At 39.4% G+C, this 72,089-nt stretch overlaps 1 protein-coding gene across 1 annotated transcript; it reads right to left on the bottom strand.

Annotated features, from left to right (window-relative positions):
- Positions 1–42,545: 42,545 nt before the first annotated feature.
- On the bottom strand, positions 42,546–60,077 carry LOC126203366 (deoxyuridine 5'-triphosphate nucleotidohydrolase-like). Its single transcript, XM_049937663.1, has 4 exons — positions 59,871–60,077; positions 59,600–59,736; positions 59,374–59,519; positions 42,546–45,466 (listed from the first exon to the last, which is right to left on the bottom strand). The coding sequence occupies exons 1-4, from the start codon at positions 59,969–59,971 to the stop codon at positions 45,410–45,412; spliced, it is 441 nt and encodes a 146-aa protein (XP_049793620.1). The 5' UTR covers positions 59,972–60,077; the 3' UTR covers positions 42,546–45,409.
- Positions 60,078–72,089: the final 12,012 nt, after the last annotated feature.

Raw genomic sequence — 72,089 nt, 5'->3', positions numbered from 1 at the left:
ATGCCTACTTTTATTCATAAAATCTTCTTCGAAAAAATGATCTTCATAAACAAAATAAGAAGCACAGTTCACCTCTGATGACAGTTTATAAACACTCTTCCACTTTAGAAGCAACTCTTGAGGTTGTTTTGGAAACCTGTAGAAATGCTTGTTTCAAATTTCCTCTGTTGAACCCACGTAATAGCCAGATGAACAGCTGGGGAACTTGCAAGAGTGGTTCAACGTCAATTTGTTGTGTTGAATATTCTGAAAAAACATAAAAGTCTTCATTAAATAAAACTACTACAGACATATCAAAGTTATTTAAATAAACAAACAGAAACCACACTTTTTAATTCATGATAGAAGAGAATAAATTTCATTTATAGTCTACGAGATTACTTAATGAAAAATTAAATGTCTTACCTTACAATTAATTGTGGACATTTTTCAGCAGGGAATATCTTCAATTCCATGGTGAACAGTTTATAATGAATATGAGTAGTATGTAAATATGAAACAAATACAAAGACGACTGTAACCGAGGACCACAGACGTCAGTGCAGAGCAAGACGATAGAATATTTCAAAACAACCATCACTGAACTTTAAGAAGCTCTTATTGGTCAATGACAGCTTTGTTTGACCTCCAGCGCCTCTAGTGGTCTGGAATGGAACTACATGGCTTGTTGCCCATAAAACTTTCACCCCCATGATGAGAGCTGTCTAAACTCCAATGGTGGTTGTTTTGAAATATTGCTCTGCACTGACGTCTGTCGTGTCATCGGATTAGGGAAGGAAGTCGGCCGTGCCCTTTCAAAGGAGCCATCCCGGCATTTGCCTGGAGCGATTTAGGGAAATCACGAAAAACCTAAATCAGGATGGCTGGACGCGGGATTGAACCGTCGTCCTCCTGAATGCGAGTCCAGTGTGCTAACCACTGCGCCACCTCGTTCGGTCCGAGCGGTTCTAGGCGCTACAGTCTGGAACCACGCAAATGCTACGGTCGCAGGTTCGAATCCTGCCTCGGGCATGGATATGTGTGATGTCCTTAGGTTGCTTAGGTTTAAGTAGTTCTAAGTTCTAGGGGACTGATGACCTCAGAAGTTAAGTCCCAATAGTGCTCAGAGACATTTGAACCATTTAATCCATCTCAATACCACTTGAGGAGCTGCTGTAGGTCTGTGTTTCCCACTTTTAAGACGGGAGTTGCGTTTCTCTTTTTTCTTGTTCTGTGGCTCTCATTGGTCAATGCCAGTTTCGCTTGACCCCTAGTGCCTCTAGTGGTCTGAAATGGAACTACGTGGCTTGTTGCCTCTTCGCCCATAAAGTTTCACCCCCATGAAAATAAGGACTATTTGAAAGATGAAACTTCCTGGCAGATTAAAACTGTGTGCCCGACCGAGACTCGAACTCGGGACCTTTGCCTTTCGCGGGCAAGTGCTCTACCTATTTGAAAGATATTCATTTGTCTGCGAGCAGTGCTAACACAATCCATACCATATTACCATAGAGTATATACACACATATGTGTACAGTGTATACTAAATTAATTGTTCAGCAATGTGATGAACTATTATTATTTTAATAAAGCATGTCAGAACCAAGTTACTTAATTTAATAATAAATTTAATTTTTATTGTGTATATACACATATATATATTTTCACATATTTGTGGCTTTATTGTTCAGATTACAAATGAACAAATTTTGAGATGATCATCAGAATGCAATGTAAGATTGGTTGTGTGAAAAGCATGAGAGCTTTTAGTTAACTCCAAAACACTGGAATGGTTGACGCTGTGCTTTGTTGAGGGTCATGCTGTAAGCCACCTTTCTGGCAAACCAACTTTCAATTTGATGCAGCGTAATGACATTATTCTAATATTCAACGAATTTAAAAATTCAGAAGGAAAATCACAGTTTCATTTTCATTAGTCATGGTGTCGATCGACAAGCAAATTTTCTCTGCCACAGAATCATTTCTTGAATGGTCTAGTTGATGTCACTGACAATTTCGTTTTTCGTTGCTAGAATAACTTGCTTGCATAGGCATTCAGATTGGTATAATATTCGACGATATTTGATATATTTCGCTTATGAGTTGTTTGTGTTTTTCAACGACATCACAGAGTTCATTTATTGGCATGATTTAGTCAGAATTTTTGTCTATTTGATCGGTGCATTCTCCAATTCTTGGCAAATTCTTGTGCTGTTGCATCTCCCAAAATTTGTATTCTCATATTTATTGCACTTTTTTGTGGAAACATAATGAAACGTCTTAAGTTCTAAATTGTGGATTTTATATACTGTAACTCCTTGATATTCATGTATAGTGGCTATTTTAGTGGTTGCCTGGGGAGAACAATATTTATTCATATGGAATTACGAACAGCGTGGTGAATTAAGACTTTTGCTATTCTTGGAAGAGATATGTAAAAATGTAAGAAAAACCATTTATCATTCAATGTAAAAATATCTATTTTTATGTATATTATTCTTTGCTCTAAGTTAAAAGTATTAATAACTGTGAAACAACCGAATTATTTTATGTAATTACTTACTCTGATCTTGATCTTGGATGCTGATAGACGTGAGAGACATTGTAAGTGTATTTACGTTGCATTTTGGCTAAGTATAGGTGTTTATTTGCTCTTAAAACCTTTATTTACGTACCTGTAGCATCCCTACATGTAAAGAAACTAACGACTTATTTTTCCAGAGTACCAGAACGCACAATACAGTGCAAGCCTTTGACTGATTGTTGTCGGCCATTTGGACGGTCGTAATGTTTTATTTGAATATCGCCAATATTAAACAGCACAGAGCAATGGAAATAACTTACAAAATTTGCTTTTTAATTGTATTATTTAACTTCAGTATCACTGTAATTCATTTGCAAACATTATAGCAGTTTTCATTAAATTCTTGTGGTTGCTGCATAATAGCTATCTTTTCTCTTAGCTACATATATCCACAGAAATTAACTTACCCAGACATGACCAGTGATAAGTATGCCACATAATAATTTTTCTCTATACAATGCCACGACACTGAAGCACTATTAGTTTCAATGAAACTGCAATGAAAAAAGAACCTAAGATATTTTGATAACATAAGAGCTAGTACAGTGCTTCACGCTGCTCTTTATGTGTTTCATATTGAGGACATTAAGCTTTTAATTATATTTCCATAAAAAAAGACTGTGTAATTTGGCTGTGGTAAGTTGTGTTGTCACTAATGTGCGAGTGGTGTCATTTTATGTGTAACTATATGTATAAATGTCTATAAATCACACAGTTTGATGAACTGCACATTGCATGCACAATTAAAGCACACCACTTGATGTACGGAGCAGAACACAACAACATACCGGTACATACTGAAAACAACACACTATTCTTTCTCTATTTTGTTTGTTTCCCCTTTGACAGTGATTAGCTGATTCACAGTTTCTAATTGCACCTAGTCTAATTTACGTCTCTTCATTAGTGTTTGCCTTTTGTTATTCACATCGCCTTTCCCTTATTATGAAATTATGTAAACACTACCTTACACGTCATATTATCTGTAACAACAACTTTGAATAATAAATTAATAAAAAAAATAAATCATTAGTAGTAAACAATAAAAGTAAAAAAAAAACATTTTATACTCACTCTTATAATTTTAAGAAAACAAGTGAACATTTGTCACAAGAAAAATTTTTTTTCGAATTCTCTTCACAATTTGAATATTCAAAAAATTTTTTTCGAGATCACTTTACCATTTGAATATTCGCTTTGTACTTTTTTGGTAGCTTTTCTCATTAATCCTCTCTTGACCGTTATTAAAATGTGACTGAGGAAAACGCACTCAGCTGCAACTTATATCGATGATCCAAATTTTATATATATTCGCTTTCGATATTGTACATTCGAATATAATCTATTTCGGAAATTAAAGTAATTTCGCGAGAATTTAGCTTTATATATGTTTCAGATTGGAAATCTAAAAATTTTGTGAATATTTTAGAAATTTCTGTGAAAGTAAATTTTGGAATTCTCAGACAGCAGCATCAATCTGCAAAGGTTTTGGAACTTTCTGGAAAACTCCGGTTCAAAAGATACTTTCTAGAAAATTCTGAATTCATGTCTGTCCTTCAATGACACAGAAATGTCACTCAAAACATTTTAAACACACTCATCCACCTCCATCCAGTGTGAGCAAACTCCCTTACTAAAAGCAGAAGACCAAGGGCTGTCAACCACCAACCACCACAACAGTGAGTGGTTGGCCGTGGATGATCATACAGAAAAGTGTGTCCTTATATATACACTCTTGCCTTATATACATGAAGTGGCCAAAGAAACTGGTACACCTGCCTAATATCATGTAGAGGCCCTGTGAGCGCACAGAAGTTCCATTATAAGACGTGGATTGTAGTCACTAATGTCTGAAGTAGTGCTGGAGGGAACTGACACCATGAATTCTGCAGGACTGTCCATAAACCTATAAGAGTATGAAGGCGTAGAGATCTCTTCCGACCAACAAGTTACAAGGCATTGGAGATATGCTCAATAATGTTCATGTCTGGGGAGTTTGATGGCCAGTGGAAGTGGTTAAACTCAGAAGGATGGAGCCACTCTTTAGCAATTCTGGACGTGTGGTGTGTCACATTGTCCTGCTGGAATTGCCGTAGTCCATCGGAATGCACAATGGACATGAATGGATGCAGATGATCAGACAGGATTCTTAAGTATGTATCACCTGTCAGAGTCGTATCGAGCCATATCAGGGGTCTCATATCACTCCAACTGCACATGCCGCACACTATTACAGAGCCTCCACCAGTTTGAACAGTCCCCTGTTGACATGCAGGTTCCATGGATTCATACACATCCATCTGCCCTATACAATTTGAAACGGTACTCTTTCGACCAGGCAACATGTTTCCACTCATCAACAGTCCAATGTCGGTGTTGATGGGCCCAGACGAAGTGTAAAGCTTTGTGTCGTGCACTCATCAAGGGTACACGAGGGGCCTTCAGCTCTGAAAGCCCATATCGATAATGTTTCGTTGAATGGTTCACATGCTGACACTTGTTGATGGCCTAGCATTGAAACCTGCAGCAATTTCCGGAACAGTTCCCCTTTGGCACACTGAACAATTCTCTTCAGTCTTCGGTGGTCTCGTTCTTGCAGGATCTTTTTCCAGCCACAGCGATGTCGAAGATTTGATGTTTTACCAGATTCCTGATATTCACGGTACACTCGTGAAACGGCCGTGCGGGAAAATCCCCACTTCATCACTACCTCTCAGATGCTGTCCCATCGCTCGTGCGCCGATATCCATGTTCAGACTCTCTTAAATCTTGATAACCTGCCATTGTAGCAGAAGTAACCGATCTAACAACTGCGCCAGACACTTGTTGTTTTATATAGACGTTGCCGACCACTGTGCCGTATTCTGCCGATTTACATATCTATGTATTTGAATACACATGCCTATATCAGTTTTTTTGGCGCTTCAATGAATATACAGGGTCAGTCACTAACTATTGCCACCTAGAATAACGCCTAAAATATGATAGTAGCTTAAACGTTTGTGGGACAAATGTTGCATGGAACAACAGGGGCCATAATATGAGGTTGGTTTTTTGTTGCTAGGTGGTGTCGCGTCAGAGATATGAAGGTCAACTTTTTTTTTTAAATGGGATGCTATGGTTTGGTACTTATTTTCTGACAGCGGCTATCGAGACGAATCCAGTGATGTATAACAGTAAGGTCTTTGAAGGTCAACAAAGGTCGAAAAGGTGAAATGAACGTCCATTTACAGAAGGTGTTCGAAGTCATGACCACTGGTATCAATGCAGTTCTGCAATCTTCTTATCATGGATTCAGTGGTGTTCCTTATCACTTCAACACGTATCGAAGCACATTCTCTGACAATTCTCTCCTGTATATCGTGCAAATAGTAAATATTTGCCGAATACGGCGTATCCATCTAACGTGCCATTGACATGTAAAAGCTATTCGATGGTTTCGCTATACAACACTAACAGGAAAGGTAAGACTAGTATCGTCGAATCAAGCGAATGTGAATGATGTATTCCTTCAAAGAACAACTCAATATGCTTCTCATTGACGGAGAATGCCAACGAAGTTCAGTGAGAGCTAGAGACTTATACGCTGGAAGATATCCTCAACGTACTCACCCCACATCCACACGGATGTTTAACGTATTGGAATCTAATCCGGCAAAGGAAAGTTACTAAGGAGGAAACGGAAACTGGTACTCTTGTCACTGTGGTTGGAGATCCTTGTGTTAGTTCGTGTCAAATCGCATGGGTATCTGGCATGAGCCAGAGTAGTGTTGTTCGTGTTCTGCATCGCCATAAAAATCAATATCAGTCTCCACCAAGCATTAACTGGTAAGGGTTGTATGCGTCGCATTGAATTCTGCCGATGGGCTCAACTTCAGACTCAGAGGGATGACACATTTATTAATTTGATTTCATTTACTGATGCTTCATTCACGAACCATGGAAATGTTAATTTGCATCAGATGTATTATTGGGCAACTGAAAACCCAAGTTGGCTACAGCAAGTTACATACCAAAAACCGCGGTCGGCGAATGTATGGTGTGGGATTTTGGAGGACAGAATTATAGGGCCCTATTTCATCAAAGAAAATCTTAATGGTAGGAAGTACACCACATTCCTCCATGAAACAGTAGGTCTGTTATTGGAAGAAATACCTTTAGGAACTAGGAACAGAATGTGGTATCAACACAATGAGTGTCCAGCACATTTTTCGCTGATGGCTAGAAATGAGTTGCAGAGACATTTACCAAAGCGTTGGATTGGGTGCAGAGGAGATGTGTTATGACCGGCTCGTTCACCAGAGTTGACGTCTCTGGATTTTTTCTTGTGGGGAATCGTAAAAGGATTCATTTATAAAGACATTCCAACTTCACCTGAAGATATGCGAGAGAGAGTTGTCAGAGCATATACTTCGATAAGTGCCTATGTGATAAGGAATACCACTCAATCCATGATAAGAAGATTGCAGCACTGCACTGATACCAATGGTCATCACTTCAAACACCTTCTGTAAATGGACGTTTATGCCGCCTTTATGACCTTCGTCGACCTTCAAAGACCTTACTGTTACACACCATTGGATTCGTCTCGATAGCCGCTATCAGAAAATACGGACCAAACTATAGCATCCCATTTAAAAAAAACAAACAAAGTTGACTTTTATATCTCTGAAGTGACCCTACCTAGCAACAAAAAACCAACGTCATATTATGGCCCCCGTTGCCCCATGCAAGTTTTGTCCCACAAACTTTTCAGCTCCTATCACACTTTTGTAGTTATTCTTTGTGGCAATAGTTAGTGACTAACCCTGTATATTCTAGTTACTCATTAGAAGTATTCCACAATAAATTATTGAGAGCAGTTTTGCAGTAGGTGTGCAGTGGATTTTCATAGTATTTCTACATTTACTACACCAGTCTAAATGAATACAAAAATCACTAACTGGAATTAACCCATGTACATAATTTGTAGTTACTGATCTGAAGATTTGCAAGTTATCGCGTTTTTGAAATAGTAGAAAGAGAGATCCATACAGTGAAATACTTGATGATACAGGAATACCAAAAAGGAAAACAACACTTACTAATTGGAGGTGGAAGCGACAGTTAAATTGACACAAAATATAGAAATTATAAATTATGGTATGGCAAACATCTACTCAAAACGCGAAAAATAATGTATCTAGAAATCTATAACTAAAATGAAGCTATATAGATCAATTGTAATTACTAGTACCATGGTTCATTATTTTTCGCGATTTCACATTTGTTGTATGCTGTGGTTTGTTACAGGATTTCTACTTTTGGTTTTACTTTCTGTATTACTGTTGCAGCAGTAGGTGTGTACTGATTGCACACTTTTACTTGGACCCTGTGTGGAGGAGGCTGGGAGCTGATGCCTGCTGGCTCATTGGCTGCAGGTAGAAGCCCTGATTAGATTAGATTAGATTAATACTAGTTCCATGGCTCATGAATACGATATTTCGTAATGATGTGGAACCAGTCAAATTTTCCAATACATAACATAATTAAGTTAATTTAACAACATAATTATGTTAATATAACAACTTTTTTATTTATTTTTTTTTTTTTTAAAAAAATTTTAATAATTTTTTGTTTTTGTTTTTCTTATTTTATATCTAAAAATTCCTCTATGGAGTAGAAGGAGTTGTCATTCAGAATTTTTTTTAATTTCTTCTTAAATACTTGTTGGTTATCTGTCAGACTTTTGATACTATTTGGTAAGTGACCAAAGACTTTAGTGGCAGTATAATTCACCCCTTTCTGTGCCAAAGTAAGATTTACTCTTGAATAGCGAAGATCATCCTTTCTCCTAGTATTGTAGCTATGCACACTTCTATTACTTTTGAATTGGGTTTGGTTGTTAATAACAAATTTCATAAGAGAGTATATATACTGAGAAGCTACTGTGAATATCCCTAGATCCTTAAATAAATGTCTGCAGGATGATCTTGGGTGGACTCCAGATATTATTCTGATTACATGCTTTTGTGCAATAAATACTTTATTCCTCAGTGATGAATTACCCCAAAATATGATGCCATATGCAAGCAATGAGTGAAAATAGGCATAGTAAGCTAATTTACTAACATGTTTATCACCAAAATTTGCAATGACCCTTACTGCATAAGTAGCTGAACTCGAACGTTTCAGCAGATCATCAATGTGTTTCTTCCAATATAATCTCTCATCAATGGACACACCTAAAAATTTTGGATATTCTACCTTAGCTATATGCTTCTGATTAAGGTCTATATTTATTAAAGGCGTCATACCATTTACTGTAAGGAACTGTATGTACAGTGTCTTATCAAAATTCAGTGAGAGTCCATTCACAAGGAACCACTTAGTAATTTTCTGAAAAATATTAATGACAATTTCATCAGTTAATTCTTGTTTGTCAAGTGTGATTACTATACTTGTATCATCAGCAAAGAGAACTAACTTTACCTCTTCATGAATATAGAGTGGCAAGTTATTAATATATATTAAGAACAACAAAGGACCCAAGACCGACCCTTGTGGAACCCCATTCTTGATAGTTCCCCAGTTTGAGGAATGTACTGATCTTTGCATATTATGAGAACTGCTTATTTCAACTTTCTGCACTCTTGCAGTTAGGTGTGAATTAAACCATTTGTGCACTGTCCCACTCATGCCACAATACTTGAGCTTGTCTAGCAGAATTTCATGATTTACACAATCAAAAGCCTTTGAGAGATCACAAAAAATCCCAATGGGTGGTGTTTGGTTATTCAGATCATTCAAAATTTGATTGGTGAAAGCATATATGGCATTTTCTGTTGAAAAACCTTTCTGGAAACCAAACTGACATTTTGTTAGTACTTCATTTTTACAGATATGTGAATCTACTCTTGAATACATTACTTTCTCAAAAATTTTGGATAAAGCTGTTAGAAGGGAGATTGGACGGTAATTGTTGATATCAGATCTATCCCCTTTTTTATGCAAAGGTATAACAATAGCATATTTCAGTCTATCAGGGAAAATGCCCTGTTCCAGAGAGCTATTACACAGGTGGCTGAGAATCTTACTTATCTGTTGAGAACAAGCTTTTAGTATTTTGCTGGAAATGCCATCAATTCCATGTGAGTTTTTGCTTTTAAGCAAGTTTACTATTTTTCTAATTTCAGAGGGAGAAGTTGGTGAGATTTCAATTGTATCAAATTGCATAGGTATGGCCTCTTCCATTAACAGCCTAGCATCTTCTAATGAACACCTGGACCTTACTATATCCACAACATTTAAAAAATGATTATTAAAAATATTTCCAACTTCTGACTGTTTGTTCGTAAAGTCTTCATTCAATTTGATGGTAATACTGTCTTCCTGTGCTCTTGGTTGACCTGTTTCTCTTTTAATAATATTCCAAATTGTTTTAATTTTATTATCAGAGTTGCTGATTTCAGACATGATACACATACTTCTGGATTTTTTAATAACTTTTCTAAATATACCACAGTAGTTTTTATAATGTTTGATAGTTTCTGGGTCACTACTCTTTCTTGCTGTCAGATACATTTCCCTTTTCCGGTTACAAGATATTTTTATACCCTTAGTAAGCCATGGTTTGTTACATGGTTTCTTACGAGTATATTTAACTGTTTTCTTGGGGAAGCAGTTTTCAAATGCATTTACAAAAGTGTCATGAAATAAATTATATTTTAAGTTGGCATCAGGTTCACGGTACACCTCATCCCAGTCTAACTGCTGTAGGCTTTCCCTGAAATTTGCAATTGTTAAATTGTTGACTGAACGTACTAGTTTGGAGGACTGTTTAGTACTGCTGAATGAAGCTATGTCATATATTGTAACTAGCTGTGCACCATGATCAGAAAGACCATTCTCAACAGGCTGAGCATTTATCTGGTTAAACTTATCTTGGTCTATAAAGAAGTTATCTATCAGTGAGCTGCTATCCTTTACCACCTGAGTAGGAAAATCAATAAAAGGTGTCAAATTGAAAGAACCGAGTAATACTTCAAGGTCATTTTTCCTATTACCCTCTTTCAGAGAATCGACATTGAAGTCCCCACAAATAATAATTTGCTTCCCCTGTCTGACAGATAGCACAACAAGGAGTCCAAATTTTTCAGAAATAGATGAAAATATCCTGATGGGGACCTATATACAGTTACAATTATAAATGTGCCTTTATTTAATTTAAGCTCACAGGCACATGCTTCTATGTGTTTCTCTGCACAATACTTTTTTGTTTCTATACTTTTTGCACAATGATAACTTTTGACGTATGTTGCAACTCCTCCTTTCTCCATATTTTCTCTAATTACATGTGCAGAGAGCTTATATCCACTTACATTTACCTTATCCATATCAGTAACAATGTGATGCTCAGACAGGCATAGTATATCTATTTCATCCTCAGCTTCTAAATCTTCTAAACAGACCAGAAGCTCATCTATTTTATTCTTTAAACTCCCAATATTTTGATGAAATATGCTTACATTATTTTTAATTGTACTTTTATGAGAACCTTTCCTTATTCTAACATTTGCAGTACTCTCTTGTCTGAGTTTCTCATTGTGCTTACGTGTTCAGAGAGGCAGATTATGTCAACTGGGTTGGGTGACTTTAATTCATCAATGCAATTACCTAGGACTGAGATACAACTTGGTGGAGATAAAATTTCTGGTGATTGGTGAAAATTTATAATTGACAGCTGTGATTAGTGATCCAATGTGCTAGAATTGTGCTGTTTAATTTCTTTCCTAAACTGAAGATTTGTTTGAATCCTGACCTCTCATAGAACTTGACATCTTTCTGTCTTACCTGTCCTAAAAAAGGTGCTGCTCCAACACCTGTAACCACTGGTATTTTACCATTCATGACAGTGCCTCCCCCCCTTAAATTTCCTGCTATTACCCCAGCCAGTTTACCCTTCCCTTTCCTGTTGAGATGTAGGCTGTGCCTGGTATAGTACAACCTACAGAGCGAATCAACAGGAACCACACCAATATGAGCCCCCACACCCGATCCAAGCAGCCGTTCCAACTCCAAATTAGCTCTCCCAACAGAAGAGTTCAAATGAGGCCAGTCATGGCGTCTCCAGACAGATACAAATTCAACATTGGTGTGTCTCGATGCCGACGCAATCTTTACCAGGTCACACTCTATACTGTACCCAGGATCTCTGTCGATACTGTTCCCTGGCCCTCCCACAATAACGACGCTGTCTTCCCTGGTAAATCCTTTACAGAGTGAACCTAAATCCTCTGTCACCTGATCCAGACTAGCACTTGGTTTGAAAAAAATTGTGACCTGGTATTCTGGTCCTAATTCCTCCTGCAGAAGTTGGCCTATACCTCTGGCATGAGAATTGCCTAACAACAAAACTTTCTTCCTTTTCGATGACTTTCCTACATTCTTTTTCTATTTCCTATTGAAAGTTTGTTGTGTCCTGTCTACACCTACCTCTGCTTGAGGCTCATCAGTTTCTAACTGAAGCAACAGGTCAAACTTATTTTTGACATTCACCACAAAACTGTCAGACTTAGTTCTAGGCCTGTTCCTTCTGTTACCTGTTGCCACTTCCCACCTCTCTTTGCCCTTCTCCCTCCTTAACCTGTCCAGATCTTCCCTAGCCTGATCTAGCTCAGCCTGAAGGGCAGCAATTTTCCCCTCCTGTTCCACTATCTTCCTATCTCTGCTGCAAATCCTACATAACCACTGATGAGCCTGATCCACTTTCCCGACACCCACGCCACTGCAGTCCCACCAATGAAAAAAACTACTGCATCCATCACTCCAAACCCCGGAACTAACAATTCTATGGCAAATCAGGCACTTCTCACTCATGGCAAAAATAATACTTTAGTTAGAATAAATCAATTAAATTACCAAAAATAAAAAAAAGACGTTACAAGAATTAAGCCTATTCACAAATGTATATACGCAAGTTTCTGATTTAAAATTCCGTTGTTTTTCTGAGATCTGTATTAAAAGAATGAAGGTATACGCTATTTATTATATATTTCACTCGATGTAATGAAAAAAAGGACAATTAAACGAGATACTATAAGTTTGATTCTCCAAAAACGTTACGAGAATTAGGCCTATAAACAAATGTATATAAGCAAGTTTCTGATATAAAGTTACGCTGTTTTTCTGAAATATGTATTAAAACAATGAAGTTATACGCTATTTACGGTAGTTTACTTATTTGTTATTGAGAAACTAGTCAAATTACCGTGAAACAAGAAACAAATACGTTTACAAAAATTAAGCCAAAACGGGACTTCGCGAAGTTACGATCTTTTCGTGTTTTCTGAAAAAATACGCAAAGAAAAGTGAACCCTTTAACGGCAAGACTAAACGATACACTAATGCACGTATTTAATTTGTTGTCGGTGTTAAACTAAATTATATTCTTGTCCAAATCACTTAACTTTCTGGAAATAGTTTCTGGCGTCACTTACTCGGCGGCCATCTTGGAACAGATCACTTCTCTTCCCAGGCAGCCAGCTCATAGCTTTTAAAAGAAATCAATGTGTAATGTGTAATATGTTATAGAAGTGATACGGATTTCTATTTGTGGTTTTACTTTCTGTATTACTGTTGTAGCAGTAGGTGTGTACTGATTGCACACTTTTACTTGGACCCCGTGTGGAGGAGGCTGGGAGCTGATGCGTGCTAGCTCATTGGCTGCAGATAGAAGCCCTATCTTCTCCTCCCAGGCAGCCAGCTCATAGCTTTTAAAAGAAATCAACGTGTAATGTGTAATATGTTATGGAAGTGATATGGAAGTTGATGGTGAGTCATTACAAGGATCAGGTACAGCCGCTTACTTAATTTTTGTAAACAATATTAAAAGTCACTACGCACACTACTACACACAGATCAACAGTATATCCACAACGGTTACTTACTGTTACGATGCACAATACTGTTACCTATATAAGGCTGACAATGAGCACAAACATTCTTCAGCCCCACAAAGTCAGGCGATTTCCATCGATCAAAGACGGACCAGGAGAAATTGTGCAGCCAATACTGTGAATTCTTTGATAATTCATATGTATATGGTATAGCTTTAATTACCGATTCCGTCTTCAGTTATTATGTGTCATTTTCATTAGATGTAGATTGGTAACTATGTGGAAATGAAAAACACACTTCGTAGGCTGCGTTCAGTGTGTAGAAACTTTTATTGTTCCCAGATGACTGGTTTCAACAGTCTTATGCTGCCATATTCTGATCTTATGGAACTTGTTACAAAAGCATCATGTCACATTGCATGACATCCAAGCACAAAAGACACTCTACGCATATACATATCTTGATGAAAAACATGGAGTTGATGAAATGCACACAGCTGAAAATACCTGCTTACCGCCCATACATATCGGCCTCAGACATGACTCACCCTGGTTCACCACAGAGCATTTCGCCTGTAGCGTAGTGCCACAATCAGTTCTGGGGACAACGCTGCAAATTGTGAGCTTCATTGAAACTCTGTGAGCAAGGCTGATCTTCTCAACCTTTCCTGTCAGTTGCTGGAATGATCCAGATATGATGTCAGAGACAAGATGATAAGCATCGTTTGTTCCAATGTGCACCACAATCTCCAGCTGCTGGTATAGCCTCTTCAACATGTTGAATGAGGCTCCCAGGCATATGCCCTGAATGCACCTGGTGTCCTTTCCTGGTCCTTGATGTCATTTCCCTAAGTGGTGCCATCATTCACCATATGCCTGAACTGCTGATGTTTAGTACACCCATGCCCTTTTGCATTTGCCTCCTCTTGACTTCAAACGAGTTTCGCCAAACAGGTGAAGTGAGTCCCACTGGCTCAGTTTCAGGTTTAGTGAAAGACAATTCCTCTGACTTGTTTGTTAGGGGGATTGGTACAACACCCTCTCTGGTCCCCAACCTCCTGTACACCACTCAAATGCCACTCACAGTCAAGTGAACGAGTAAGGACAGATTCATTACTTCCTGCAGACGAGACAGCAGAGGATACCAGTACATGACTTTTGCGAGCTCTTCTAGCACACCGATTTGCAAAAACTGCCAGTCATTTGACACTAGTCAGGGAGATATCCACCTGCGTATGAACATCAACAAACTCATCTAATGTTCAAGAACAGCATTGACAGTGGGGCTGCATTTTGGCTGGTACAATGATGTATAACAGGACAGTGAACAAATAACTTTAAACTAAGCCTGCTGATTATTTTTCAATTACTAACTCCCTATAGGAATGGAAGCAAATACACGAAACGAGATTTCAATTCAGGTAACAGAAAAATCCATGCTGAAAGTTACTGTTTCATAAAACTATTTTAGGTTAGTTACAGTTATTAGCAAACTCGAAAATAGAGTTAAACAACAATAAATGTAGATAATTTATACACCTCTTTTAGGGAAAACTTGATGTAACACAATATTTTACTTACAATATCTGCTAAAGTAACTAAATCACAAACGCCGATTTACTACAAATAAGACTGTGCACAGGTCAATGGTAACTTCCGAAAATTCTCAAAAATGTGTGTTAATTTGCTTTGATACATAGTTACATTGACACTAACTGCGAATCACAAACGCTGATTTGCTATAAAATAAGTTATCCAAAACATTCGTACTTATGTAAATATGTATGTATATATAATATCTGAAAATTCTCAAAAATAATGTATTTGTCACGTAATTATACAATGAAATTAGAGAACGATTGTTATAAACGAAGATAGGCCTAATGTTCTCAAAAATTTTAAAAGAGCACAAATAAATGTAAGCCTACAATTGACGATAGTGGTAGTACTAGCTTAATTCATCTGTAGGTCTCTTTTTACAAGGATATAGGACATATTAAAGTATTTAAAAATTTAGATCAATTTAAAATAAGCTAATTCGTATACACATATATTTACAGACTTCTAGTTACAGACAATCATTAGATTTACTTCTGTTATACAATACTTTTTTTACAAATAACTTATTAAATAACGTAATGCCACGCTTTTCAATGATATCTCACTATCAGTCACTGCACACACTATACACACATTGTTTCATAACACTTTGATCACTACATAAACACACACACACACACACACACACACTGGCATTGATGAAAGAGTATGCAGAGGAGATGTGAACAATAAAATACGTGAAAATAAAATTTCAAATGGCCACACGAATCCTGCACATATGGTCTCTCAGAAATTGGTGCAGCAGTTCACAGCAAATTGACTGACTATATTTAACTGAGTGAAATACAATGGATGCTTCTGCAGGTATTATTTTTTCCTGCTCTACACTTCTATGAGAGGTAAAAAAAGAACTTACTTTCATATACGTTTTCGAGGCAGCCTGCTGAGTAGAAGTTTTCTGTGATGCAGTGTTTGTGTGTTTTTTTTTAACTTCGTTTTCGCCTCCATGACAAACACTGAAATATGGGGGGCACAGATTGCATAGAGCATTCTGATCATCGTTGCCTTTTCCAAGCCGCAAGTAAAATTTACACCATTCACTAATGATCTTAGTTTTCAACTTTTGTTTCTTTTTCGGTACTGACACTTCTGTAGTTTCGCTGTCCGATGACAAATCCATATTTGTAAAAATGTTTCAAAAACAAAACTGCATAACAGTACTTAGTGATTCTCGCAGAGCATGATTCAACACTGTTATGACAGATTTTGAGATGCTACTCGAAAACAATGGTTGTTGAGTCAGGTTTCTCAACTTACCTCTCTGACTAAAACTAAAAGCAGAATTTTAAATTTCAGTAACTTTTACCAGACTGTCACTCAGTTTTAAACCACCAATGAAAAGTTCAAAGTGTATCCCATAATATTATATGAAATATTGTCCATTCTGTGTAACTATTTTTTTTTACCTATCCTGACAACTGGAAATTCGAGACAATCCCACATAAAACGGGGTACATGGCAATCCAGGTGCATATGTTGCCTTATTGTTAAAGCAGTCTACTCTGAATCCCTGTTTTTAATGGGCAGTTTGAACTGTGCCAGTGGGTAAAAAAGCATCCAAATAACAGTGTACTAGACTGCAGAATGTACAAAGTCACAACAATGCTTTGTTTGCAAATTTTACAAGAATCTCGCAGCAAGATCTGACAACCCCTGTCTACATCTACATCTACATCCATACTCCGCAAGCCACCTAACGGTATGTGGCGGAGGTTACCTTGAGTACCTCTATCTGTTCTCCCTTCTATTCCAGTCTCATATTGTTCGTGGAAAGAAGCACTGTCGGTATGCCTCTGTGTGGGCTCTAATCTCTCTGATTTTATCCTCATGGTCTCTTCGCGAGATATACGTAGGAGGGAGCAATATACTGCTTGACTCCTCGGTGAAGGTATGTTCTCGAAACTTCAACAGAAGCCCATACCGAGCTACTGAGCGTCTCTCCTGCAGAGTCTTCCATTGGAGTTTATCTATAATCTCGGTAACGCTTTCGTGATTACTAAATGATCCTGTAACGAAGCGTGCTGCTCTCCGTTGGATCTTCTCTATCACTTCTATCAACCCTATCTGGTACGGATCCCACACCGGTGAGCAGTATTCAAGCAGTGGGCGAACAAGCGTACCAATTCACACTATAACATTAACATAATATTGTATCGTCCATCTAATAAATAAGATACTAAATACATCTATTTTTATGGGAGTGCATTACTTCTGGAAAAGAATTCATCTAAGGAGTACAGTGGATGGTCAAGCAAGTATTTTGCAACGTACCTTTGAACAGCGTTTCATTTTCTCTTGCACATTTAATATAATTAGGCAATGCATTAGAAGTCTTTATAGCAGCATACTTTACTCCCTTCTGTACAAGTGATAAATTTTTTAGTTCGACATGTAGATCATCTTTATCTCTAGTATTGTAGTTATGGTATGAACAATTTGTTTCAGACTGAGCATAGTCTTTATTAACTACATTCATCAGAGAGTATATGTACTGACATGTTGTGGTCAGTATACCTACCTGCATGAAAAGTTTTCTACATGAGGTTCATGGAGGAACTCCACACATGATTCTGACTGCTCTGATTTTTTTTGAGGCTGGTGAATTACCCAGAAGATTATTCTGTAACTCATTAATGAGTGAAAGTATCCAAAGTAACTTGATTTTAAAATGTTGATGTCCCCAAAATGAGTAATGATTCTTAGAGCAAAAGTTTCTGATGAAAGCCTTTTTAGAGTAAGGGACGCATGCTGTTCCCAGTTGAGCCTACTGTCAATGTGAACCCCCAGGAATTTGGTGGAGTGCACAAGTTCTAGTTCCTGGTTCTCATGAGAGATTACTATATTTTCTAGAGTTTTATTTTTTGTGTGGAACTGTATAAAATTAGCTTTTTTAAATATTAACATAAATAGAATTAATTGAAAACCAAGCTGTAACTTCTCTGAGTATATCATTAACATCAGTATCCAGATCAGCAGTAGACTTACCATCCACTACAATGCTTGTACCATCAGCAAACATTGTGAATTCACAATTTTTACTAATGGACCGGGGTAAATCATTAATATATATTAAAAAAACAGCAAGGGTCCAAGGACAGATCCCTGGGGAACTCCATGTTGAATTTTGCCCCATTCAGAATCCACTAGATTAGAAGATCCTTCGTTGCAGCCATTTAGAACCACCTTTTGTTTCCTGTCTTCAAGGTATGATTTTAGCCAGTTACCTATAGGCCCTTTGATTCCATAATGATAGGCCTTCTCCAAGAGTCTCTTGTGGTTTACACAAGCAAAGGCCTTGGAAAGATCACAGAAGACACCAACTGGTGACTTCTTACTATTAATAGACTCCAAGACATCATTTGTGAGTGAATATATGGCACGCTCTGTGAAAACCCCTTTTTGAAAACCAAACTGTCTGTGGTTAATAATATTAAGTTTATCAAGATGTGCCACAATCCTGTTATATACTGCCTTTTCAAGAACGATTGAAAATGTTGTTAAGAGAGAGACAGGACAATAATTTTTGACATCTGTAGCATCACCAGACTTGAAAAGGGGTCTCACAATGGCATATTTCATTCTCTCTGGAACAACTCCCTCATAGGTCACCACTCCAACCTATTTGAGAAGTGACAGTTAGAAAGTGGTTGTTAAATATGTCTGCTATCTGTTTACTATCAGTTATTTCCAAAAATTTTTAGGACAGAAATTTTTACATTTTCAGATGTGCAGTACCTGTTTCCCTCTTTATTACATTCCAAATCGTTCTGATTTTATTATTTGAACAATTAATTTCAGATTGTATGCACGTACTTTTAGATTTTTTAATGACTTTAGTTAAGATTTTACAGTATGTCCTATAATAGTTCACCTGGAGGGGATTATTGGATTGTTCAGATATTATATACAGTTCTCTTTTTCTATGGCACGATATTTTTATGTCCTTGGTGAGCCATGGTTTTTTTGCTTGATTGCCTGTTCAGTAGTCTGCAGACCTTTTTTGGAAAGACACTTTCAAATATGCCTGATAATTCATTAGTAAATAAATTACATTTTGTATTAACATCATTTGCAAGATAAACATACCTCTAGCCAGTCTCCCGAATGCATAATTTGAAGTTTTGGATATTTTCCTCATTCATGTTTCGAATGGTTTTCCACTGTGCACCAGCTTTGCTCAGATTTTTATGAAAGTTGTCAATTGTATTTGCCCATCATGATCAAAGAGACCATTTATGACTTTTCAACATTGATGTGATGAGTTCTACTCATATCTACAAAGATATTATCTATTATAGTGCTGGAAGTGGCAGTAGTTCTTGTGGGAAAACTGACAGTGGAGACAAGATTGTAGGTATGCATTAAATTTGCAAAATCTGTCTTAGAAGATGAACTTTCTAGGAAATCTATATTGAAATCTCCAGTCACTATAATGTTCCTATTTTTCCTTGTGAGATACAATAGCACAGAATCTAATTGTTTCATGAATACTTTAAAATTTCCAGATGGAGCCCTGTATACTGCTAAATTACCAGTTTCTTGTTAGCTTCTACTATTTCTGTGACACATGCCTCAAAGTCTTTCTCTACATCTATTGTAGTAAAGGACAGGCTGTTTGTCACATAAATAGCTGCCCCACCTTTGCACATATGCTTTCTATAAAATGAGGTGTGTCATTCAATTCCTAAGCTGGTACCATCATTGTGCATCAATTCCACAATGTTAGTTTCATTGCACTGATGATGGCTAGCTTCTCACAATCGAGTTGGAGGGAGATGGCACTGGCTTGCAATAAGTAACCGGCAATGAGATTGTCAGTGCCATGTAAGTGGCGGTTATCGATATTCTGCTGGACGATGAGGTCCAGGAGCCAGTAGTGCCGGGGGCTGACGCTCTTCAACGGATGCCATATGGCATCGACCAGTGGTTATGATCTGCAGACATGTCGCCCTTCGATATATTCATGAAAATTATCTCACTGCCTCAGTAGGAACGAGAAGTTCCTCGTCAAAGGCTGACTGTTTGGATTGAGAGGATGTAAGTTTCCGACAAAAGAATGAAAGGGACTGTGCCTCTGAGGCCACTAGCTATTGTAGTATGGTGCCAATCACAGTGCCACTTTCACCTGTGGTGATTGAACTGTGCGTCTGGAATGGGGTGAGCCAATATGGTTGCGTGTGTAGGGCAATACATAGTGAGTTCGAATGTGTCGATCTTTGCAGTCCACTCAATCTTCCTTCTTTCTTGCTTATCAGATCTTGCCAGCAAGTTAGTGAGCAGTGTTTGTGAAGCTACTGCTTGTGGCGGGTGATGATGGTAGAAGTTCAGAATTTCAAAGAACCGAAGGAGCTCACGATAATTCTGGCGGGTGGGAAAGCTGCCTAACGTTGTTGGCTTGGTTTGGTGCCTGCAGTGCTAACTGTGCACCTGAGGAAGGTAACTTCTGCCTTCCATATCTAAGATTTGCCCTCGATCACCCCCCCAAGTGACAACTTGTTTATGATGTCGATTGTGGTCTTTGGGCATGGGGGGGGGGGGAGACAAAGAAAATTACGATATTGCAGTGCCTGCGTTATTCTGATTACGATGCAAAGTTCCTTTGGAGATGAATGCATGTCCAAAGGAACAGGCACTGCAGTGACTACAGCCCTTATGAAATACTTTAAATGTATTTGCAATTGCGAATAAGGAGAACTGTCAACTCTAGAATGGAATGACGACAGTGAAAATTTGTGCTGGTAGGGACTCGAACCCGGCCGGATTTCCCGCTTATCGCGAGCAGTCGCCTTACCATTTGGCTAACGGTGCACAGCACATGGCCAGACACAAACTTCCATTTTTTGTCAACCATGCCCCTACAACGTGTACTCGTACATCCATTATGTATATTCCCGCACAGATCAAATGTTGTACTTGAAAGTCGCTTGCCAGAATTGGCAGAGAAATATGATATTACAGTGCCTCTGTCGACATATGGAAGTCTGAATCTGGCTGGGTCGTGCATGGATAGCCAAATGGTAAAGCGACCTCTCACGATAAGTAGGGAATCCGGGTTAGGGTCCTGGTCTGGCACAAATTTTCGTTGTTGTCATTCCATTCTACAGTTGATGGTTGTGCTTATTCACAACTGCGAATATATTTAACGTATAAAAGATGATGATGTCATTCAAATAGGCATAGCATAAAGCCAACCGGAAAAGTATCCACTTAATGAAGCAATGCCACGTCTGAGCTGCGTTATTCAACCTGTATAGCACAAGCAGATATTCAAAGAGATTGAACGGTGTGATAATCATGGACTTTGTGATATTGTCATTCTGCATGGGGCTTTGTAGGTAAGTTTTTTTTTACAGACAGCCTCACGGAATATAGTTGCGTCTGCTAGCAAGTGCTTGAAATCTTGTACATTGGGTACTTGGTAGGTACGGGTGTTAATAACTCTATAGTCGCCACATAGTCTCAAAATCTCATCTTTTTTCGTACTAATTTGGTTGGTGTCACTATATGGCTATCAGACGGGTGACCTATGCCTAGCTGTTACAGTTCGTCAGTCACCGCCTTCGCAGCAAGTGAGTTAGCTGGGGTCAGTCGGCATTCTTTGTGACCTACTGGCAGCCTGGCAGTTATCATTATATGTTGCGCCGGCCGCGGTGGTCTAGCGATTCTGGCGCTGCAGTCCGGAACCGCGGGACTGCTACGGTCGCAGGTTCGAATCCTGCCTCGGGCATGGGTGTGTGTGATGTCCTTAGGTTAGTTAGGTTTAAGTAGTTCTAAGTTCTAGGGGACTTATGACCTAAGATGTTGAGTCCCATAGTGCTCAGAGCCATTTGAACCATTTTTTTATATGTTGCACTGGCTTGCAGCTTTGTACAAAGGTCAGTAGAGGGTGGTGAGGGCTATGTCCAAGGTGCTGGATGTCGAGGCAGAGTGTACTGTGCTATCCTTTGTGGTGTGCTGTGCACTCAGGGACGTTGGCCCTGAGGGTGATGGGTGTGTGGGCGTATGGGTGTGGTTGCTTGGCGACGGTGAAACTGTGCCCACACTCATTGGAGCAGTGGGCATGTGAAATTAACCTTGAGGGGCTCGTGCACTAGTACAGCAGATATGTCTTCCATGACGCAGGACAGATGTGTTCTCAGCATGAAGTGTGTCAGAAGCTGCACAACAGTTGTAACGCTCACATGCCAACGATAGTTTTTCTGTCATCGTCACAACTCCCTAAGTGAATTGACCTATGCAAAATCGTCGTCCTGCTGCTGGATGGGGTTGTTAGGGCGAATAGCCTTGGGATGCAGTGGCTTATATTGTGGTGCAGGAGTGAAGCATGTTGTAAGTCTGGAGGAAGCTGGAAGTGATGCAGGAAGTCGATGGCCACTCAATAGTAAACATCCATGTGTGTAAAACATTCATGTGAGTTGATGATGAAGGAGCAGTTGTAAGATGTGTATGATAGATCTGTGCACCATGATCTTTGAATTATTTGCCACATGAAGTCGTAGTGCTGATGTTTTGTCGACTGTTGATTTTCTCTGTAATGGTGTTAAGCTAATTTCGGATCTGGTGCCTACCAAAGAGGGATTGAATTGAAATTGGAGATGTAGAGTCGAGCTCCCAGATTTGTGATCATGTGTGTGTGTGTGTGGGGGGGGGGGGGGTTATATAATCATCATAGTGACTGTCAGCGACTTGGCAGCATGATGCAAACTAGAATGGCTGCAGTGGAACCTCGCATAGCAAGCGTAGTTCATTCCAGAATCTTACTTTTAGTGCAAAACACTCGTTAAGCAAAATTATTTATCCCACATAAATTAATGTAAAATACAATAATGCATTTCACGCAGAAAAAGTGCTACCCGTTTTATCTTATTCATGCCACTTATTTGAAGAAAATTATACTTACAGAATTATGTGCTTAACTTATTAACGATACATAATGTTAAAACAAAGTCAGCGCCGGCACGCCAGTCGTGAGTGACAGGGAAGAGAAGGCTGTGAGAAGAAGTCGGCCAATCACATGCTCACTGACCTCCCTTCCAGGACGACAGTGAGACAGCAGCGGCCCTGACGTGAAAGGACATAAGCGCTGCGCCTGGCTGGTTGCAGCCCACTTCGATAGTAGCTTCAATGTTAGCCACTTCCTTAGCTCTCTTTACGTAGCGCAGACTTGGGTTTGACTATTCTGAAGGAGACTGATTATTTTGTATGTCACCCTTTGCTTGTGACACATACCAAAGTTAAGTATTGTATCTTATCTTTTGTAGTAAACCTCATTAATACGAGTTGTTTGTCTAGCAAACCAAGTATGCAGGATTCCTAAACACAACACATACCTAATTCTTTCTTTACTAGGAAGCTATCTATAGTCATTTGCTTCTGCCAATGCTTTAACACTTGACGAAAATACGACACAGCATCATTCTCAAATAAATTTGTAGTGTGCGTAGCCACTGCTTTATTTGGATGATGATTTTCAATGTACAGTGGAACCAATACCCATGTTTTCAGCATTTCTCTTATTGCATCAGAAGATTGCTGCTTTGCTGTTACCGCCTCGAGCTCCTTCAAAGAACTCCTCTCCACAACGTCCTGTTGTTAAACACATTACAACCCCATAAGCTCTTCGGCAGTCATTTCTTGACTTATCTTCCACAAGGTCATCGATACCATGTTACCCACTTCTAGTCCCATGCTCTTGGCCAAAGACACAATCTAGTTGACTAGAGGCTCTACAGGTACTGACTTGAGGTCTCAGTCACGTTTTACAATGCACTCCAGCCAACGCTTCTTCCAAGCAGAAGTGAGTGTTCTCTTGGTAACCCCTTCCTACACCTTTTCGATCACCTTGATACAGGCAATAATGTTGAAGTGATATTACCAAAACTCTCAGAGTGAGATCAGCAGCTTCAGTCAACTCAAAGCAGTGCTCAAAGAGTGCTTCACTGTGGTACTTCTTGAAGTTAGAAACAATCTGCTCGTCCATAGACTGGAATAACAGAGTGGAGCTGCGAGGTAGAATTTGGATCTTGATAAACTGATTTCTTCAAGGAGGTGGTCTTGTAGGCCTGGAGAATGGGCAGGAGTGTTGTCCATAACAACCAAGACATGGAGTGTCAGACTCATCTAAAGCAATTATTTTTTCACCAAAGCACAAAACACGTCATTGATCTATTCATAAAAAAGATCATGTGTCATCCAAGCCTTGTTGTTTGATTTCCACATCACATTTAACCAGCTCTTCTGGACTTTACACTTCTTGAAGGCTCATGGAGTTTCTGAATGGTAAACAAGCAGCAGTTTAATTTTCAGATCGCCACTTGCATTGACACACAATAGCAGTGTGAGACGGTCTTTTATTGGCTTGTGACCAGGCAATGAATTCTACTCTGCTGTTATAAGCCAGCCGCAGTGGCCGAGCGGTTCTAGGCGCTTCAGTCTGGAACCGCACGACTGCTATGGTCGCAGGTTCGAATCCTGCCTCGGGCATGGATGTGTGTGATGTCCTTAGGTTAGTTAGGTTTAAGTAGTTCTAAGTTCTAGGGGACTGAGGACCTCAGATGTTATGTCCCATAGTGCTCAGAGCCATTTGAACCATTTTTGTTGTTATAAAGGTATACTTTGCTATCTTTTTCCAGAATCGACCTGGCTCGTCACAGTTGCGGCAGATAACCCTCAGAATCTATGAGCATCTTGAAGTGCTGATGAAGTTTTCTGCTGCCTTTGTGTCAGATCTAGCTGCTTCACTATACCTCACAGCACTGTGGATGCCAGTTCTTCTCTTAAACTTCTCAAACCACCCACGTCTACCCTTGAACACTTCTCCAGCTGCTGATGATCCTGGCATCTTCTTAACAAGGTCAGCGAAAATCATTCTTGCCTTCTCACAAATGATTATCTCGTTAACAGTGTCGCCTTGCAATTTATTTTCATTTATCCCTATAACGAGCAACCTTTCAACATCGTCCAGAATTCGAAATCATTGTTTCGATACTCTTGTCACTCCCTTTGAAGCATCTATCTCCTTAATCTTGTCGTTGTTCTTGAGGATAGTGCAAATAGTTAATGTAGACCAATCGTACGTGTGCGCTAAATCAGCCACGCTCACAAAAAGTTCGCCTTTTTAAATGACTATGTTTCATTCCAAAGGTCATTTTCTTTCACTTATAGTCGTCGTCTTGCGGCTTTATCTTCGCGGACATTTCTACGAAGCTCATTAAAACCTGCACACAAAGAACGCAAGCTTAGAAAAATGCGTGATCACAAGCTTCACTAAGATGGTAGCAGAAAGAACGTTAAACCCAAACTGCAGTATGTAATAAAGCGAGTCATTTTCTTTTGCAACTTGTTTTACTCGTTGTGCGAATAGCGAGTTATGGGAGGTGCTCGTTATGTGAGATTCCACTGTATTTCTGCCTGCATCTGGAGTTTGGGTTTGCACACACGGCAGTTACGTGTGATGGTGCCAAACAAACGACACTTCCAGCATAGCTGCGACCTTGACCTGTGGTCTTGTTGCCAAGTAGCGCTGACATGTTGTGTGGGGTGTTCATTGCTCCTTTAAGGTGGGGGAACGATGACGTCCTCTTCGTGCGTAATCGTGAGGGATCAGGTCCGATCAGTCATCTAGATGATTGGCGATAGGTGCATGCTGTGTGGTGTGGACTTGATATTCTGGTGGCGCAATGGAACCGCAAACATTCTGTCTGCCATTCCTTGGATTCAGCTTCATGTGATACCACTGCCAGTCGTAGTCATGACAGAAGTTCAACATTCCATAGTGTGGGAATGGCAGCATCCGGTAATGAGTTTAACGTCAAGTGTAGCTCGGAGTCGTCACCAGAGCTGAGATGGCATTCTGGCAGCCAACTATTCGTCATAGACAGCTTGTTTTAACTGTTGTAAGAGTGTAGATTTGGCTGTATTATGCTGGTTGTGGTTAGGCGACGCTAATATGACATCACTGATTATGTTGGCGTGTTCTACCAGGTGACAATCACGACGAATCTGGTGTCGTCATCTGAAACGCCTAATGATCTAAATACACATTCAGTTGTGGTGAACTACAAAGCAGGTTGTTCTGGTTAAAACAGTGCAGTTTAGGCTTGATACTGAGTGTGTGTGTTATGAAATGGCTGTGATGAGACTCAGTGATGGTCGGCCAAGCAAGTATGGCAAAAGACCTTGCTGACATCGCAGTACAAGAGTAAATGTGGCTCCTGAGCGGTCACAGTACCCAGCAGGCTGTGTAGGTAGGTGTGAAGCAGGCGAATGGCCAGTATCATTATGCATCATGGACGATCTGGTTGACTCATGAAGCATATCCCAGTTTGAGATAAGTTCTACTTGCTGATTATGTGCACACCATTGTGAATTTGTGGTACATTTCTGTTCAAAGTCCAGCAACAAATCATCTATTGGATGGCACGTCACAGCATAATAGGAGTCATGTTCGGTATCACTGCCCTTATTCTGGTTGTAAATTTGTGTTTTATCACAGGTCAATGATCCACATAATGACTGGACTGTCGGTGCACTACAGTCATTAATCTCAGATGTGATGTTCCCTGGAGCTGACAAAACAGTATTCAAAACAAAATATGGCCACATTGTTGATGTGAATTAAAATGATTCAGACAAAAATTTGCTTGAAGCACACAAGTAAAAAGTGGTGTGTTTTTTGTTGTAAAAATTAATTATTATTATTTAGTAAACAACATTTTTCAGGTAAAAAACAATTACTGTGTCACAGGATGTACAAACAATTACTGTTACAGTGGTGATAAGAGGTACACACTGACATTCCTGTTCTGAATAGGTACAGACATGCACAGAAAATTCCGTGGGGACGCTGGATAATTTCGAAGGTATCCATTGCATATGCCAAGCATTTTGGAGAGTACACAACAACAACAACAACAACAACAACAACAACAAAACTGATACTTTAAAATATAGACAAAGAAACGAGCAGACATGCCCATGAGGAGGAGCAAAATAACGTGAAAGGGCGATTCCAATTCTACCATATTATTTAAGTGAGCCAAGTAAATCTGACTCTGGAAAAGGTCCAGATGAAAGAAGATACAGGTGATAAGATTTTCACATGAGAAACAAAGAATGAGTTGCAGGAAATGCAGGAGAGCTTATAGGAAGTGTCAATTGGTACCATTTTGTAATAAACAACTCATTATGTTTCTAGAGATTATCAGTAAAATTAAACAATGGAAAATGCAGAATGGAATTACGACAATATTATGAAAAGGATAGATTACTACTCACCATGTACAGGAGATGAGTCACAGAAATACCGCTATACATTTGAGCTTTCAGCCAAGGAGGGAAGTGGAGGAGGGTAAAAAAAGACTAGTGGTTGCATAAGTGCAATAGAAGGCTGTACGGTGCCAGAATGGGACCCAGGAAGGGGATAGGGGGGGGGGGGTGAAGGGCAGGGACTAGCGATTGCCGCAATGGAGTGAATGGTGATAGATCACACACCACGACCTACTCTAGTATGATCACAGGCATCATCTACTCATCAATCAAGGACAGAGTTGCCTGTGAAAGTAGTCACATGACCTATGAAATAAGCTGCAATCAATTCGCTGCTTTCTGCATGGGCATGACAACCAACAAGCTGTCTGTCCACATGAATGGCCACTGACATACTCTGAGCACGAGCAAGCTTGACCACCCAGTTGCTAAACATGTTGACCAACACAAAGTGCCTCACTTCAATGACTGCGTCACAGCCTATCCCAACTGGATTGTTCCTACCAATACCAGCTTTTCCAAACTGCACAGGTGGGAACTTTCCTTGCAGTATAATCCTACATTCCTGTAACCCCTCTGGCCTCAACTTCCGCTAGTCCCTGTCCTTCACTTAACTGTCCCAATTCTGGCTCTCACTCCAGCACTTTCATTCCACCTACATGCCTAGTGGACTTCTCCTCCTCTACTTCTCTCCCTTTCCACTCATCTTCCGCCAACATCCCTATCCTTCACCAATGAGGTGCAGTTGCATTACTTAAAGAGAAGTGTTCACATTTCGCATTTTCTTCCACTTTCCCTAATGTCTGAGATTTCCTTTTGCATAATTGGTTCTGAATGTACAAGCACCAATGAATCTAGCAAAACAGTTCATGAGGAATGCATTGTTTGTCAAACTAGATATCTTCTTACATATTACTGTTTATACAGCTGAAACTGAAATTCTCAAACTAAGCAACTGTATAAAAACGTTAGGAACGGTTTGGTGCAAGTTACACTTAGTACATGCTAGTGAGTTGCTATCATATATTACGTTTGTTGGTAAAGAAAATTTTTTGTACATTATGTTTGTGTTACCATTCATGCTACCATTTATTTGATAGTTTTACAACGTTTTATTTGCGTGTACCATAATTTTCGTTATTTGCTAAAAATTCCACACTAAACTATTTAAATGGAAACAGCAGTATCACTGTTTCTGTCATCTGCACATGTGTTAACCATCACATTGCGGTTATCTGTGTGCATATGTCATGACCTGCCATATACTTGACGTCTAAACAATGTTCCGCTTTCGTGTCCAATAATTTCTGACACTTTTTAAAATTCCATTTGCTGCTATGTAAATGGTAAGATATCAGTGATTCATTTTTGTGTGCATGTGTTAAAACACACAAACGCATGTATCAGAGAATAAAACAGATGCGTTTTTAAACGCGCGAGACATCAATTCTGGAAGTCTGGCCATCTATTCAACAGCTGCGCAACATTGTCGTCGGAATCAGTGGACTTGAAACCAGCTGACTTACGAATCCTGATTAAACGATGGGAGAGGATTGTGCTTGACAGGAAACTTTATTAAATGAGCAGGAGGCTTATTGAACAGTATCTCAGAGCAACAGTACAACATCAAAAACATGGAACGTAAAAATGAGGAATAAACATGGAGAAGGCACAAGCACACGCGAAAAATAAAAACTCAGCGTTCCTGGTGGCTGGGTGCGGAACTCTTGACAGTCGTGATTCACTTGTCACACGCGAAAACACAGCGCCTCTGGCGCAGGGCGTGGAACTACGTTGACAGCCGCGATTGAACTGTATAACACGCCATTTACCGCACTGCGTGTACACTTCACTTTCTCACACTAGCGCGTAAGGTATCGTTTTGGACTCATATCATCCCCCTTGTCGGAAGTGGAGCGTCAGTATTGAGGAAACAGGCAGGGAAGTGGACATGGCGTCTGGAGCAAGTCGTCTGCGTCGGTGTAAGTTCTGTGGGCGCCTGCGACGGTGGTTGATGTTTGTGTCTGGGCGTCTTGTTCAGGCACGTTCTGATTCATGTCTCCTTCGGGCGGCAAGCCGTGATCGGTCTTGAAACATACACGCAGACATGACTGTTAGGGGAAACGGTCGTTAACTTGCCGTTCATCATAGTCTCCGTCGCCTGCGTACTTCTCCGAAACACAGGGTATGGATGGTTTCACGTCGCCGGTGCTGAGCTTGACATGCAAGCAGTTATCCAGGTACTGATGCATGTAACAAAGTGGCGTGGTTCTGAGTCGCCTCTGCCAAGGAAACACATTTTTGTAGACCAGGTTTGTGATGAACAGGGACTGGGGGAATCTGAAAAAGTGAAGGTCATTATGAAACTTTTATGGTTTACCCATTGGAGGAGGAGGGGGGGGGGGTTGCGGTGTCCCATGGTTTAGGTATTGTTTAACGAACAGTATGTGGGACTGGGTTTTAGCCAGGGAAAGGGATACTCTTCTGATGCTCCAAAAGTTAAAAATTAATTTGTTTATATGGTCTGTTTCCTCTGAACTTCAGCCTTAGCAACTGGGTCTGAAACATAGGCATCTTTGAACCTTGGGTCCAGTAATGTACCAAGGGCAAGAATTGACACTTCATTTTTAGAAAACAGTTGATCTTTTCTCCAATAAGACCTAAAAAATTATTTCATAATTATCTAAATAAATTACTAACTTAAAATAACCACCTTTAAGCTTCCTTGCTTAAAAACCCTCAGGCTGCAACACTTCAACTTTATTCACTTTTTTTACCACAGGAATTACTATACCACTACACGTATTCCTCCAGAAATATCTCTTGTTGCATGCTCAAGATGTCTTAGGCAATCCATGATTTCTGTGAGGTTCTCCAAAGCCCTTGTTGAAACCATATTCAGATTTGAATGATGACCAACAATGGCATGTAAATTTGCACAGAGTTCCAAGAACCTCTGAGTCATGCAATATTCACTATCCCATCTTGTTGGAATGTCTGAAAACAGCTTTGTCTTCAAGCTACCTCACTACCCAACAAAATTTTATTTTATTTTTTTCTGTGGCTGGCATGAAAACAGCTAATTATATTTTCTGGAGTGCTGATAGCAAAAATGTTAATGAAAATACGAGATTATCTCTCGTTTTGAAAATTTTATATTATTGCTTATATAAGCTTTTGCACGTATTTACCTTTGCGTTCTTTCTCGGAGGCAGGTCACTGAAGGCGCAGCTGCTTTGCCTGGCGTTTGTAGTTTTCTGCTGGTGAGTCCCTGCTTGGTGCACAGCAGTAATCACCTATATGATGCACTCCATTTTCCATCGGTATGTCATTTCCATGCCCGAAATTTGCTGGGGGGATTTTTTCTCCATACTTGTTGGTTACAGCAACACAGTTGTCAGGCAAGACGTCCAAGTGGGAATCTAAGAGATTTAACTTTCAGGACATTTTGCACCAAAGTCTACTGTAGCAATAGAGAGATGCCACAAAATCATCGTGGTTTTCTGCCCTCTTATTTCCCAGAAAGTTTGTTGACACTTTAACATAAGCATCCCAAGCTAATTTTCCATCATCTGTGGGGATGATGTTGAAATTCTCATCTTTGTACAGTTTGCATCTGTAGTGACCCATGAAAATCCCTCTTATTTCCTCCTCACTAAGACCTGGAAATTTCTCGCACAGATAGACGTTACCTCAGTTTTGACCATGGGCTTCATAAAGTTTTTAGGCCCAATTTTATATTAAAAGCAGGGATAATTATGTTCTTGGATTAGCAACATTGTAAGATTCTGGTTCAAGTGATTGACACTTAGGCCAATCTTTCTTTTTACAATTAAGAGCTTTGGCACAGCTGTCCCAGAGGCACAGGAAGCAACCAAATTTGGTGTAGCCGAAATAATATGCCTATGACTTTCAGATCTCCGGAAATCTGCCATTTAAACTTGTATTTTACTAGTATTAACAGCTGTTTTATGTTTCTTTCATGTAAGGTGCATACATAATTGGAATCAATGATAACACAGTGCCATTAGGCATCAGCACACACTTGAGTGACTTTGGAGGAGTCTAACAATCTCCAGTGATCGCTTTTAGGGTTAATGCCCATACCTGCCATTAGTCCCTGTGCATGACTACAAAATACAATGTTCTTTTCACTTTCAAAAAACGGAGGTTACAGATTGCAGTCACATTTACCATTTTATCAAGACAATTCCACAGTTTTAGTCTAGATGCTAACAGTTCATATTTATCTTTCAGCAATTCCAGATTTTTCACTAAGTCATGAAGTTCACACTTATTTTGTGAATCTCTGCACATTCATTGTTACACTACAAAATCAGGATCTTTTGAAGAACTGGGTTTTGAAGGTGATGGTGCAGCACTAGTTTAACTACCACCCTCATCACTGTCACAGTCAGGTGGAACAGGAACAGACACAGGCATTCCATATCAAGATGCAATGGTCATATGCCCAACAGTATGTTATGATGTGTCAAGGAAGACTTTCTCCTTGGAAATACCATATATTTATGGAGTTGTCATACAAAAGTAATAAACCTTCACAATTTGGTTGTTCTCGTCAGACCGTGGGTGTGGCAAAATCCATGGAAGATCTTTTACAGTTCACCCACGAATGAAGACTCAAGACAAGATATGAAACATAGATGAGGAGCCAACGGCTTGTCATGGTCCCCCGACTTCACAACCAAAGTACAGTTTGCACACCTGTCTAATATATGCACTATTGGCCTCCTTTGCAATTTCAATGTAGCCTCTCCGCAAATGTAACAAAAATTGTGAGCACTGTTTACACATTTGCGAGGTAAATTGATTCATAGGAATTACAATGACCACACGCACTAACTACAGTTCCGTAACATGTTTTTCCAGCAAACAGACAGGACATAGCTTGTAACACACAAAAACTGTGCTTAAATGAAACATGCTCTGCTCTTCCCCTTGCTGCTATGAGCCAAGGCTAGAAATAGCAACACAACACACTTAGCGGTTGCCTGAAACTTCATCAGTAGTTTCTTATCATTTGCAGCATTTCAAAGACTATATGGGAAGGGATTGACAATGCATGCTAACAAAACATAATTAAATACACCCCCTTTAACTTGGAAATGAGAGCCAATTACAGTTTTTCATTGTTTTCATCAACATGGTCAATATAGTTAACATACATTTATTTGATCCCAGTTACATTTACATTGTTGGCCAGTGCCTTGTTAGCTTCTTCAAATGATCACTTGCCGTTACACTATGTTTGAAACAAGTAACTAGAGTTCCCATTTTGACAAATGTGTCCTCAAGGCCTTGTACAGAGGGCAATGCTTTTTCACAAAGTATAAAATACGAGCAAAATAGTGGATGCGCTTTCACTGAGAAAAGCGACACTGCTGCCTTTACCACATTTTCTCCACTGTGTGTCCACAGTTACTGTATCATGAAGTATTTCAAACTGCTCAAAAAGTTTTTATAACATAAGAAATATAGTCTGAGGTATGTCGTCCAAGTTTGTGGGGACCTAATGACGAAGTAAGAATATTAGAAATCAAGACTCTTTGGCATCAAGTTTAGTCTCCTGCAGGGAGAGTATCTTTGACTCAGTTATGAACAGTTTTATTATATGCATGCATTTCTTTTATGTCTTATTAGTGTGTGTTAGCTGCAACCTGTGAACACATCCTGCTGGAATTCCCATAATGGTGACACCACAATGAATGGCAGTGGCTGCTTCAACATAGTATGTGTACTTTGTCAGCTTGTGTTTTTCAACATTGGAGCTGTCCCATTGTTACCGTCTTTATGAATAACTTTGACAACAAGGTGACTCCCACAGTCACTTGCATAATGTTTTCTACCATCCAGGTCATCCTACATTACGTGCAAATTGCAAAAGTGACATTCTACTGTTTCGTACCAACTACAACAATGATTAACATTTGCAAGAAAAATGTGTAATAAATTTTGTCCACATGCGCAACTTCAGTGATGAGTTGCGCATTTTCTCACACGGACAACACAATATTTCACCACATACTTGAGGTTAATACAGCAGACCTTGCAATTTTACCGGTCCATCTGCATCAGGTACAACCCAGCAAAACCTGGAGAACAGCGTAAAGCTCTGCAGTATAAACCGAACACTGGTCAGGAAGCCGAAATCGATTTGGGGTGTCGCCAACAATATAGGCACTCCCTACACCTAACAATGTTTTCGAGCCATCAGTGTAAATAAATGTGGCTTCCTTCATTTGTGCACATAGAGCAGCAAATGCCCGACGATAAACAAGTGAAGGGGAAATTGACAAAGGTCACGGAGCAGGCAGATCCGGGGACAGAGCCAAGGCGGTGCTGTACCCAAGTTGTCAAGGTTTTAGGCAAGCGGAAGGAAAGAGAATGGAGCAGTTGACGGAAGCGGACTCCCGGTGGTAGTAGGGAGGAAGGGCGGCCAGCGTACCCTACATCCAAGGAGGCGTCGAAAAAAATGTCATGTGCTGGATTAGCAGGTATGGAAGACAGATGGCTAGCATAATAACTGCTCGCCGATTGGACAGCGGAGGTTCAGCAGTCTCAGCATAAAGGCTTTCCACAGGGCTGGTGTAAAAAGCTCCAGACACTAAACGTAATCTACGGTGGTGGATAGAGTCGAGACGCCGAAGAATAGACGACCGAGCAGAGGAGTAAACTATGCTTCCATAGTCCAATTTCGAGCGCACTAAGGCGCGATAGAGGCGGAGAAGGACCACTCGGTCCGCTCCCCAGGAGGTACCATTCAGGACACGAAGGGTGTTGAGGGATCGCAGACAGCGAGCCGAAAGATAGGAAACGTGGGAGGACCAGCACAGTTTTCTGTCAAACATAAGACTCAAGAATTTAGCGACGTCCGAAAACGGAAAGTTGACAGGTCCTAGATGTAAGGAGGGTGGAAGAAACTCTTTACGTCACCAAAAATTAACACAAACGGTCTTACTGGGAGAAAAATGGAAGCCAGTTTCGATGCTCCAAGACTGAAGGCGATCAAGACATCCTTGAAGACGTCGTTCAAGAAGGCTGGTCCATTGAGAGCTGTAGTAGATCGCAAAATCGTCCACAAAGAGGGTGCCTGAGACATCGGGAAGGAGACAGCCCATAATTGGATTTATGGCAATGGCAAACAGTACAACACTTAGCATGGAGCCCTGGGGTACCCCGTTTTCTTGGGAGAAAGTATGGGAGAGAGTAGTGTTCACCCGCACTCTGAATGTGTGCTCTGCCATAAATTCGGGAAGAAATAGTGGCAGCCGACCTCGTAAGCCCCAAGAGAACAGTGTGCGGAGGATGTCTGTCCAACAGGTATCGTATGCTCTCTCCAGATCAAAAAATATTGCTACTGTTTGGCGTTTCCAGAGAAAATTGTTCATGATATAAGTGGAGAGAGAAACAAGATGGTGAACTGCAGAACGATGCTTTCGGAAACCGCATTGGTCAGGTGTTAAAAGACTGCCACCAGCCACCAAGCTAAACGGCAATTCACCATACGCTCCAAAACCTTACATACACTACTCGTGAGAGAAATGGGGCGATAGCTAGAGGGGAGATGTTTGTCCTTTCCAGGTTTCGGAACAGGAACGACGATAGCTTCCCGCCATTGTCTGGGAAAAGTACTGTCGGTCCAAATTCGATTATAAAGGCGAAGGAGGTAACGCAGACTATGGGTTGATAAATGCAGCAACATTTGGATGTGGATACCATCCGGTCCTGGGGCAGAGGAGCGAGAAGAGAGTGCATGTTGGAGTTCCCACATGGAGAAAACAGTATTATAGCTTTCGCGATTTTGAGAGAAGAAAGCAAGAGGTTGCACTTCCGCTGCACGTTTCTTCGGGAGAAACGCTGGCGGGTAATTTGAAGAGCCCGAAATCCCAGCAAAGTGTTGACGCAATGAGTTAGAAATTGTGACGGGGTCCACTAACGTATCACGCGCAACAGTGAGCCCAGAGACCGGGGAGAAACTAGGCGCGCCTGATAACCGTCGAATCCGACTCCAAACTTCCGAGGAGGGAGTGAAGGTGTTAAATGAGCTAATAAAGAATTTCCAGCTTGCCTTCTTGCTATCGCGGAAGACGTGACTGCATCGCGCACGGAACTGCTTATAGCGGATACAGTTGGCCAAAGTAGGATGGTGGTGGAAAACGCGAAGAGCACGTCACCGCTCACGTATTGTGTCACGGCATGCCTCGTTCCACCAAGGAAGTGGGGGGCGCCGCGGCAATTCGGAGGTGCGTGGTATTGAATGTTCCGCAGCTGTAAGAATAACATCTGTAATATGTGTGACCTCATCGTCAACGCTAGGAAAGTGACGGTCATCGAATGTCGCTAGAGACGAAAAAATTGTCCAATCGGCTTGGGCAAACTTCCAGCATCGCAGGTGCATATATGGCAGTTGAGGCTGCAGTCTAAGGACACATGGAAAGTGGTCACTCGAGTGTGTATCATCAAGGGCGAACCATTCGAAGTGCCGAGCTAGCGGAACAGTACCGACCGAAAGGTCCAAATGAGAGAAATTTGTCGTGGAGGCAGACAAAAATGTAGGGACCCCAGTGTTGAGGCAAACTAGATCTGCTTGGTGGAAGACGTCTAGCAATAGTGAGCCACGTGGACAAGAATGTGGAGATCCCAAAAGCGGGTGGTGGGCATTGAAGTCCCCAACCAGCAAATAGGGGGGTGGAAGCTGACCAAGAAGATGAAGATCAGCTCCTGCCATTGGTGTGGACGATGGAATGTATACAGTACAAAGAGAAAAGGTATAGCCAGAAAGGGAAAGACGGACAGTGACAGCTTGGAAGGAAGTGTTTAAGGGGATTGGGTGATAATGGAGAGTATCATGGAGAAGAATCACGAGTCCTCCATGGGCTGGAGTGCCTTCAACAGGGGGGAGATCAAATCGGACGGACTGAAAATGGGTGAGAACAAAGCGGTCATGGGGACGCAGCTTTGTTTCCTGAAGACAGAAGATGACCGGCGAGTAGGATCGTAAAAGGATCGACAATTCATCCCGATTGGCTCGAATGCCGCGGATATTCCAGTGGATAATGGACATAGGGTGAACAGAAAATGGAGGAATGTGACCAAGGTTGCCGTCAACTCAACGACTGCTCAGAGCTTGCGACCAACAGCATGGAATGGCATTCAGCCGAAGGCAGAAGATCCTGATCCATAGGTTGTTCAGGAGCAGCTCCTGCCACCAGCGATCGGCCGGTAGATCGGCCGCCAGCAGCACGCCTTGGCGACACAGAAGACGGCCGAGGGCGATTTCCGCCAGGTGGTGCTGTAGATGAGACACGCCTTGGCGGAGGAGATGAGCTGGGTTTCTTATTAGCCTTCTTGGAAACATGATGTTTAGATGGTTGTGAAGTTGGGGTACGTAAAAAATCTTCACGAGTATGCTCTTTTTTCGAAGTCTTGGTGTCTGACTTTTGGGCTCGAGATTTAGCAGAACCCGATGAAGGGTGAGCCATAGAGTGGGCAGGCGAAAGTGGTGAGGTTGAACGGGCGATCTTTGCGCTGGCCGATCTGACTACCGTGGCACTAAAGGTGAGGTCGCAAGTCTGCGTGGCCGCCTCCTTTGTTGGCCGAGGAGAAGCAAGGACAGTGCTGCATTTTCCTGTCTGAGGCACGGTGGGCTGTCGACTGGCGAATAATTTTCGAGCAGCAAAGGTCGACACCTTTTCCTTCACTCTGATTTCCTGAATGAGCTTTTCGTCTTTAAAAATGGGGCAATCGCGAGAGGAAGCGGCGTGGCCACCCATGCAGCTGATGAAACGAGGAGATGGAGGTGGACAAGCACCCTCATGGGCATACTTGCCACACGTAACACATTTGGCCGGATTCGAACAGGACTGGCTAGTGTGATTGAACCGCTGACACCGATGGCAATGTGTAGGGTTTGGGACGTAAGGGCGAACGGAAATTATCTCATAGCCTGCTTGGATTTTCGATGGGAGTTGAACTTTGTCAAATGTCAAGAAGACAGTGCGGGTTGGAATGATGTTCGTGTCAACCCTTTTCGTAACTCTATGAACAACCGTTATACCCTGGTCAGACAGGTAGTGCTGAATTTCTTTGTCAGACAATCCGTCGAGGGAGCGTGTATAAACGACTCCACGTAAGGAACTTGAAGTGTGGTGCGCTTCAACCTGGACAGGGAAGGTGTGGAGCAGTGAAGTACGCAGCAATTTTTGTGCCTGGAGGGCACTGACTGTTTCTAACAAGGTGCTATTCCGTAATCTGGAACAAGACTTTACAGGACCTGCAATTGCGTCGACACCTTTCTGAATAATGAAAGGGTTGACCGTGGAGAAGTCGTGACCTTCGTCCGACCGAGAAACAAGGAACTGTGGCAACCATGGAAGAACTGACTGTGGCTGAGACTCAGTGAACTTACGTTTGTGAGCAGACATAATGGAAGGTGAGGAAACCATTGCGAAAGAATCCCCCATGATTACCGGCGTCTCCGATGGCGCGCTCCTCCCTTGTGGGGGCCCTCTGAGGGCACTCCCGCCTTAGGTGATTGTTAACACCTCAGGTCACACTTCCTGACAAACGGACGGAGGGACCAATCGGCACTTTCGGAAGGTAACAGCTCGGGTAATCACCCCTCCCTGGGCCTGGCCGTTACCGGGGGGTACGTACGTGTCCTACCTGTCTACCCGGGACGGGGAATTACGCGTTACCCCGTCACTGGCTACGCACGAAAATGCGTAGGTCGGCCTTCAGACACGCACAGGGAGGAAGAAAGAGAAAGGGAAAAACAAAGAAAGGGAAAGGAAAGAAGAGGTCTCAAACGCCGCAGCAGAGAAAAGGGTAAAGAGAAGAGGTAAGGAAAGGGAAGGACAAAGGAAGGATGAAGACACACAAGCAGAGAAGGCGAAGAATGCGTTACATTTACGAGCGTCCGTCTCCGGACGTAGGCATGAACTGTACTCCCAGAGGGGGAGAGGGAAGGAAAGAGCCAGAGGTGGGGGGGGGGGGGAGGGGGAGCGAAGATGGGGGATAGGGAAGGATGCGGAAAAGGAAGGTATGAAGCCCGGAAAGGAAGGAGGGCCACATTAGCTCGGGGTCCCGTACTCTCTATGCACGTATCCACAAAAGAGTTGTGGACCCCTGGGGGGCATCCAAGACTTGACTCACATTTATCAGGTGCTTCCATGTTTAACAAACTTAGCTGCAAATTCCCATGGCTATTGAGGACCTACCCAAAACAGTGATAACACCATTTGGACTGTACTAATTTTTGTTCATGCCATACCTTATGAAAAGTGCACCCCGTTGATATCCTCTTCAAGCTTCCATTCTGTTACAAATTTTTTGACATCTCTACAAGAACATGAACATCTTACACCAGATACGCAAGTAATGGCCCGCAAAAGGGTTTTTGTGTGGCCCACCAAGTCAGAAAAATCACCCTTGAACCAAAGGAAGATTGGGTATAATGCGCCGTCGATATTGAGGTCATTAGAGATAGAGCACAAGCTCAGATTGTGTTAAGAATGGGGGAGGAAACCGCCTGTGCCCTGTCATTTGCCTAGACCGATTTAGAGAAACCACCGTCGTCGTCCTGAATGAGAGTCCAGTGTGCTAACTTTGAACTGAAATTTCCTTCACACATGTGACTGGTGATTTCTGCTAGGACAGCCGCACCAATAGAAGGTGCTATCCAAAATTTTCGGGACTGGTGCTGCCATCTGTTGAAAACCTTACCTTTGGACTAATGGTCACCATCATCCTCAAAGTAGTTCCCAACCACACACACACACACACACACACACACACACACACACACACACACACACACACACACTGGTCCTAGCACTTCTGCCACTGGTAAAATGTTTTCTAGAAGTCCTGTTCTTTGAGAGTCTTTATCACTGCCAGTAATGCTTCTTGAATCCTCTCTATAGTGTCGAACTGACGGCCTTTCAACTTTAGTTTTAGGAATCGTTTGTCAAGTCGCAAGGTGCCAAATCTGGCAAGTGGGGTACAACTGTCATGTTTTTTGCCAAAAAGGTCCTGGTAAGCAAGGACATGTGACAGGGCAAGTTGTCGTGATGCAGCAGCCAGTTCCCTTGACGCCAAAGTTTGGGCAGTCATCGCAGCAAGTTTTCGTGGAGCCATCGCAAAACATCACAGTAGTACGTGGAATTCACTATTTGGTTGGGTGGGACAAATTCTTTGTGCACAATTCCCTTGTTATCGAAGAAAACGATCATGCTCTTCACCTGTCTTGCTTTTTTGGGCCTTTGAGTCCGGGCTCTTCCACTGGGACGATTGTTGCTGTCTCTGGGTCATAACTGTAAATCCAGCTCTCATCACTGGCGATAACCTGTGACAAGAAGGTTGGCTCATCAGATGAGGTCCGACAAAGGTCTGTGCACACTTCAACATGCTGTGCCTTCTGATCAGCAGTCAAGATCCTAGGCACAAATTTTGGGACAACACGATGCATAACCAATTCATCAGTCAACATTCGTTAACATGTCCCATAACCAATACCCATGTCACCCGCTAAACGTCTTTAATGGTTCGACGTCGATCCACACGAACCAATTGTTGAAGTTTGGCAACAATGTCTGGTTTTGTGCGGCTAACGGGCCTTCCAGTGTGAGCATCATCTCAGACGCCTGTAAGGCCGGCCCTGAACCGAGCGTGCCACTCAAACACATGCATACGGCTCATACTCTGTCCCCCAAACACTTGTTGAATCATTGCAAGTGTCTCCGTAGCACTTTTCCTGAGATTTGCACAGAATTTGATACACACACACTGTTCTGTTTGCGGATCAATTGTAAAATAACCACACACAAAACAGAGTATTACAGAAATCACTGTGGACATGCGACATGTCCTCCCAGCTGAATGCCACTAGGCACACAGACTCGTCAGATATGCAGCTCTCACCACCTAGCGGTGCAAAGACCTACTACTCCTACTTTCCAGGTGGCAGCACCAGTCCCAAAATTTTTGGATTCTACCTCATATACACATGCACTGCACAGTGTAGATACTAATTGCACAAAAAAGTTTGCACTCAACATGGTGGCTGATAGGAACTACCATAAAGACATTTTCCATTTACTCACCGACATGCAGTCGGATTACACTGTGGAAGACATTTAATACTTAGACGTTACCCGACTTAGTACACATCTTAGTCTGCTGAAAATTTTGATGTATGAAGAAATATGCTGGGAAAATGTTTTCTGTGTTTGGGACTATGCATATTTGCAAGCGAAGTTTTTCTATCTCTACCAACAAGAGTAAATTGAGGCACCTAGATGCTCCTAGACATCATCCTGCAGGCTATTCAACAAGCATTCTAAGTGTTTACTTTTAAAAAAATGTAGGAAATGGTAGGATACATCTGTCAAATTTATTTTAAAATTAAACGTGCTTCCAGCTACAGGTATGAAATTAGCACAGAAAATAAACCGATTACAACTGCCACTACTTTATTTATTGGTAGTTTATGCCTTTTCTGAACTGTAATGTTAACTAATGAGTGCAATTATTTTAGGTGAGGCCCTCTGCTTCCACAATGTGGCCTCAACCCAAAACAATTGCCCACCCCTGTCTTACACTCATTTTCGAGACCCTTGAACATTTTGGAGTACAGATAGATGACACTGGAGTGCGAACTTCCACAATCTAAAGTAACATTTATGATATACTCAGTGAAAATGGGGGGGTTCAGCCCATGACCCAATGCACGGAACTTCTGTTATCTCCCACGACCGGGGAATTATCATAAGTTACAGATTTCTCTCAGCTTAATAATTTCTACGGATGTCACATCCACTTCTCCCCTACTTGTCCACCTGTTCAAATGCAATCCCAATATTGTGACCAGCTGGCACAATGTAGAGGTGTGTGTTTGTGTGTGTGTGTTCTGAGAGCTATTAAGTTCTCTGGTGGGTGCTTGTCTAACAATGCTTATGCCATTCGCTTAGTGTTCTCCTTTACTCCTGAAGTATTCACATTTTGCCAGAACTTTCCTTTTAATTATTAGGCTAAATATTTGAAACTTCCCGGCAGATTAAAACTGTGTGCCAGACCGAGACTCGAACTCGGGACCTTTGCCTTTCACGGGCAAGTGCTCTACCAACTGCGCTACCCAAGCATGACTCATGCCCCGTCCTCACAGCTTTACTTCTGCCAGTACCTCGTCTCCTACCTTCCAAACTTAGCAGAAGCTCTCCTGCGAACCTTGCAGAACTAGCACTCCTGAAAGAAAGGATATTGCGGAGACATGGCTTAGCCACAGCTGTTCTGCAAGGTTCACAGGAGAGCTTCTGTTAAGTTTGGAAGGTAGGAGACGAGGTACTGGCAGAAGTAAAGCTGTGAGGACGGGGCGTGAGTCATGCTTGGGTAGCGCAGTTGGTAGAGCACTTGCCCGCGGAAGGCAAAGGTCCGGAGTTCGAGTCTCGGTCCGGCACACAGTTTTAATCTGCCAGGAAGTTTCATATCAGCGCACACTCCGCTGCAGAGTGAAAATCTCATTCCAGGCTAAATATTTGTTATGTAAAGAAACTAAGCTGTTTGTGTTGTCATAGGTTAATGTTATGTCAGCATCAAGAAATATGTAATGAGTAGGGAACAAGTATTACAGTTACTTAAAATTTTGTTCACCTCCCATCATTGCAAGTTTCCTGACTTATATAAGTGAGAAATGTAATACAGAAAACTTGATGATTATCAACCAAGGACAATGAGAATAAATATATATGTGAAAAATCTACTTTGGTAGTGCTGTGTGGACTTTTAAAATTTACCCATTGCACAAAGCAACCATTAACACGACACAGAAGGAGACTAGAGGCATTTATCCATGTGACAAGGTCAGTAAACTTTCTGTTCCTTATTGTGTTTCGAAATAGCTTGCTCCACGAATTCAAGAAGCCTCTTCCATAAACGCATTCAATAAAGCTGAAAGACTTGTGATAATTATGCACTGAACATCATTCGCACATCCGACAGAGCGTTACATTTTCGTAAATATTTAACACTTATATAAAACATTCCCTTTTGTTTGGACATACACAACACTCAAACATACACAAAATCATATAAGCATCTGCCTCTCACTCATGTTTATTAAAACAGACTTTGCTACGAAATTAGAATAAAGAAATGGGAAGAGAGAATATTTAGTTTCTTGTGCATTAATACAAAATTAATGTATTGCGCTGAGCCATTCTTTATTATCAAACAACACAAGGAATAAGACAAATTTAACAAACTTCACAAAACACAATAAAAGTTTTTGATAACGTGCTAGTTTTCATAAGGATGTTACACACTTTGTAATTATGTGGGAGATTCAAACCTATATTCAGGAGTTAAAGGGTTAACTGAACTATTACATCAACACACATACTCAAGATTTTTTCTCTGTACTGTGTGAGCTAATGTGGCTGTTGTAGATAGCTACGTTCACAGATACAGATGAAGTAGTAAAATGCACAGGTAAGAATAATTTTGTTTTCACAACTAACAAATTCTCATTTTTAATTACTAATAGTATACAGTTTTGTTAGTTTGAGTAAAATTCAACTGTTATTGCTTTGCAAAACTCCATGAAATATAAGCTACACATGGAGTCATTTTGAAAACTGTTCCTAAAATGAAGATAGGGTTAAGTGGACCAGTAAATTTTGAGCTGTAGCAGATTGTTTCCATTAACCCCAAAAAATTGTCAATGGAAGAAAATAAATTTGATGCAAATGTGAAATAAATTCACATTTATAAAATTTGCACTGTCAATACAAAAACCTTTTTTTTACATTTTCTTTTAGAAAAAACTTAAAAATTGTCTATGTGCAACACATAATAGGTTATATGCTGCAACAGACCTGAAAAATGTTTTAAAATCAATAGCAAATGGAGAGAGACTAGACAGTCAAGCTGCAGTGCACACTGATATTTCTCTTATTACACTGAAACACTGCACTGGGAGATTAGAGTTGCAGGAGATACCTCAAAATTTAACTTTTACCCTCAGAATGAACACCTACAAGGTTTTTTTTCCCTTTTCTCTGGATGATGAGCATGTGGTGGTCAGAAAATGTTACAACACTCATAACAGCTCGCCAAAACTTACTTTTGAGTCACAGCAAACAGAATATTAAAATTGGGAAAACATGAAAACAGCAGGAGAAAACTGGCTCGCTGCTTTTTGGAAGAGCCATAATCTAACACTACAGACCAAGAGCAAATACTTAACAGTGGCTGTATTCCATGATAAATTGCGAGATATAAAAGCAAGATTTTTAATTTGGCTCATGAGATGTTCACAGTCTTGATGAGACAAGAGTTCACATGCCGTCTACAAGACTGACCAAGAAACGTAGGTCAAATGTCTGGCCAGTAATTTGTGTGTGTGTGTGTGTGTGTGTGTGTGTGTGTGTGTGTGTGTGTGTGTGTGTGTGTGGGGGGGGGGGGGGGGGCGCCCATCTGTAGTAGCTACAGGAAAAGTAGTGCCAACATTTGTTTTAGGGAAGTGGAGGAGAAGCCAATTCAAGGGGATGAGTGATGCATCCGTATTAAAGAATTTTGTGAAACATGCACCAAAATTAGTCTGGACAACCATGAGTCACACAATACTGATACCTTCAATTAAGTTTAAGGCAGTGGCATTCTTTTGTTAGCTTTTCCTACTCACAGCAGTCATGAGATGCAGCTCTTAGATTTGACAGTATTTGGACCTCTAAAGGCTTCTGACAGTGCATGCTCGTCATTTCACACGAACATCAGCCAATGCAAAGAGGGTTAGCATACATGATGCTGCACTTTTTAAATGTACTATGTCCTTTGATATTTATGATCTTTCAACATCTTTAAAGACTAGTGTCAGTGGTACTGAACCGTTATGTTCAGAATATATTTACCAAACTATTTTGTTATGTAACAGACAGACCTCTACCAGTTCAGCGAGAAACAGCAGATTGTTCACAGGAAGACGATGCAAACATACATACATAAGTATGACATGCCAAAAGATCAAGCTACAAAATTAGATCCGTGCAAGTTTGGCCACATCCTAAGGTTGGTGAAACAATCCAAGTAGTAAAAAATAGGAAAACTGATTTATTACCAGAACACCCATTGAACAACAAAGGCAACAGCAGGACAAGATCAAAGCCATTAGTAAAGAAGCCTAAGTTACACAAGGTAAAGTATTCCACCAAATGCCAAATATTTGAAAATAAGCAAGCAACTCAAAGATTCTTATGTTCAGTATATTGACTCCTCTGTCACTAATCTGTAAAAGGATGCTGAAGAAAACGTTGAATCAGTACAGAAAGCTGACTTCACTGTAATTAAAGTACGAGGAAAAACTGCCCCAAGTAGTCACAATTATGTTGTTGAAGTCTTTAAAATGTGATGGCTGCTGTAAAATTAAATTTTAGAAGATACAGTAGCAGTTGCTATTACAAAATCTGAAGCTGCAGAGGAAGACACCACCATTGTTTCTCCATGTGAAATAATTGTCAAACTATCCAATCCAACACAGGTCATGCGCACTTGATATGATATCTGTTATTGAAGTCAGTGTGCGCTAGTTTTGTTACTGCCATGATTTCTCCCCATTCACACATCAAACTCCTTTGCTAATGTTGCAGCATGTTTTTATATTTAGTGTGCTATAATTTATTTAACAGAAGTCCACTTAACCCCGAAATATAGTCTACTTAACAACCATAGGTGTTACATTGTCCAAAATAGAGTTCAAAGTTTTTTCCAGTTCTATAAAATGAATGATGTACTGTTAAAATGGAAAGATTGAATTTTTTTGTACTTGTTTATCCCAGATGCACGAATAAAAATTTTACAAACACATCTTTAATTTAAAACTTCAAGGAAAGACAAAAAAAAATGTCCAGGTAATGCCTATTTTCACTACTTTTAAACATCACAAACAATAAATGCATTTAAAACTATAAAATACTGAAATGAACAAACAAATCCAACGTAGAAAAAAACAGATCAGAAAAATTACCACTTAATGTAAGGATAATGCACTGACTGCAGAAATGAAACTTCATTTTGTGCCTGTTGAACCAAATCCACCAGAGCCACGATCAGTATCTTCTAGTTCCTAGAAATAATAAATAGTCTTAATATTAGCTTCCACAAGGAGTGAGTTTCAGCTATGAAATTAATTCCTGTCACAAATTAACTGCAACACAAGAAAATACACAGTGGACCATGAGCTTGTTAAAAAAAGGAATACAGAGAAGTTCAGACATGTAATTTAAATAAATAGTTACAGTCCGTCCTTGATTTTGCATTATTTGGAATAAAAAACCTGTGTGACATAGCAAAGAATTAGGCCCTAAAAGATAATTTAAGAATACTACAAAGAAAAACAAATTTTAAAGAATAAATGGGGAAAAGTGTGTTTCATATGTTTTCTAATTTTATGTGCCACTGATTTTATTAATTTCTGATGTGTGTCTCTCTCTCTTTCTTTCCATGCACAAATGTGAGAGTTCTGTATTTTACTGTGAAGAAGTATTTAGGATTATTGTTAAAGAACACCAATAAAGAAGCCTGCATCACCCATATAAAACTTCAGGACTAAAATCTCTCATTCTGGCCCTTAAACAAGAAATTTAAGGATCATTGAGGTTCATTTCATTTTTTCACTTGACAATAGGCAAATGACAAAGAATAGATTTGGCCAGACCTTCACGTTCTACCACCAAAGTAACTGAAATCAATGAGACCAACATACGAAGAAATCGCACAACTGACGCAAGGTGAGCACGAGCAGGGCTGGGAGAGAGGATGGTAATAAACCTATCTCATGGTGACCGACCACCACAAAAAGGAGAAACACTGTCTCTGTAAAGACAAGAGTGTTGGCTTACTATGGATATTTTCAGATTTTGTTTTGTGGAATTACCATCCATGGCAGTGAACAAAGTTAAGCTTTTATGCAGAAGAAGTGAACAGTAAGAATACTGTATAAAATAGATATTGGACATCTCACAGAACATTATGAAGCTGGTTCCTGTACAGATATCATTGGTGATCTTGCAGCTCTAGAAGAATGAAATTTTAGACCTTTAGCTGCTTATCAACAGCTGTAAACAGCTAAAGGTCTAGATTTCATTATAATTTCACAGAACATTTGTTAACAACCATAGAATTCTTACACTACTACTGCTGCTGCTACTATCAGTAAACATCAATATAAGGTCCAAAATTAATTTTCATGTAGTGTCTCCTAGTGGTGTACTGTACTACCGGTTCGTTTTATAACTTGACGGCAGAATGCGGAACTAAGCTTTGTTTACACACAAATGGGGCCGAAGGTGTCTGACAATACTTGACAGTACACTAACAATGCACGTGGCTCGGCATTGTACAGTCACATTGTCATATTGCATTAATACCGCTGCGTCTCCCTAATGTCTGCTGAAATGGGACACTGATTGCACAAATATATGTAATCTAAGAGCATGCTCAGACAGGAAAGTCTGGATGTAGTTCACTTCTATCGAGAAGAAAAAACAGCAAGGTTTGCTAATACCACTAGAAGCAGCTTACTGGAGAGAGCAGCAGCTGCAGTAGAAAGGAGTTTAAGGACAGTGTGTAATGCTATGAACAATGTTAAGAAAGCCAGGCAGAGTGGTCAGATAATTTTGACAGCAAGGAAGAGACAGGAAAGACATGAAGTGTCTGACAGTGCATACGTACTATACTGTCAGTAAATGTTGGCAGCAGAGTGATATACCAGGCGTGAAAAATGAAATTTCTAGACAAAGAGCAACAGTGGTTCGTGTGGTAGGAGAAAAGGGGTTCATTGAGTGTGCATAGCTCACCTATGCAACAGTTGCAAGAGCACATAATATCAAATATTCCAGGTAGAAGTATGGTGGTTATTAGATAAGGCACCCCTCCACTATATTCAAGAAAATAGAGGACGTAACACTTCTCGTTAAGCAGATATACAATCAGGGCTAACGAAGCATAAAATTCCATCCAGTGTGGATTTAACATGCAACGAGCTCTTAGAAGTTGTGGAACATTACAAACTCGAGCCAAAATATACAGCAGATTGAGTACTAAAAGAATCCGGGAAAGGACTTACAGTGTTACGCCTTCCACTCGACAACTGTGATCTAAACCCCACCGACCTTACCTGGAATTTAATGAAACGATGTTTCATCAAACAACCCTTTCCCAAGTTTATGGCTGCAATACAGAGCATTACAAAAGACAGCTAGAAAATGTGTGCAAGTGAAAACGTACTGACAGATACTGGCACAGATACACACCGATGGATGAAGCTACTGTGAGCTTAATTATTGGACTTCCAGCAGACAGTGACAGCGAAATTTCATTGTGAGGTTCTGATGATATAACAAATGAGGCAGATTCAGGCTCTACAGATACAGCAGCTTCACGCATCAGCAACAACTCTTAACGAGTCAGCAGTTGAGGCAGAATGGTGTGCAGAAGAGCTAGGTGTTCAGCCCTTACATATGGATTAAAAGTGGTTGAAAATATTGGATTCAATTTTTTTCATTAGGGCACATTTTTTTCCTGTGTTTCTTTTTCATTTGGAATCTGTATGTGTGATTTTAATTATTTTTATTAATCCAGCATAACATTTAAACATTTGAAAATGCTGGTGCACTGATTAAAAACAAAAACAGAATAATCTGTTTCTATTTGATGAGTAATGTGGTCAAAAATTTTTCACTACAAAGATTTAATAATGTAGTGATCAGAGTCTTTTCAATAATTAAAAGTCAACAGCACCCACCCAACAAGACTTGAAACAACAACCTCATTCAGAGTAAGAGACATATTGCCCACTGCACTACTTAAGCCGATGGTAGGTGCTTGATTTTAATGGTATAGATTCTTGCGTGAAATACTGAAACTTTATTTTGGTCCATTACTTGCAAACAAGAGGGCACTAGGGCAAATCGCTCCAGGATGTGATACCTGGAATCCTAACCTACACAAACATATATATGGTTTCAAAAATCAATTGTCCTCAGTAGAGACCTCTCTCTGTTAGGTGTTAGATCAAACACCAAAATCTCATTTTCATTTCCTATGTTTTTATATAAAATAATCTATTAACAGTGAATGTATTTTTATCTGCTGAATGTCCAGATCAAGTTATTAGTTCAAAAAAACATCATCTGTGTGAGCAGTCCAATGCTGTTGCTCGAGCGGCTTCACACACACTGACACCTTCTTAACAAAATCATTACTTATATAGACATAACTGTTGTGTCCTTGAGCTCCCAGTTCTCGGCTGACGCTACCGAACAGAAATTTTCTAAGTCCACTGTCTGGGTGTTATACCTTACGTGTGCTTGTTTACATACCGTACAGCATTGTATGTAATACGATTTACTCATATCTCTATTGTAGACTTCTGTGATCTGGTGTGGATCCCACATACTTGAGCAATATTCTAGAACCAGCCACAAGAGTGATTTGTAAGTGATCTCCTTTGCAGATTCCTTGTATTTTGCCAGTATTCTACTGATAAACCGAAGTCTGCCACCTGCTTTACTCATGACTGAGCCAATGTGGTCAGACAAATCAACCTGGACTATTCTTTGGTCAATGCTCAGAAATTTTGTGGAGCAAATCAGATTTATACCAGTATATATCCCAGGTATTTGCATGAGTTGGCCGATTCCAATAGTGACACACTGACATTGTGGTCATAGGATATTACATTTTTCATTTTGTTAAGTGCAAAATTTTACATTTTTGAACGTTTAGAGCAAGTTGCCAACCTCTACACCATGTTGAAATCTTATCAAGACCCGACTGAATACTTATGCAGCTTGTTTTAGATGGTACTTCATTATAGATAACCGCATCATCTGCAAAAAGCCTGATTTTACTATTATCTGCAAGGTGATTAATATACAATACGAAGAGCAAGGGTCCCAGCACATTTAAGGTGCTAATAATGTGATAAATTCCTGGCATTACATATTTGTAAAACAGTGCATTACAAGGTTAATTTAATTTTACATAATACTAATAATAATAATTATTATTATTATTTAGAGAATGTCAGAGAGACTAGCACAGTCATTGGGCCAACCTCGAAACCCACCATTATGATAAAGTGTTTTGACGAACACCTTGAAATATTTCGCAAACCGCGTAGGGCATCATGAACCACAGGTTGGGAAATGATGCCATAGTAAAACAGGCAATTAAAACAAGAAAGAGTTCTATATTTAGGAAACTTAATGAACAAGCTTTAATGTGTTATCTTGCAGAGGAACATTAGCTTTGGCCAGGAGCATGTAGAAGAACTGTGGCCGAGTTTACAAGAATATTTGAACGAACTTTAGACAAGACACATGCCTACTGGAAGAGCTGCAGAAGACAAGTTTCTGTGTAAGATACGCTCCTACCTAGCAGAGAATTAATACATTCCAGCTGCTGCCCATAGAAATTACCGGTGCACTGTAATTTCTGTAACAGCTAGGAATCTAATCTCAGTGCAATTTTTCTGACTTACTTCATGATGCATTATTTCTGAGCAAAGAAAGCTTTTAGTCAATTGTTCACCTCTTCAGTACTTTTGGAGAGCCGCTAGATGGGTGTCACTTCTTCCACAAGGTGCTATGCGGCAAACATATTACAGGTTTGATCAGTTCCTGCATATTCATTGCTGCAGTGCACTTCTGTAGTTGTCCTTATCACAAATGTTTGTCATGAAATGGGGGACGGTTTGACTACCAAAGAAATTCTGCAGCTGCTTTAAGAATTCAGTTCTGAAATTGACGATGATGGCTTTGAAACTGATGACAGCATTTCTGACACAGACAGTAATCTGCTTTTCTCCAACTTATAAGCAGGAGCCACATAAACAAGCCTAAAAAGTTTAAAACTTTTGGGTAACTGCAGAGGTCACTGTGACCCGAGTGGAATGGGTTCGTGATTAACTGGCAACAAGGCTGCAACAAAGGGCCAGCACTTTAAGTGCTCTTAAAATGCAGAGAGGTTCATATTTTACTAGGTATAGAAAATTGGTTAAACCCAAAAACGGTAGTGAGATACTTAGGGAAAGTATATTAGAAGGATAGGCCAATGGTAAATGGAGGCAGTGTATGTCACAACAGATAATACGCCAAGATTGTCTAAGCAAGACTCAGTATTAAGGATAGGTATGAACTTATAACTGGATTCTTCTACCACCGCCACTCACCGACAGATATAGCCAAAACCTTTACAGAAAACTGAAGTTCACTTATATGCAAATTCCCATTTGTACTTTCATCTTTGGAGGAGACTTATCACCCATCAACTGGAAAAAATTCAGTTTTGTAAGCTGTAGTCACGACAAGATGTCCTACAAAACATTACTAAATGTGTTCTCTAGAACAACAGACTGTTCGGAAGACCGCCACTGATGGTAATATAACAGATGTAATAGCAGCAAGTAAAGCTGACATCTCTGAGGATGTCCACATAGAAACTGGTATTTGTGCCCACTAAGCAGTTTTAGCAAGAATGAGAACCAAAATACTAAGTGCACCTAAAGCAAGCAAAAGTATTTGTACATTTAGCAAATTAGAGAGAGAGAGAGAGAGAGAGAGAGAGAGAGAGAGAGAGAGAGAGAGGAGTGTATATTACTAAGGAACTCTTAAATATTTAGCTGTGGAGTGCAGCATGTAGAGGAACTGTGGTTCACGTTTATTACCATGCACTGGATATGTATCTACCTAGTAGAACAGTTCACAGCGGAAGGGACCCTTCATGTTATACAGTCACTACAGAAACTTAGGGAACAGACTACTGCATAATAGGTTTAAAACAAAACCTACAGCTAGACACAGGGAGATGCCAAATGAAGCTCATTTGGCTGCCAAGAGGGTGATGTGTGAAGTCTTCAGTGAGTACTCTACCAGAATATTACCGACAGATCTCTTAACAAAACCCAAAGAAATTAACCTTTCAGACAGTAAGGCCTCCATCAGAATTAGAAAACACACACACACACACACACACACACACACACACACACACACACACACACACACGTTACTCCAGTCCCAGGCAACTGAGGCCACACTGCAAGCAGCAGCACCAGTGCATGACACGGGAGTGGTGACTGGATGGGGTAAAGATGAGGGGGAGGCATAGTAGGGTAGGGGTGGCGGACAGTGATGTGCTGTTGGGGAGTGCCCTGGGACAAGGTGGAAAGAGGTTGGGGCAGCTATGTGCAGTTAGGATGTTAAATGGAGGGCAGCAGAGATGTGGGGAGTGGAATAGCAGAAAAGGAGAGAAATAAAAAGACTGGAGGCGACGGAGGGATGAGGGCTGTGTAGTGCTGGAATGGGAACAGAGAAGCGGCTCGCTGGGAGAGGACAATGAATAACAAAGGTTGAGGCCAGAAGGGTTATGGGAACGTAAGATATATAGAAGGGGAAGTTCCCACCTGCGCAATTCAGAAAAGCTGGTGTAAGCGGGAAGGATCCATATGGCACAGACTGTGAAGCAGTCACTGAAATGAAGGATTCATGTTTGGCATAATGCTCAGCAACAGAGTGGTCCACTAGTTTTTTGGCCACAGTTTATCAGTGGCCATTCATGCGGACAAACAGCTTGTTTGTTGTCATGCCCACATAGAATGCAGAACTGGTTACAGCTTAGCTTGCAGATTATATGACTGGCAGCTCTGCATTTGATTGGATAGGTGATGTTTGGGACAGGACTGGAGTAGGTGGTGGTGGTGGGAGGATGTGTAGGAAAGGTCTTGCATCTAGGTCTATTACAAGGGTATGAGCCATGAAATAAGGAGTTAGGAGCACAGGTTGTGTTGGAATGGATGGGTATATTGTGAAGGTTCAGTGGGTGGCACAATACCACTGGGAAGGATAGTGGGTACGACATTTCTCTGCCCTCCATCTAACCTCCAGACTGCACATAGCTGTCCCACCCTCTTCTCACCATGTCTGTGTGCTCGCAACAGCACATCACGGTCTGCCACCCCCCTCCCTACCCCAACCACCTCCTTATCCCCACCCAGTTGCCATTCATCTCATGCACTGGTGCTGCTGCTCACAGTGTGGCCTCTGTTGCCTGAGACTGCAGTTAGGTGCGTGCGAGTTGTGTTTGTGTGAGTGTGTATGCGCGTGTGGTCTAATTTTGACGAAGACCAGACTGGCGAAAGCTATATTTCTGACAGTCTTTTCATTGTGCCTATTGGTGATTCAGTATTTTCACTATATGGTGAGTAGCAACACTTTTCACAATATTATTACATTCAATCCTAGTTTTGCCAAAGAAATTCTAGTCATATGCAAAAGCTGTAAGTGGTACCTAAGTGGCCAGACAATGTATTATGTGGGTGGAAATTTAGAGTAGCAGTGCAAAAGTAGGAACACTGAACTCTGTTTTTAAATATTCCTTTACAAATGGCAAGCCAGGGGTACTGTCCCAATTTAATTCTCATACCACTGCAAGGATGAGTGACATTTTATTGCCAGTGGCATTGAGAAACGAACAGCTGAAACTGAATAAAGTTCCAGTGCTTGGTGGAATCACTATCAGATTCTACAGTGAAATTTTGGCCAATTTAACTCCTCTAATTATAATCTACCATGGATCTATAAACAAAATCCGGCCAGTAAATTTTTTTTTTTTTTTTGGAGCCAGGGAGGAGGGGGCAGTGGCGGCAGACAGATCACACCCACCTACAAGAAGGGTAAAAGTGATCTGCATAGCTACTGTCCAATAACCTTAACTTATATTTGTTGTAGAATCTTTGAACATACTCTGAGCCCAAAAGTAATAAGGTATCTCTCACAGCGACCTCTACATAAACCAGGATGGATTTCAGAAACAATAATAATGAGAAAACTCTCATTTTCACAGATAACCTATAGAAACCCATGGATCAAGGCCGCCTGGCAGATGCAGTGTTTCTCTATTTTTTGGGAAAGCATTTGGTTCACTGCAATTTTTACACTTATTATATGAAGTACAATTATACAGGCACAATCTGTACCACTTCAGGTGGGAGGTGAGGTGGTTACCTTCAGTCTGATGTTATTGAATTTAGCATATGTTGAAATTCAGAAGTAAGAAACATGTATTTTTTGTTTTGTTTAAAAAAATAAATAAATAAATATAATAATAATAATAATAATAATAATAGTGTCCCGAGATACATGCCTCCAAAGATGACACTGCGAACACCATTTTGAAGATGCGGATTTTGGAAAAATATTTAACTGCTGTATCTCTCTAACAGATCTAGATATGTTGTTAGTTTTTTTTATTCTATAGATAACTGCTTCATGATACAATGGTAACTTCCATTTGGACATATCTGTCAAAGTACTTTTACTGTCACCTTTTGAATTTTTTTTATAATTTACAGAATTTTTTTTGGTTGAAAATTTAAATCCAGAAAAGTTATATTTTTTCCGTTGATTAGTACCATGTAGTACTATATTTTCTGTACAGGAGAGCTTCCACTTTTACGTTTGACAGGTTTTATTTTAAAAAATCATTTTTTTAACTTTCAAGGGTAATGCATGTCTCCACTGAAGTTGTTCCTCACCAATTTCTTTGTTACAATGTTTATTTCTATAGTCTTTGTTGCAGTTATTTCTTATCACTTTCATTGTTGCAGATTTTTCTTACACTTTGTTGTAGTTTGTCAATTTCTTTGTTGTGGTTGTTCATTGCTGGTTCCTGTACTTTTGTTGTTCAACGCCAATTTGTTTACTGAAGAGGCTCTTAAATCACACCATCCAGTGAGTTTCATGTTTTCATGAGGAATTTGCGAGTTGATACAGTCGCAGTGTGTTTTGTGAAAAGGACTATTTTAAATGTCTTCTGACTATGAAGGTAAGATTTTTTCCTAGCCTGCCTGAACTGATATGGACTATGCCTATAGTGTATGAAGCAAAATTTATATGTGGAAAACTAATTTTTTTGTAGGGAGGATGCAACTTTTATCCTTTCGCCATCGACAGATAAATACCTGTGGCGAGTCCCACAGAAGAGTGTTGGGACCCTTGCAGTTCATGTGAATGTGAAAAAATGATTACAAAGGCTTAGCCATGAATAAAGCAGCTGGCAGACTGGTTTATATTGGAAGAATGCTAGGCAAATGCAGTCGGTCTATGAAGGAGATTGCTACAAAACACTTGTGTGACCTGTCTTAGGACAGGGTTAAAAGAAACTGAACTGGCAGACAATGAGGCAGAAGCAGACTTCCCTGAGAAAGCCTCGTAACGAAGTTTCAAGAACCTGGTTTATATGACGACTAAACATATAGAACCCCTAGATATCACTAAGGCATCGCAAAGACAAGATCAAATTAGTTAAAGCACATAGAAACATGTAATTGTCTTTTTCCAGTGCTCCATACAAGAATGTAATGAAAAGAAGCCCTAATAACTGGTACAATGGGAAGAATGCTTGCCATGCCGGAAGTTCATTGTGGTTTGCAGAGTGACTGTGCATGAACAGCACATTCTAATTACCTGTAATAGTGTGTCGGGTTTACGCTTACAAGCACAGCTGCCAATTCTAAAGTGACCAGACTTGAGATTTGAAGCACATTTGCATCCCTATGATCAGACTAACCACACACTATTTGACTATATATAATAGATGGAAACATTCCACGTGAGAAAAATATATCTAAAAACAAAGATGATGTGACTTACCAAACGAAAGTGCTGGCAGGTCGATAGACACACAAACAAACACACAAAATTCAAGCTTTTGCAACCAACGGTTGCTTCATCAGTTGTGTAGGTGAAGGATTAGGTGGGTGAGGGCAATGGATTGTTCAATTTGGAACTGGTATAGGGACTGATGAAGCAACCGTTGGTTGCGAAAGCTTGCATTTTGTGTGTCTATCGACCTGCCAGCACTTTCGTTCGGTAAGTCACATCGTCTTTGTTTAACCATGGGCTTCCCTTTGTGTGTTCATTCTTAACTGCATACGGTAGTTGACTGAGTACTGTTTGTCACACTGCACTAGTCTTAGTAACAATGGGAAGTCCCCAGCACTGGGATCGATTTTTTTTTAAAACTATCTATAAGGTGATTTATATGTAAAAACAAAGATGATGTGACTTACCGAACGAAAGCGCTGGCAGGTCGATAGACACACAAACAAACACAAACACACACACACAAAATTCAAGCTTTCACAACAAACTGTTGCCTCATCAGGAAAGAAGGGAAGGAGAGGGAAAGACGAAAGGATGTGGGTTTTAAGGGAGAGGGTAAGGAGTCATTCCAATCCCGGGAGCGGAAAGACTTACCTTAGGGGGAAAAAAGGACAGGTATACACTCGCACACACGCACATATTCATCCACACATATACAGACACAAGCAGACATATTTATGGTCTTTAAATGTGTCTGCTTGTGTCTGTATATGTGTGGATGAATATGTGCGTGTGTGCGAGTGTATACCTGTCCTTTTTTCCCCCTAAGGTAAGTCTTTCCGCTCCCGGGATTGGAATGACTCCTTACCCTCTCCCTTAAAACCCACATCCTTTCGTCTTTCCCTCTCCTTCCCTTCTTTCCTGATGAGGCAACAGTTTGTTGCGAAAGCTTGAATTTTGTGTGTGTGTGTGTTTGTTTGTTTGTGTGTGTGTCTATCGACCTGCCAGCACTTTCGTTCGGTAAGTCACATCATCTTTGTTTTTACATATATTTTTCCCACGTGGAATGTTTCCCTCTATTATATTGATATAAGGTGATTTAGATTGACGTCCAATGAATCACACCCTGCAACCATTCACCTTGGTGGGTCCTAGTTTGCGAGTTATCCAGGGAGGGGGGAGTCTGGAATTTTGCATGATGCTCTTTGTTTACAAATAGTAAAAAATTCATAGACTGGTTGCATAGCATAATGGTTAAGGTATTAGTCTCATATGCAAAAGATTGTCAGTTTGAACACTGTCAAGTGCATTGAATTTCTATTATTTCTATTTTTTCATTGAAATGACTGAGCGCTGTTTTTATTCAAGTAATTGATTTACATGCAATTTGTTTTATTTGTATTCCTTTGTCACACTTTAATTAATGTTTTATCTTTAACTGCTCTTATTTTTATCATTCTTTTCGCACTTTGAATCTTTGTGCATGTGAATGTAATTATAATAATATATCCATCTTAATGTTTAAACAATTGAAAATGCCAATCTGTCAGTTAAAAAACAAAAGATGAAATAATCTATCTATATTGACTATAGAATGGCGTCAACAATGTGTTTTTCATTACAAGACGTGCATCTTTTTGGATGGCAGTCATTGTAGAAACATTTAAAACTTAAATTATTAATGCACTATGGAAAAAAATAACATGGATGATGATTTAAATGACAGCAGGGATTATAAGTAAAAAAAAAAAAAAAAAAAAAAAAAAAAAAAAAAAAAAAAAAAACTGAAACCCTCAGCTGCCGTCAGGTGGTGTTGATATACCTCTATGGGGACAGCTGAAAATGTGTGCCCCGACCGGGACTTGAACCCGGGATCTCCTGCTTACATGGCTGAAGTTCTGTCCATCTGAGCCACCGAGGAGACAGATGAATAGCGCGACTGCAGGGACTTATCCCCTGCACGCTTCCCGTGAGACCCACATGCCCAACTGTCCACAATCTACATACGTAACGTCCCTAATAGATATTTGCCCATCCACTCATTACTCGCGCACACTAAGGTGACAATTTCCGTAAGAGTTCGGGCAACCTGTGCGCATTCGCACAGACGAATGTGTGTTTCACGGGAAGTGTGCAAGGGATAAGTCCCTGCAGTCGTGCTATTCATCTGTGTACTCAGTGGCTCAGATGGATAGAACGTCTGCCATGTAAGCAGGAGATACCGGGTTCAAGTCCCAGTCAGGGTACACATTTTCAGCTGTCCCCATCGAAGTATATCAACAACACCTGTCGCCAGTTGAGGGTTTCAACTGATAATCATTTATTCTAGAGAAGCTGCCCGGTCATCAATGGTATCTATTCTTTCGAGAACAGTTACTATCTTCATATGTGGACAAAAATGCAATATGACAAAATGAAAGCAATTAAATCGAACTTTAAACATAACAATAACCAAAATCATGTGAAGCTAAATTCCAAGTGGGAAAAAGACTGCCAGGAAGAAAAATGAGCAAATGATGTATTTCATACAATGACTTAATATGAAGTGACAAAGGAATAGTAAAAAAATTGATCAAAGTCATTTCGATTAACATTTAAAAATAAAAAAAGAAAGAACCTAGGTCCTTTTGCACATGAGGTCAATACTTTAAACATTGCGTTAGGTAACCAGCCTGAAGATTTTTACCATTTTCGAAGCTATAAAGTATCAATCACAACTCAAATTTTGTTTGCTTACTTGCAACTTGCAAACAAGCGCCCCCCCCCCACCAGGGTTAACTGCAGCAACAACTTCCCCCCCCCCCCATTAGAATTCTGCACGACAATTTAAGATATTTCTCTTATTGGAATTGTGAGTAGGCTTTAATTTCACAGATTTGAGCTTAATTTGAAGTTGAATTTTACTGGCCAAAATAGCAAAAAATAAAAATAAAAAAATTCCTTTGAGATATCACATCTGTCAGTCTGAACCACCAAACTGCATACCACATTTTGCCAATATTACGGCTCCCCACAAATGCATTTGCAGATGTATCATGATACGATTAATCACTTAAATGCCTCAGCAATTAGCCTAATCTTGTCTCTATGGGGTTTCACAGTATTCCAAGATTCATCGAAGTTCACTGTAGAAGCTACGCAGGTTTTCATGGGATAGTTTTGCGTCTATCTTCAGAAGTCTGGAGTTCAGTTCTTTCAGCAGCTTCTTAAGTATCCCATGGATCAAACAAACCTGTGACCATTTGTGCTATCTCTTTTTTTTTTAAGTCAATATCCTCTTTAGTTCTAATTAGTGTATATCCCCACTTTGAGAACTACATCATTAATACAGTGTTTTAGCTTGCTCAAAATGAACCTCATGTTATGGCATTATAACTATGTGTTTATTTTAACCCTATAGATAAAGATATATTACTAATAAAATAGAGATGAAAGTTGCAAAATGCCTCTTTGTAGATGTGGTCAAACAAATTTTAGGCAGGACTGAAGGTTCCAACTACATTATCAATACATGCATTCTACTCTCAAGGAACTGTCATACAGCTACTTTATTGCAACAATTTCTGCCGCAAACAAGGATTTTTTGTGATCTTAACAGATCAAGGCCTACTTGGGACAAATGGCTGAACACCAGTTACAGTGAAGCTGCAGAAATTTGGATTTTGTCAGTATAATGACAAGAGAATTTTGTTACTCAGGGAGGCACAAAATGGTGAAAAATCTAACGTTGTTACAGTTTTATAAACAATACTGAAATTTATTATTTCTTGATGCTTCTGCCACAATTGGGCAGCCCATTGTTACCATACTCAGACACCATAATGAGCCACACTGTATAACCACCCCCAGGCATATTTTTAAAAACTAGATAACCAAGATCCTATCTGTTTACACTGCAGTGTTTGTAGAATCCACAGCCAGCAACAAAATGTTGATATCAAAAGCTGAATTTTGCACTGAACAAAATGTGCAGTATTTTCATATGTCTTGTTGCTGAACAGCTGCTAAGTCCTCAAGCCATTGGCGGCTAAAGAAAGTTTAGCCGAACACAGTAACCAATAGTTAAGACACTTTGGCAAATCTTCCTATCACAGAAGTTCTTGGACTTGAGTAACCAAAATACATTTTCTGCAAGTTCACATCCATAGCATTTATGTTCCAAGTAACAATCTTGTCATACAGCCCACTCACAAAGCCAAATTTTTGAATTTTTATGAACCAAGTCAAATATATGGATGAAATAAATACAGTATATTAAATGTAACACAAATTTACTACCATGACATATGAAGCTTTATGTAGCATGTGTCTCAACAATATGCAGTGCTCAAGCTGTCAGTAACAGAGAGGAAACGAAAAATGATACCTGAACTTCCTCCAGATCTGGATAGAATATCTGTTCACATATTAGCTGTGCTATTCTGTCGCCACGCTGAACGCTGAAGGGCTTATCCGAATGATTAAAAAGAACAACGCCAACATTTCCTCTGTAGTCCTCATCAACAACACCAGCTGTAACATACGTGGCAGTTTTTTTGTTACTGATCACTTTGATGCTGTAACACAAGAAAGAATGAATTTCTGCATACTACCTCCGACGTCGATGTGATGTTTTAAAGCTAGACCTGACCGTGGAGCTATTCTCCCATAGCAACCTTTAGGCAGTTGTATCTTAATATCAGTTTTCACAAGTTCTTTTCCATGTGGGGGGACGACTATATCATACGCACTGCAAATAAGATGTGAAAGGGCAACGAATTAAAAAGGCACAAATATGAAAATTAAAAATACTCTCTTAAGAAATTACTGTAAAGCAAACGTCTTTACTGCAAGAACACGAACAAGGGCAACTTCCATACAAACCTTTTCAGATCATATCCCGCTGCTGTTGAAGATTCTTTCGAAGGAGCAAATGCATTTTCCGTTAGCTTCACAAACCGGAGTGTTGCAGTGGCAGTCGGCATCTGTCAAATTGTAGCGTACCGTGAACAACAAGATTAAAGTCCTCTACGACTTTCGCCTGCAGCTTTCGCGCGTAAACACTTCTTGGCGCGTACGGCACAAAGAATTCATATAACGTCTGTTGCCGCCGTTTTACTGCCAACATTCAGATATGAAATGTTCCAGCATTTATTTTAGCAATAATCGACCTTTCCTTAAAAATTAATTGTATTGTCTTCTTGTAACAAAACAATACAGTCATTGCAGATGCTTAGAATGGTGCCTTCAGTTAAATTTTAAGTACACATCTACTGTATACATATATGAAATTACAAAATTCAATTTCAAATTCAGTGTTTTATATGTCAGAGCTTTAGCTCCGCTTCTTGTAGGTGGCCTACTATTAAACTATTGATTGTTATGTTATTCTCATTCGTTAATGTTTTAATATTTGTTCGTAAGAGACTCTTCATTTTTACAATGCTTATCCACAGTTTATTTTGATGTGAAGCGTTTTTGGAGCATCCCAAAACGATATGGTCAAGATCTCCATTGTCTTCTGGATGTTCACTGCATGTGTGAGAGTCTGTCATTCCAATCCTGTAGAGGTGTGGGGGGAAACATGCGTGTCACAAATCTGCTAGACAGTTTAGTAAACTGGTTCCAACTAAATGGGTTAAAATTGAATATTGGAAAAACACATTTACTAAAGTTTAAAACTAAAAACTCTAAGATAAATTGAAGTCATATTACCTGCAAAAACCAGGAACTGAAAGAATCAGATTGTGTTAAATTTTTAGGAATATATTTGGACCAAAATCTATCCTGGTCTTCACATATAGAATACTTAGCAAATAAGTTAAACAGCCTGACCTTTGCTATGATGATTTTGTCATAGTCAACTAGCATGAAGGTAAGAAAAGTAGTTTATCACAGCTGTTTTGAAGCTGTTATAAGGTATGGCATTATCTTTTGAGGTAATACAAGCAAAATCATTAAAATATTAAAATTACAAAAATCAATTGTTAGAAATATGTGTAATGCAAGACCAAAAGAATCTTGCTTCCCACTGTTAAGAAATCTAAAAATATTAAGTGCCCCCTGTTTGTACATCTATGAACTGATTATTTTTGTATACAGTAACGCTACATTATTCACAGACAACAATTTTAAGCATCAATACAGCACTAGGAATAAGACAAACTTCAAGCTTCCTACTCTGAGGTTAAAGTTATATACACAAACCCCAGAATATATGGGCCTGAAAATATACAACATGCTAAAAAAGAAACCTGCACAAGTTATTAGTGGAGAAATGTTATTACTCCATAGAAGAATTTATGAATGATGATGTGGAAGTCTGAGCAAGGAAACATTATCTGTAAATTAAGCTTAGCTGTTTTGCATCAAATAAATAAGTGTAAAAATATGTTCACTGTGTAAACACTGTTGTTATATATTACTTTGTAATACATGTAAACTGGAGTGTTGATATATTGTTTTTGTAATATGTATACACAAATTGTAATTTTAATGTAAATGTAATGTTGACAAGTCCCCAGTACATCAGATCTGTGATTTGACTTTGTATGTTGTGGAATAACAAAAATTCTGATTCTGATTGCTTCTCTGGAGATTTTTCTTACCGTACTTCTTTTTTACTATTTTTTTTGTATATTGCACTGGACTGAGGCGAGTGACAAGCCCCTTGCCTGCTGTAATGTTTGCCACTGCTGTTCCCCTTGATTGTATGCCCCTTTTTTGTGGGTCAATATCAGTTCCCAAACTGCGATGTTTTCTTTTGCCAAACAGTCTCCTGTTACATTTTTTGCATGCAGGCCATCAAGATGATTTCTTTTGCAAACGTAATACATAGGTTAAGTAGATTACTTACATACAGTAATGGTACATAAATTTGTCTTAGTATTCTAATTATATTATGTGTTACAAGAGAGGGCAAGTAGATAAGTTCACTGAGTGAATATAAACATTTATTTACTATGAAGGCTTTTAACGTCCCTTGAAACAGATTTGGTTCACAAGCTTTCAAAGCTTGCAGCATCTTGTTGAACCATATCTGCCCAATAATATAAGGACTATTGTCAGTTATTTTTAATTTTGCCCTCCGCCTGAAGTAGTTACCCTTACTTATAGTATCATAATTATGTGTATCAGTGCACTTACTTAGTTTGTTTTTACTATTCAGAAAAAATATATTAAGTTTATACAAATACAAGGAATATACTGTTAGATATACAGGGTGAGTCACTAACTATTGCCACCAACAATAACTCCGAAAGTATGATAGGAGCTTAATAGTTTGTGGGACAAATGTTGCATGGGACAATGGGGACCATAATATGATGTTGGTTTTTTGTTGCTAGATGAGGTCGCTTCAGAGATATGAAGGTCAACTTTTTTTTTAATGGTATGCTATAGTTTGGTACGTATTTTCTGATAGCGGCTATTGACACAAATCCAATGATGTGTAAAAGTAAGGGCTTTGAAGGTCGAAGAAGGTAACAAAGGTGGCACGAACGTCCATTTACATAAGGTGTTCGAAGTGATGACCATTGGTATGAGTGCAGTGCTGCAATCTTCTTATCATGGATTGAGTGGTATTCCTTATCACATCGGCACTTATCAAAGCACATGCTCTGACAATTCCCTCTTGCATATCTGCAAATCCAGAGGTGTCAACTCTGGCGAACGACATATCTCCTCCACGATTTTGTAATTGTCTCTGCAACTCGTTTCCAGCCGTCAGCCATCATGTTGATACCACATTATGTTTCTTGTTCCTAAAGGTATTTCTTGCAATAACAGACCTAATGTTTCTTGTAGGAATGTGGTGTACTTCCTACCATTAAGATTTCCTTCAATTGAATAGGGGCCTATACTTCTGTTCTCCAGAATCCCACACCATACATTCACTGACCACGATTTTTGGTGTGCAAATTGCCCCAGCCAACAAGGATTTTCAGTTGCCCAATAATGCATGTTATGCAAATTAACATTTCCATGGTTTGTGACTGTAGCATTAGTCAGTAAATGAAATCAAATTAATAAATGTGTCATCCCTCTGAATCTGAAGTTGAGCCCATCAGCAGAATTCAATGCAATGCATACAATCTGTACCAGTTAATTCTTGGTGGAGACTGATATGGAGAGGATATTTATGGCGATGCAAAACACAAACAACACTACTCTGGCTCATGCCAGATACCCTTGTGATTTGATGTGAACTAACACAAGGATCTCCAAGCACAGTGGCAAGAGTACCAATTTCCGTTTCCTTGTTAGTAAATTTCCTTTGCCAGATATGTTTCCGATGCGTTAACGATCCAGTTGTTCTCCATTTATCATACACATATTTAAATGTACGACGTGTAGGGTGAGTATATCTTTCAGCGTGTAAGTCTCTAGCTCTCACTGATCTTCGTTGGTATTCTACGTAAATGAGAAGCATATCGACTTGTTCTTCAAAGGAATATACCATTCAAATTCGCTTGATTCGACAATACTAGCCTTACCATTCCTATTAGTGTCATATTGCGAAACCATTGAATGGTGTTTACATGTCAATGGCACTTAGGTGGATACGCCGTATTTGGCGAATATTTACTATTTGCACGATATACAGGAGAAAATTGTCAGAGCATGTGCTTCGATAAGTGCCAAAGTGATAAGGAATACCACTCAATCCATGATAAGAAGATTACAGCACTGCACTGATACCAATGGTCATTCCTCGAACACCACATGTAAATGGATGTTCATCCATCTTTTTGACCTTCATTGACCTTCAACGACCTTACTGTTACACATCATTGGCTTTGTCTCTATAGCCACTATCAGAAAATATGTACCAAACTATATCACCCATTAAAAAAAAACAAAGTTGATCTTCATACCTCTGAAGTGACCCCACCTAGCAACAAAAAACCAACATAATATTATGGCCCCCATTGTCCCATGCAACATTTGTCCTAGAAACTTTTCAGCTACTATAATACTTTTGGAGTTTTTCTAGGTGGCAATAGTTAATGACTCACTCTGTAATCGTGGGCAAAAGGTTTCACGATAGGACTCTCTGGACTTAAGTCCATGCATTGATCTAATGGCTCTTTTCTGTAACACTAATATCCTGTTCAGGTGCAGGTCTGCCATACAACCCCACAGTTCAGTGGATGCATTGTTCCATAACAGTTTTTAGTGTTTGGATTGACACTATTATTGGCAGCTCACTCATAAGATACTGTTGATTTTCTCACACACAGAAGTAATGTGGTTTCCCCAATGGAGATTTTTGTCCAGGTGGACACCAAGAAATTTAATGTTATCTATTTTTGCTGGTGTAATGCCAAAAATATTGTTTATTTCAGCCTTAATACCGAACACCTCAGTGCCCCTTTACCCACTTTAGATGCACTGATTCATTTTCGTTGTTAGGCTCTGTTGTTAGTTCCATCACATTGTAAATACAACTGTTATCAACGTTCCACTACTGATGCTCTGATTGTTCCAAAACACTTCTAGAGTCCGTCGGAATTAGGGTTTTGTTCCCATTTTCGGTTCCAAACTTAATTGCTTGTTTAATAGTTGTTATTTCTGCAGTGAAAATATTAATTAATGATGATAATAAAAATTGTTTAGCAATAACAGGTACAACCAACTCCCTCATCAATTTTGGATCAGTGTATGTGTGTGAATGTGTTTGTGTAAAAAATCTGGCCACCTTTCATGTAATTTATTACTTCTGTATTAGCTCTAGCTCTAAGCTCTTGACTCATTCTGTCTGGTAGATAAAAACTTCACGGCGACAGACTGTTGTTCCATATTATTTACTGAATGGTGGTAACATTCTATTCTTCCATGTCAAAGGAAACATAGTTTTGAGACATCAGAAGCCTGTTACTAAAAGTGGTGTTCATTTGTGTTCATCTAAGTATCTTCTTTCTGCCAACTACTTAGCTTTAGCTATGACAGGATGATTAGTTACTACGGATCTTTGAAGCAGAAACTTTTTAACAAATAGTTGTCTATGAATATCATGAGGTATTAGTTGGTGATGACTTCATTGCTCTTTGGCGCTGCCTAATAACTTGGTACTGAAGTACATTTAGTTTTTCTGGGAGATTTTATGGCGCATTTCCAAATAGAAAACTTCTGTAGTCCATTAAGGAGCGTATTAGTCCATGATATAGGGTAAGTAGTATGTCTGGTCAGGCTAGCCACCACACAAAGCTTACAGCATATAAAACATTCAGAGTTTTTCTGTTTTCGTAACAATGTGATTAACATGTTCTATCCAGGTTAGTCTGCTATCCAGAAAAAGGCCCAATACCTTTGCTGACATTTGCACATTACATCTAAAACGTACCAGGCTTATCGTATCCTTTGGGTATTTCGGTGTTTTTGTGTAATGAAAACTGCAGATTTTGATTGTGACAAATTGAGACCATTCCCCTCGGCAACCATTCAGATAGTAGATAAGCAGTATTATTCATCCATGAGCACTGATCGCAACTGATGTTTACGTTACGTTGTCTATAAGTATGTGCTGTTGGAGATTTTAAGTTAGTGCTTTATGTGTTGTGTGAATTGTTTAGTTTGTTTTACATTTTAACTGAACTGTGGAAGTGAACATGGAAAATAAAGATGAGGAAAGTATCACCTTCAGCCAGGTATCACATTCAATGGAGAAAAGGAAATGAACAGGTTGACTTTACTACGTGAGAAAAAACTTTTACCATCCAGTCATGAATTTGGACCAGACTGTAAATGTTCCAGATTGAAATGTTTTCGGAGTACCACTGATGCAGAACGTGGGTATATTATATCTAATTATGACAAAATGACTGTGAATGAGCAAAATGCTTACTTGGCAGGCCTAATTGATGTAAATAGTGTATCGCAAAGGAGACCTAGGCAACCAGAAAATGAAGCTAAATTTCGTGATAACTGTTATTTATATCGTGTAAGAGTGAAGAGGGAGAATTCTGTCAACGAAGTTAATGTTTGTTCTAAATCCTTTACATCTTTTCATGGAATATCTAAAAAACTTAGAAGTGATACAACGTTATTTGCAAAAAAGCATGTGAGTCCTTAGGATGGTCGAGGCCAACACTCTAATGGGAAACATCGTGTAACATTGGAGGCACTTGACACAGTTTGCCAACACATTAGTTTATTTAAAGGTGAACGAAGCTATTATAGCTTGAAAACCTCTTAGAAAGTGTATCTCTCATCAGGTCTGAACATCAGTAAGATGTATGAGCTATTTAAGAAATCATGCCCTACTCAGTGTGTGTCATATGAAAAATGTAGACTTGTTTTCAATACAGAATTAAATGTCGGTTTTGGGTACCCTAGAATGAACACTTGCAGTTACTGGCTCTGAGCACTATGGGACTCAACTGCTGAGGTCATTAGTCCCCTAGAACTTAGAACTAGTTAAACCTAATTAACCTAAGGACATCACAAACATCCATGCCCGAGGCAGGATTCGAACCTGCGACCGTAGTGATCTTGCGGTTCCAGACTGCAGCGCCTTTAACCACACGGCCAAGCGATCTTGCGGTTCCAGACTGCAGCGCCTTTAACCGCACGGCCACTTCGGCCGGCCACTTGCAGTTACTGTGATAGGCATTCTGCCGAAATTCGAGCTGTGGAACATGCTTTAAAATTTTACCCAGAAAATAGCTCAGAAAGCATGAGTGCAGTAAAAAAAAATCAATTAACTGTCAATGGTGAAAAAACTTCACTTATTAAAATCTGACAGGTTTTATATTCGTGAAAAAAGTTCTCAAGCAAACAGCATGTCATCAAAAGAATGTGAAATTATTACTATGGATTTCTAGAAGAACTTACCTATCCCTAACATCACAACTAAAGACATGTACTACAAGAGACACTTAACGTTGTGCATGTTTAATATTCATATATTGTCAACCGATGAATCATATTTCTTCATGTATGGTGAAACAGGAGCCTACAAAGGGTCTAACGAGGTCTCTTCCTTTTTGTTTTATTTTGTGACAACAATTCTTGATCCCTATGTTAGAAAATTAGATGTATTTTTAGACTCTCGCGGGGGGCAGAACACGAATTGGATTATTTTCCGCCTGCTGCACTACAACGTTCAACACATCAAGAGACTTGAGCATGAGAAAATGACTTTTCCAATCCGTGGCCAATCGTATCTCGAATGTGATCGTAACATGGCCAGTATCAACCAAAAAAATGGATTGAAATGCCCAAAGACTGGATAGAGGATATAGAGAGTGCAAGAGCAAAACCCTCACCCTTTCATGTTGTTGATGTAAACATGGAGTTTGTAAGAGATCGGTCTACACACCCCAATCAGTTATATTTCAAGAAGTGGCAAGAAATGCCCATTTCCTTCTGGACCAATGAGAGAATTAGTGGCTGCAAAAGAGCATCCCCGATTCTTGGAATACAGAAGTACATTCCATGGCCATTTGGATGACAATGTTATCAACAAGTCACTTACGGTTCCAACAGAACAATCTCAGCCTCAAGGAGAGTTCTTTCTACCTGACTATGCATATAAGGGTGAATGTTTTTGGTTCATCCTTATTTTTATCTTCATTTTTATTGTCTTATTTACTTAAAACAGTTTTTATTTTAAATTTTATAAAAATTACACCTACATTTACTTTTTAAAATTTTGTGTGAATTTTCTATAAAAATTTGTAATGATTTTATAATTGTTTTTATATTGGTTTTGCCTGAAGACGTTATGTGACCAATTGCTTTCGAATTTGAACATATTGCAGAAATTAACGAAATGTTCTGGTTTTTGGAACGGTTCCACTTGTCTTGTATGCAGTTCACTATTTTGAATAGTGACACTCGTATATTTTTTGATAAAGTGGTTATATAACCATACAAGGAATCTATACATTCTTGTTCTGATTGATATAATTTAACAATTTTAATTAGTAAAGTTATAATTTCTAAATATGCTACTGAATCAGTGCTGTCAGTGCTTTCAAGTTTCCTTTTTCTACCCCTTCTCTTAGGTGCTGAATTTGTATTGGTACTTTCTTCTTCTTCCTCTGCTTCAACAACTTCTAAATCTTTACCTGGGGTTTTAGGAGGTTCTTGGTCAGTAATGTCTTCAGTATCAGAATAGTCTGAAGAGGAAACAGTAGCACTAATTTTATTATTAGACATGATTTTAGATCCAAATAATTGGTTAATGTCTTTTTGATTTGGACGAAAATAATAAATGTCTTCCTTTCCTGTTTTCAGTAACCTAAAACATTTTAAAATTACACTTTAGTTTGTATTTGTGACACATCATGATAAATATATTTATCAACAAATTTTGTATGTATTCTTTCTCCAAATGTCGCTTTTAAACATACATTACAAAACAGAATTGAGCTCATATGTAATATTGTTTCAAACATATTTTTAATATTTTTACACCTAATTTCCATTGTCTGAAATGCATAATGATCTTGACTTGGAGAATAAGTTGCATAGATATAAGGTCTGCTGCCAACATATGCATGTACATTAGTTAATTCTTTAAGTGCTTCATTATCTTTCTTATTAACAATTTCATTAATATAACATTCAGGACATAATGCTGATAATAACTGTGGTTTATAAACATTACTCTTATGTAAATTACAAAAAACATGTAATTTTCCAATATTGCACACACGGTATATACAATTGACCAAAATAATTTCTGTAATTGGAAACTTATATTGATTTGGTCGTGACCATTTTACACAACATATATCTGGTATTATAGACAAATATCGCATAAAATGATCATATCTTCTGAATTCTTTTAATTTCCAGTCAAAAGACCACTGAAAATTATTATCATTGGGATATATATCATAAGTTGTTTTTTCAATAACTTGACGAATGCGTGAATTAAAAACACATTTAGGCCACGTTAATTCAAAAGAATATACATCAGGTCGAGATGTAGTTCTATAGTTCAATGGATTTATACTTCGTATATCATTTGTACATTTGAAAGAAATATGTTTCAAACGTTCTTTTATTTGTGAATCAGTGATAGTTCTATTTGATTCTTCATCTGAGTGTGTAATGATATCATCAGATTCGTCCGAATCCCATTCTAACATTGCCCTTGCGTCTGATATAGATGGAAGAGAATCACTCGAATTGGTGTCCAAAGTTTCTACAGCTTCAAAGGATGGATTGTGTGACATTTCTAGAAATAAAATTAATAAATAAGTTACTTATATTAATAAATACCTGTTAGTGCTGTTACATAACATAAAGACTACTTGCCAGAAGAGATGGAGATCAGATTACTCCGTGATAGTAGTACTGAACATCTGCCGTCTACTGCAGATTTTACTCTTGATAAAACTCCTGTATTTGTATGTTCTAATATTGAATATTTCAAAGGAGATGTATGGGAACAAAGGATTTGTAAATATTATTGGACTACATGGGATATAAAATTAGAAAAACAATTAAATCCATTTTCTTTGTACAATTTGTTTATTGAATATAAACTGTTACAAAAATAATACATAGTCTTTTATCGTAAATCCTCAACATCCTTTTCACCTAAAATAGGTGATCTACTACGATCACGATTCCTACCTTTTTTTTCTTTATTTTTTGGTACATTTAAATTACTAGAAACACGTGCAGAAGACCCAGGTAATATATCAATACTATACATTGCATTAGAATCAAAACAAACACCTCTAAAATCATCTACAAATGATTTAGTAGAAGAAGTCATCCACATTTCATCAGTATGACTTAATGTACGTGTTTGAGAATTATATGTTTCATAGTTAGTGCCTATAGTAATTCTAGTTGTCATCTGAATTACCATTTTAGCGTTTACAAATGAATTTCCTTCTGTAGGAGTATTATTTGGTACAGGATTAATACCTAAGCTGAAACTAGGTATTTGAGGTGCTTGATGAATTTCATTTAATTTACCTATTTCCTGACCTTTTTCAATACACTGGTCATACACAAATAATGTTATATTATTAGATATTGGTTTTAATTTTTCGTTTTCTTCTTGCATTGCAAAACCAGATGGACTTACATTTTTCATTACAGTTGAAAAAGCAGGTCTATTCATTGAACCTAACATATATGTATCATCTGCTAAACCAATACCATGAGCACGTCGTGCTGTTTTAATTATACCTATTTGTGGCTTGTAATTCCATGAAAAAATTTCTGAACTATCAACTGCCCGACTTGCTACACCTTGTGAATATATTTTATTTAATAATACTGGTCCTCTTACTTCATTCTGTATACTCCACATATTCTTTTTTCCTGAACCATTATTATCAAATGGTATAATCCATGAATCATAATTAGGCCAATTACGTACTACTGTTGTACAAGAAGGATAATCATTATATCCATCTCCCCACATAATTTTTGATACATCTTTCTTTCCCTTAATACCACTAATTAACATTGGATTAGTAGATGTGCTACTTATTTCAACTATTTCATGAGCAACAGCTAAATTTCCACCTTTATTATAAATAATAAATGGTACATGAGTTATAGATCCTGATCCACTTAATGTACTACTTGTGGAAAATGAAGCTTCTAATCCAACAGGAATTAAATCAATAGATATAGATTTAACATAACAATAATCAGGTAAACTATGAAATTGAGCTTTAGATAAAAATTGACTTAATTGATTAGAATACCATTGAGCTGCAGACGTTACATAACGTTTACCATAAATATTACCTTGAGCATCTTTAATATCTTGCCAGCTGTGTCCATAGCCCCATACTTGGAATAAATGAGTATTGATAAAATGTATATCACCATTTTTAATAGCATCTACACTTTTCCACATAAAAAACTTTGATGACTGATCCACACTATTAGTACCACCATCAGTACCATTGTCACTATTTACAGAACGAATTTGTGCAGAATATTCTTCAGCCATTTCTATTTCGTTACCTGAAGTTTCCTCACGTGGTTGCTTATGTTCTGCTGAATCAGGCCGAAGATCTTCTTCTGCTTTCCGTTTTATTCCAAAATGTTTATCTGTTTCCTCAGTAGGTGGAGTGTTTAATTCGCTACTATCAGACGCTTCTTGAATAACGTCTCGTGGCTCTTGTGGTTCGTCGTCTAAATTCGAAAACAAATCAACAATAGCGTCAAGCACCTCATCTGTATCAATAGCAGCACGTGTCGCAGATGTAGCTGCTCTTGAAGCATTAATTCTTCTTATTGCAGCCCACGGTAAAGAACGAGTTGCACCTGTCTTTTTGTCCTTCCATGTTTTCGACTTAGGCATTATGTTTCCATTGTCACTGCAATACAACTGAACATCTGCCGTCTACTGCAGTCCTTTTATACCTACATCTGTTTGGATAGCCTTGACTGATCACTTGCCAACAGCAACCCACGACCCCCCCCCCCCCCCCCCTGCGGTTTCTGACGTCAGCAAGTGTTCGAAGAACGCGCAAAGCGTCTTCAGGCAAAACCAATATAAAAACAATTATAAAATCATTACAAATTTTTATAGAAAATTCACACAAAACACAAAACATGGAAAATTCGTCTTTCTCTTCCTCGAAAAAGCAGGAAGTAATAGAGAACACATCCACTTCATTCACAACTGTAAATGACGTAACGGATCATGCAGATGTATCTTCCACAACAGCATCACTTCTATCTTTGGGAGGGCCGAATTTACTAGGGTCATCGGACCTTATGACTTCGACGGAAAAATCAATCTCCTCAAGTATTTCATTATTTGAAAGACTTCATTAACAATATCTTCAGGTGCTTTTTCTGGAATGGGATTTATTGTAACACTCGTGTCATCTGCAAAAAGTACTAGTTCTGCTTGCCGAACATTAAGTGAGAGGTCTTTCACACGAATAAGGAACAGCGGAGGACCCAAAATTGAACCCTGTGTGACTCCCTTTGTGATAACTCCCCATTCATTAGAATTTATCACCCGCCCAACATTATTTGTGTTATTCAGCACAACGTTTTGCTTTTTGTTCGTTAAATATGATTCAAATCAGCTGTGTGTATAGCCTTCATTAGGTTATTACAGAACGTTTACACAAAAACTTTATATAGGTATCTAACGACTAT

This window comes from Schistocerca nitens, chromosome 9 (assembly GCF_023898315.1).
Source record: "Schistocerca nitens isolate TAMUIC-IGC-003100 chromosome 9, iqSchNite1.1, whole genome shotgun sequence".
NCBI lineage: Eukaryota > Metazoa > Arthropoda > Insecta > Orthoptera > Acrididae > Schistocerca > Schistocerca nitens.
This window is presented reverse-complemented; position numbering and strand designations above follow the sequence as displayed.

Coding starts and splice junctions, on each gene's coding strand:
- LOC126203366 (XM_049937663.1), bottom strand. CDS start 59,971: ATGCCGACTGCCACTGCAACACTCCGGTTTGTGAAGCTAACGGAAAAT. Junction 59,520..59,599: donor ACATCACATCGACGTCGGAG/GTAGTATGCAGA, acceptor CGTATGTTACAG/CTGGTGTTGTTGATGAGGAC. Junction 45,467..59,373: donor CAGATCTGGAGGAAGTTCAG/GTATCATTTTTC, acceptor TATTATTTCTAG/GAACTAGAAGATACTGATCG.